Source organism: Camelina sativa, chromosome 14 (assembly GCF_030686135.1).
Source record: "Camelina sativa cultivar CO46 ecotype springtype chromosome 14, ASM3068613v1".
Classification (NCBI taxonomy): Eukaryota; Viridiplantae; Streptophyta; class Magnoliopsida; order Brassicales; family Brassicaceae; genus Camelina; species Camelina sativa.
Window position 1 is genome coordinate 24,878,564 of NC_141893.1, and position 55,715 is coordinate 24,934,278.

Below are 55,715 nucleotides of genomic sequence, written 5' to 3' on the forward strand. Positions count from 1 at the left end.
CAAAACCCGTGTTTTCTTGTAGTGTCCATATATAAACCCCCCTCTTCTTCCTCTCGCAGGGGGACGACGCAAACACTCAAACCAGAGAGCGAGAGCTTCTAAGAGAGATCTGGAGTGGCTAAAACACTTTTCTATCTTTGGTAGGATTTTATTTTACATCTTTTTGCTATACTTTTAGATTTCTACCTTGTACTCTTTACTTCTACTTTATCTTTTAATACAATGCAATTTTCGTTTATCTTTGCTTTTAAGTTTTCTTAAATGAATTCTGAGTAGTGGAACAAAGTTTCTAGGGATGGGATAGACGATTTTGTGTTCTTGATCGGTTAGGATGTCTTAGCTTGGTTGTTTATGTTTTATAAATTCCTTTCTAGGTTGGTGTTCTTAATGTTATCAACAAACCGAGAGGGTGAGATTAGATCTAAGGTGTTTTACCATCGAGAGGTGTAGATGAAATGTTTGAATCAATCAATGCTAGAGATTTACTCACTTAGCCTAAGAGATTAGATGTGTAAGGAGTTTATTGACAATAATGAATCGGTTTGTATTGCCTGCTTGGTCATGTTTCTCCAACAAGAGTTGGGTAGGGAAGTGATCAAGGTTGATTGTTTCTATCACGAGAGTGTTTTAACAAGATTTTAGAGATTCATTGTCTAAGGAATATTTGCTTGAGGCATCTAAGACATTTGTACTGGTCATGAACACTTAGGAGTCGATTACCCCATCCTTAGAAGCTTTCCTTAATTGTCTGCATTTTTATTCCTTACTCGATTCATACTCATCTTGCTTACTCGATCCCCCCAACCGATCATGTACTCGAATGCTTGCATCGATTGCTTAGGTCGTGTGGTTTCTTGTTTAAATTCTTTCTTTTATTATTCTAGGTTTGTTAGATAAAACCCCTTTTATTGCTTGGCTTGACTTGCTTGCTTCTGATTGAATCCCATCTGGTAGCATAACAACCATTTGGATTGATAACCCTTTGTACTACAACTGCATAGGGAATTGATACCCTGGGTGAAAGTCCTGTTATCAAAACTCTTTGTGGACCAGCTTTGTTGTGGTTTTCTTCCTTAGCAGCAGGTTCAATTGATAACTTTACGGAGTTGTCAACTTTGTTTATCAAGCAATACTCGAGTTTAATCGAGAGAGCAGTAACCGACACCCAGCTCTGGAATTTGAGCCAAGCAGCCGGAGAGTCACTTCTCTCGTATATTACGAAGTTCATAGAAATTGAAGTCCACATATCGGGGCTATCTGATTCAACTGCCTTGGCAGCGCTGAAATATGGCCTGTGGCACTAGTCTCGTTTCCGAGAAGAGTTAACCGTCAATCAGTTCCCCGCAATTCAGGACGCGTTGCATCGAGCCTCGAACTAGATAGTCGCATGACTTCTTGATGTAGTATTTTTTACTTCAATTGAATAATCAATCCACAATTTGCATTTATCAACTCACTAAGAATACACAAAGATGCTTAATCTATTCTTAAACAGGAAAAATGTTCTTTTGTAGCAATCTTAACAAACAAACTGATTCAAAGAAAGAAAACAAGACAATTCAAACAATGCAAACTCAAAACAAACAAGGACACACTTAGCAACAAACTTTAAATCAAGATTTAACAACTGAAACTTGGGCAAAGTAATTGACTTGGGAGATAGCTAACCAATCCTAGATATTTAAGCAACAATCAAGAACAATCATATGGCTAAGAACACTTAAGCAAATCAATCCATTTCCATGATAGAGATCCTATGCTAATCAAGTGATAATCAACAATTTCCAAAGCCAATCACAAGGTAAGCATGCATTATAAACAAGTCTAAATACCACTAAGCATCTTAATCCTCAATTTCCATTGGCTAGGAATGCAAAGCTCTTGATTAATTTGGTTCAGGAATTTCATCAAACACCTTATGGGCATAGAAATCCTAATATCTAGATTCAAGCTTGATCAAGGCTATCTAGCATTATTAACACTAATCAAGATAGGAAACACATAAATAAGCCTTAAACATCAAAGATCAATCATGTATCTCCCTAATCTACCAAGTCGAAAGTTCTAATGATCTACTCACTCATAATCATGATCACACAAAGGAAAGAGTTTGATCTTTGTGAAATCATAATAAGAGATTATAGATTAAGAGATTTGAAAAAGAAATTGCTATTAAAAACTTAAAAGTACTCAATCAATCCACAAACCAAGAGTAAGAGAGCTTAAGAACCGTAAAAGGCTGCTAAACAAAAGATAAACCAAAGATAAGTCTCTCTTTAATAGGGTTAGAGTATTTATAGGAAAATATAAGGGAACTCGGGTCAACCCAAAACAAACTGGGTCAAACCCGGAGAAAAATCAAAACAAGTGTGACCCGGCCAGCTTCTGGCCGATGGTGGTGGCCGCTGATGGCTCCTGTTCTCGTCGTGGAGAGTTCAATCGGCTGTGGTTTGGCCGCTGGCTTTGACCGATGGCTTCAATCGGCCATCACTTGGTCGATGCTCTTGGCAGCTGGTAGCTCCTATTCTTGGTCCAAGTGAGTTCAATCGGTTGGCTTTTAGCCAATGGTGGTGCTCGATGGTCTCCCACGACCATGGTTTGGCCGGTGGTCTTGGCCGCGTGTGGCTCCTGTCTTCACTCTGGCTGTATATACGTTCACTCAAACAGGTATAACTTTTTACATGCACATCTGATTGGCCTGAAATTACCTCCATTGCAAATATTACTCAATTTCCAATAACTTATATAAAGAACTCTGGAGCTAAATCCCAAGGAAAGGTCTTCATACGAGTCGATCTTTGAGGGACTGCAAACTGGTTCCGAATCATCAATCATCTTGTGTGCATCCAAACGTGTGTCTTCCATTATATTGCTAATTATTGACTTATTTGGCTCCAAAGCACACTTTCCTTGTACATCTCTACTCCAACATCTGAGATAACAAACTTGATGCAAAATGCAACCTAAACAACCTAAATGCTCATGAATATGCACAAAACAATGAAGAATTAAGATCTAAAATTACATAAAAACACAAGATATCAACTCCCCCAAACTTATAACTTGCTAGTCCTCAAGCAAGGACCAAACAAAAAGTGAGAGAGAGGTTTGAAAAAGGGATTCAGAACCAAAAAATATAAACAAAGGATTCAAACCATAGTCCTTAAATGTAATTCAATAGTGCTAAAATCAATCAAAGTCCTTACAAATATTTTTCTATGCTTATCACAATGCATCACTCTAGTTCATCTTCTATCTATTGGTAAAGACTTGCAATCCTATTGAACATCTCTTTCACATTCATTAAAGTGTTTGGTGTGATCTTGCAAATGGAAAATAAATCAAGCTCAATTGGTTTAGGGGAAAGGCTTGTTATAAAAAGGTGGTTGGCAATGGAGTTTTTGGGTGGTTTACTCTCAAACAAAGAGGAATGCTAGACAGTTGTGAAGTCAATCTAAGACTGAGAATAATTTGGGTATACAAAGCGTAGCTCTTGATGTTCTACCCACCTAGAAGCATTTCTACCCTTTTTCTCATCCTTCTTTTCTTTCTTTCTAACTCCAAAACTCAACTTAATTCAATTTAAACCCATTCTCTTCTTTACTTATGGTGTAAGGATTCTCTTTAAACATAAGCTCTTTTTTTTTTTACTTTTTTGAAACTTCTTTTGATGAAGTCCCATTCTTATTAAACTATGGTTAGCATTCTTTTTTTTTTATGAGACTTTTCTAGGAGACGTCAACTAGACTTTTCTTTCTCTTTTTCTTCTTAAAAGACTTAGAGCTTTTAACCAAACTTAACCTTAGAAACAAATTTTTTATTTTCTTTTGACCAAGTAATTCTTTCTTTTCTCCCCCCCCCCCTTAATCTCTCTTGTTTCCAAACCTTTACCCAAATCAAAATTCTAACCACCTATTTCTTTCAAAACTAGTCCTATTAGCTAGTTCTAAAGATTCCAAACCTAGCTAAAACAAGAGCCAGTTCTTTGTCATTCTAAATACTCTCAAAGTTTCACAACCTATAGCATTATCAACAAGGAGGCCTCACTCAACAAATTAACACAGGGCTTGAAAGAAAAGGTTGGGGTTCAAAGGTATGGCAAGAGATTGGGTTAAACAAAATAGAGTGGCCAATAGAGATAGTTAACCCAAATGAAAGTTCCATGAGCTAGCATTCATAGTCCATATGCAAGATAATTTAAAGATCAAATTAAAGTCCAAATAATATAGAGATGCAGCAATGATCAATCAAGCTTTACACTAGAAGAAAATGCTTTCAAGTGACACAATGCTTTAAGCTTAGACTCTTCATTTTTTCCCAAAGATTAAACAAGCACCAATGAACTATAAATGAGGGATGTGGGTTCAATCCTAAGACTCTACTTTTACAAGGTAGCTTCATTATCATCCCAAATGCAAATGTATACTAAATGCTTCTAGACTCAATCTTAAAGACAATAATGAATATGCAAAATTACATGCATTTGTTTTTGGTTTTTGAAAATTTTCAAATTTTTTTTTATTTTTCTCAAAACATAGCTATTAACAATGCAACACACAAAATGAAAATCAAAACAAAACACAATGTTAGATGGCTAGTCTCTCCCCCAAACTTAATTCACACTGTCTCGGTGTGAGAAAAGTCCAAGAGAAAGACTAACAAAATAAAGAAAACAAGACTCAAATGATATATACAATGGAAAGTTAGGACCACACTTTGGCCCTAGTTATGAACCTTATGGAATGGAGTGATAGGAGGAGCTCCCTTGAGATCTTGTTGAATTGGTGGAAGGAGAGTGGAGGTTGATAGTGATGACTCTTGAGAGAAGGTCATGAAGCTTATCTTTGTCATATTGATATTTGGGATCTAGCTTGGCTTTGACACTTGCAAAGGGTGAAGAAGGACTGTTGTGCCTCACTTTGTACTCTATTGCTCCATCAACAAGCCCCAAAGGATGCAAACACAAAGTCATAGGAGATGAAACAATGGTGGGAGGGTGGGTTTGTTTCTTCTTCCTCTTCTTCTTGTCAACAACTTTTGTTGCTTGACCCAAATCCCCTTCTCTAGAATCTCTTTTGAGGTCATCAAATAAAGAGTCCAAACACTCACCATCCAAAATGTCCTCATCAAGCTTTGTAGCCTCTTTAATCCCCACTTTATCAACTTGGAGCTCTTTATGTTGATCATTCAAATCTCTATGCTCTGCCTTAGTTGCCACTTCTTCAATAGTGATTGTTCCGCAAAATATTGTAGAGGAAGGATTGATAGGATATGATGTGTTGGGATTCACTTGAAGAAGAGTTACTTTCTTATTTGGGAAATCAATGCTTGCCCCCACAGTGTTGAGAAAGGGAGTTCGTAGTATGAGAGGGAGCTTGTTGGTTTCTTTCATCTTAACTACCATGAAGTCTGTTGGAACTGTGCAATCACCAACCTTGAGGGGATAGTTCTCAATCAAACCAAGTGGAGAATTTGAGGAAGCATCTCCAAACATGATGGAAGAAGAGGGCTGCTTCATGTCTTTGATCCCAAGACTCTTTACCATCTCAAGTGACATCACATTAACACTTGCTCCTGAATCACATAAGGCATCATCAAGTTGTATATCACCAAGTGAGCAAGGTATAGTAAATATGCCTGGATCTTCAAGCTTGGAAAGTGTTTTTGGTTCAAGATGTTGTTCCCTTGGTGAATCAAAGATTCCCATGATTTCTTCCACCTTCTCCTTGTTTGCTAGAATAGCTTTGATGAACTCTACATGGAGAGGAACTTGAGACAAGCTATCCACATAAGGCAAAGGTGCTCCAACTCTACTCATATTAGCTTTGAAACTTGAGAGCACTTTCTTTTTAGCCTTTATAAGAACCCTTTGTGGAAATGGAAGTGGAGGAATATAAAGAGGAAGAGCAACACTTGGTGCATCATTCTTTTTAACCTCCTTGGTGACTATCTCATTACCCCTTGATCCTTTCTCAGTTTTCTCAACTTTAGCAACCACCAAACTCTCAACAGCAGAACCATACAGAAGAGCAGAGATCTCTTCAATAGACCTTTCATTCTCATCAGCATGGCCATCCATTTTTGATTTTTCTAAACTCATACTAGTAACCTTGTTCACTTCTTCCTTGAAGATGGCATTGCAAAACTCCTTTGGGTTTGGTTCCGGTTTTCCCGGTAGAGAACCCATTTGTCTTGTTGAAGAGGAAGAAGCTTGTCCCTGGACCTGTGTTTGCAACCTCTCAATCTTAGCATTTAACTCACCATATACATTCCCAACTTTGTGGTGCATGGTTTTCATTTGTGTGGCAAGTTCAATGGCACCTCTCCCTTGTCCTTCTAGGAGTTGTCTAAGTAGAGCATTTGTGTCATCTACTTAACCTTGAGGGTGTGGTGCATTCATTTGTTGCTGAGGTTAGGAATAAGTTTGAGGCTTGGCTTGGTAGTTCCCTTGAGGTTGAGGATGATAGCTGGGTTGGGAAGGAAAACCAGGAGGTTTTTGTGGTGGATAAGTCTTATCTTGTGGGTTCTCCACATTGGTGTTGCGGTAAGAGAGGTTAGGGTGGTTGCGGTAATTAGGATTGAACTTGTTATACCCTTGGCCACCTACATAGTTGACCTCTTCTTGTCTCTCAACACAAGCTTCCATACCTTCTTGATACCCTTGATAGACATCACTCTCTGTAACAAAGTGGACTGCTTTTGATTGGCAAGTGATGTTCATATATTTTACCTTGTTTTCCCTTAGTTTATTCACAACTTTTGCATCTTTTGCTATCCATTTAGGCCATTATTGTGTAGCTTTAGGACTAATCATGCATTAGAGTATAGTTGCATTGCATTTGCATCTTTTCATGCATAAACAGGTGATTTTGGAGCTTAAGGAGCATGGAAGCAATGCTGAGGAGAAGTGAAGCAATCCTGAGGAGAAAACAAGAAAGTTAAGGCTGTAGAATCAAGGTCCGGAGTCCAACTCGACCGCACACTCGACCACCACTCGACCGTGTGCTGAGAAGGACTCGACCGAGTGGAGAATGCACGAGAGAAGCCAGCTCGACCAGCCACTCGAGCCTGCGCTCGACCGTGTACTTGTTCGAGTCTGTAGTAGAGTTTGTTGATGCACACAAGGTCAAAAGGCAAAGATAGTCTTCAACAGCCTATTGACAACATCCACAGGCTACAAAAGAATTTGAGACATAAGCAAGGAAGAGTAGTTCAACAACAACAAGGTCAAGACATCATGGAGCAACCAGCTATCCATGAGCAGAGACCAAGGCACATTGGTGCAGGAGATGCACCCAATACCCACAACCAAAGGGCTGGAATTGTGCCACCTTCAGTAGCAAACAATAAGTTTGAGATCAAGAGTGGATTGATCTCAATGATACAAGCCAACAAATTTCATGGGTTGCCAATGGAGGATCCACTAGATCACCTTGATGAGTTTGACAGAATATGTGGACTCACAAAGATCAATGAAGTGAGTGAAGATGGATTCAAATTAAGGCTCTTCCCATTTTCTCTTGGAGACAAAGCTCACCTTTGGGAGAAGATTCTTCCTACTGGAGCTATCACCACATGGGATGCATGCAAGAAAGCTTTTCTGGCCAAGTTCTTCTCCAATGCAAGGATTGCTAGGTTGAGGAATGAAATTTCTGGGTTTGCTCAAAGGAATAATGAGAGCTTTTGTGAAGCTTGGGAGAGGTTTAAAGGATTCCAGACTCAGTGTCCTCACCATGGCTTCAGCAATGAGTCACTTCTAAGCACCTTGTATAGAGGAGTGCTTCCCAAGATAAGAATGCTTCTTGATACAGCCTCTAATGGAAACTTCCTCAACAAGAATGTGGAAGAAGGATGGGAATTAGTTGAGAATCTTGCTCAATCTGATGGCAATTATAATGAGGACTATGATAGGACCATAAGGGGCTCCTCAACTGATCAAGAGGACAAGTATAAGAAGGATTTGAAGATGGTCAATGAGAAACTTGACAAGATACTCCTAAGCCAGTCCAAGTCCATTCACTTCATTGGTGAAGAAGAAGCTCCAGTTCAAGAGGGGGAGCCTGAATTTGCTGAGTTGTGCTACATGTGAAACCAGGGAGGATTCAAAGGCTACAACCAAGGAGGTTTCAAAAACAACAATCTCTCTTATAGGAGCACAAATGTGGCCAACCCTCAAGACCAAGTCTATCCACCTCAACAACCTCAACAGCAACAAAACTACATCCCCAAGCAACAACATCAAGTGTTCCAGCCCCAATTGTGTTCCCCACAAGGGTTTCAGACTAACCAAGGCCAGGAACAAGACTTAAGAGCAATGATGCAACAGTTGTTGATTGGGCAAACACAAGGCAAGATTGAGGAAGCCAAACAGTTTGCTGAATTGAATCAAAGGCTCACATCTCAGTACAATGATTTGAACATGAAGTTTGAAGGTCTCAACTCCAGAGTGAAGTATATGGAGAACAACATTGCCTCTACTTCAGCTCCTAAACCCAACCAACTCCCTGGAAAAGCTGTTCAAAATCCAAGGGAGTTCACTGCAAAGGCCATTCATATCTCTGATGAGGAAGTCACTGAGGACAGTGAAGTCCAAGTTTGGGGGAATTCATTAGTTACTGAAGCCCCAAGTGACGTTTGTGCAAAGCAACTGGAGTCCGCTATTGCACTCGACCAAGTACTCGAACAGCCACTCGACCGAGTGCATGCTCGAGTGGTCGATCGAGTTGCAGACTCAGAAGATGTCAAGCCTGCTAAGTACATTCCTCCTGCTTACAAGCCACCTCTTCCATTCCCAGGACGTTTCAAAGCACAAAAGATTAAGGAGCTTAGGGAAATCATTGAGAGAAAGGAGATGATGGCTAAGCAACAAGAAGAAAAGAGAGTTTTAAAGGAAGAAGCTATGGTTGAGGAAGTGTTGGCCATACAAGAGATCACCATTGCTTACCAAGAAGAAGAGAGAGGACCTGCCTTGGAACAGTATGATCCATATCCTCTCTACAAAGATTTTTTGCTTGATTTGTCAAAGAAGAAGGCTGAAGCTCAAGATGAGAAGGATCTTGAGGACCTTGGAGGAGTTATCATTCCAATCAAGCTTAAGGATCCAGGTCCATTCTATCTGCCTTGCACACTTAGCTATCTTCACTACAACCAATGCCTTTGTGATTTGGGAGCTTCAACAAGTGTGATGCCATACTCCATAGCACAAAAGCTTGGGAGAACTGATTTCAAATCCACCAACCTTCATATATGTCTAGCTGATGGGTCAAACAAGGAGATAGTTGGAAGGTTGGAGAATGTCCCAGTCAAGATAGGGAAGGCAAGGGTTCACACTGATTTTGTGGTGTTGGAGATGGACAAGGAACCTGAAGATCCAATCATTCTTGGAAGGCCATTCCTAGCCACTGTTGGAGCAGTTATTGATGTCAAAGAGGGTCTTGTGACCTTGAACATTGCTGAAGATATAGCCATGAAGTTTAACATCTATAACCCAACCAACCTTCCTACCATTGATGATCAACCTTTTACTATCAAGGACAAAGGAGGTCAAGAAGGTTTAAGTGGTGAAGCAACTCCAAAGGCTAAGCTCTCCTCTCAAGATGATTCTGTGGAAAAGCTTAAGAGGTCAGTTCAAGAGTTGACTAGTATGGTTGAGGATCTCCAAGTTAAGCTGAACAAGAGGTCCTTTAAGAAAGCAAGACCAAGGCTCAAAATCAAGAAGAAATATGGTTTGTGTGTTAAGGGTGAGGAGATCAAGGATCAACTTCACAGTGATCAAGAGGTTCCAGGGAGGATTTCATCACCTCCTTGGTATCTAAACCAAGTCTAAAAAGGACACCAAAGTCAAGCTTAGTGACTTTAAACAAGCTCACTAGGGAGGAAGTCCCTAAGGTATCCTTTGTAAATATGGTTTATTTTCCTTGTAGTTTTGATGTGTTTTCTTTTATGTTTGTGTTGGACATGCCTTTAGGTGAAAATGTAGTTGGGTAAGGAGAGATTTAGACTTGGAGAAGGAGACTCGCAGGCCCACTCGACCTGCCCACGAGAGGTACTCGACCGAGCTAGAAAGGAATTAAGGCCCATTTGATCTTCAAATCGCTAGAACGATCAAGTGGAGGGAAGAACAAGAAGAAAAATTTTGAAATTTCAAAATTTGGTCAAGGTGCTCGACCGTGTACAGTCGAGTGTGGGGTCGAGTGGCAGCAAAAAGCAGGTCAAAGATTCCCATTTTAAATTTGAATGGTATGGACGCTCCACCCTTGTCTCTTTGTCCCCTTAGCTTCTTTATATAGACCTTGCACGAGATTATACCTCTCACATTCTCTCATTTGCTCAAAACAATTGAATTCAAGTTTTAAAGTCTCTCTCATAGCTTATATTTTGCTCAAGCTTAGTTCTTTCAAGTTTTTGGGTCACTAACCTATTAACTTTGAGCTTTGAGTCTATTCCCTTCAGTTCTTTTTGAAAAAGAAAAAAAATGTCTTCAAGGATCACTAGGAAGTCTCAACAAACCGCTGCAAACTCCATGGAACGTCATGATGCTAGCCTTGAATCAAGAGGAGAAGCTGGAAGAGCCACTCGACGCCCCACTCGATCATGCACTCGACCGAGTGGCGGTTCGAGCAGCCGGTCGAGCCAGATGTCGTGTCCAAGGAGAGAGAGAGTTGAGGAAGATCCTGAGAGGACTGAAAGTGAGGAGGAAAGGGAGTCAACCCTCAATGAGTTCATGAGGAGACACAAGGCCAAAGGGAAGAGGCCAGCAGTTGAGGTTGAACAAGAGGAGAGTGAGAATGAGAGTGAGGAAGAAAGTGAAAAAGAAGAGATAGAGGATGATGGAGAAGCTGAGTCTTGTGGGTTGTCAAAGAGGCAACTTTATGATGCTTTCATGAGAATGGAGTTCTTAGGGACTAGATATCCACACAAGGAAACCATGGAGAAGCTAGCCATTGGTGAAGATGTGGAGTATCTCTTTGAGAAGAGCAACCTAACCAAGTTTATGGGGCTTTGCATGGAGGGCTACAAAGAAGAGAGTTGTGAGTTTCTAGCTACAGTCAAGCTGCACACATATGCAAGGAAGGATGCTGAGTTTGGAGCTGGTCACATTGCTTTCACAATCAAGGGGAAAAGGTATGAACTTTCAATGAAGAAGATAGCCAATGTGTTTGGCTTTGAGGTTGGGAGCAATAGGAGTTTGATGATTCCAAGAGAAGAATTGTATGCTGTGTGGGAAACCATTGGGGACAACAAATACTACTCATCCTCCAACTCCAAGAGCTCAAGGATAAGGAGCCCAGTCCTAAGGTACTTCCACAAAGCTCTTGCCAACACCTTCTTTGCTAGGAAGGAAACTGGGAAAATTAATGAGGGGGAGCTAAAGATGATTGATTTGGTTCTCAATGGAATCATCTTTCAACCAAGAAATGGTACCATCATTCTTGGGAGCACTGTGGAGACTGACCTAGCAATGGTGCTCATTGACCACATGATTTACTTGAGAAGTTGGGTAGGCAAGTTGGAGAACAAAGGATCAAGAGGAGCACTAACCATTGGAGGCATCATTACTCCAATCCTACAAGCTGCTAAGGTTCCACTTAGAGGAGAAAGGGTTTCACCAAGATGGATTGACTCTAGCTACCTCACCTCTACTCTCATCCTAGCCAAGGAGATGCATCAAGGGAATCACATTTTCAACTTTGAACTTCCAACACTTGGGAAAAAGCAACTGATTTTGCCTAACCAAGAGCTCACCACCATTCAAGAAGGAGCCAACATTGACTTTTGGCCAGCTGAGGAGCATTTGTTTGATGGGATAGTTCAACCTAGAGTTGATGAAGCTGGAGATGTGCAAATGGCTGATGGGGAGGAGCAATTTTACTTTGAGGATTATGAGCTCAACCCAAGAGATAGTAGAGGAGTGAGGGAGGCTACCAAGAGATTAACTCTTTTGCAAAAATGGAACAAATGGCATGGTAAGAGGTTTGATAAGCTGAAGAAGAAGGTGACCAACATGGCTAAGTCTATAAAGGGCTTAAAGAAGGAGATTGCTGAGTTGAAGAGTGGGAATTCTTCACCTACACCATCAAGCCCTTTGAGGAGGAATAGCTCAACTAGAGCACTTTCTAGAGTTGTGAACCCTGTGGAACCAGCTAGGGCTTCAATGTATGAGCCAAATCAGAGGAAGAGGAGCTCAAGTACCCGAGAACAACCATTTTCAAGGTACTCGACCGGGTCACTCGAGCACCCACTCGACCGAGCACCTCCAATGCACTCGGCCGAGTTCCAGCCCAGATCACCCTATGGCTTCCCACCTCCAGCTGCTTATCCAGGATATCCAGGTTACCCTCCCATCCCACCCCAGTACTTCATGGATCTAGCACTCTACCAGCAGTTCTACCAGCAGCAAGGTCAGAATTTTGACACTCGTGCTCCAGCTCGACCCCACCACTCGAGCACGTACTCGACCGAGTCCCGGTCGATTCCCATCGTCGAGCTGCCCCAATCTCCACCTCCAAGTCAACAGCAAGACCCCAACTACTCCTATGACAGCATGCAGATGGATGTGGACAACTACTTCCACAATCCCTAAGGTACCACTATCACATTCACTTGTAGATATCATTGCATTTGATGTTGTGTTTTGTGATTTGTTTTTACTCTTGAATCCTCAATCAAATATCTTTCACACAGGGACTATGTGATTTAAGTTTGGGGGAGGGTTTGAGATAGCATTTGATGTTGTGTTTTGTTTTCTTATTTCAAATTTTTAGCATCATCATGTTAATACTTGCATAGCATCTAAGGCATAGAAAACCCCTAAAAATTTGAAAAATTTTGAAAAAATCTTTATTAAAAAAAAGAGTGTTCATGTAGTTTGCACTGCACATTAGGATCTTGTTTAGCCAAATAAGAGGAAGAGGAGCTCAAGTACCCGAGAACAACCATTTTCAAGGTACTCGACCGGGTCACTCGAGCACCCACTCGACCGAGCACCTCCAATGCACTCGGCCGAGTTCCAGCCCAGATCACCCTATGGCTTCCCACCTCCAGCTGCTTATCCAGGATATCCAGGTTACCCTCCCATCCCACCCCAGTACTTCATGGATCTAGCACTCTACCAGCAGTTCTACCAGCAGCAAGGTCAGAATTTTGACACTCGTGCTCCAGCTCGACCCCACCACTCGAGCACGTACTCGACCGAGTCCCGGTCGATTCCCATCGTCGAGCTGCCCCAATCTCCACCTCCAAGTCAACAGCAAGACCCCAACTACTCCTATGACAGCATGCAGATGGATGTGGACAACTACTTCCACAATCCCTAAGGTACCACTATCACCTTCACTTGTAGATATCATTGCATTTGATGTTGTGTTTTGTGATTTGTTTTTACTCTTGAATCCTCAATCAAATATCTTTCACACAGGAACTGTGTGATTTAAGTTTGGGGGAGGGTTTGAGATAGCATTTGATGTTGTGTTTTGTTTTCTTATTTCAAATTTTTAGCATCATCATGTTAATACTTGCATAGCATCTAAGGCATAGAAAACCCCTAAAAATTTGAAAAATTTTGAAAAAATCTTTATTAAAAAAAAGAGTGTTCATGTAGTTTTCACTGCACATTAGGATCTTGTTTAGCATGTTTCATGTAGGATTGTATAGTATTTGCATTAGGGATCTATGATGATTATTCCCTTGTTAGCTTGTTTATTCACTAGACTAGGATCAATGCCCAAGTTAATAGTACTTTGATGCTAGTTGAGTGGTTAGAAGCATAAGATTGAACCAAGCCTTGAATTCCTACATTGCATTTGGTCTAAATTGAAGCATGTTGAGATTTGAAACCATTTCCTATTTATAAGAACCTAATATTGACTTTAAATTATCAATGTGTGCATTGCCTTAAACTCATGGATACCATATACATATTTGGATCATCTTCTTCCTTTTTACCACTCTTGTTGATCCAAGTAGCTGATTTCCTCATTAAGAATCAGTACCCCTACCCCTAAACCAAACCTTCTTTCAAGGCATGTTTATTCTTGTGTGTGTGAGGCCTTTTTGGGATTGAGCTTGGTAGAAAGTGTTAGGTTTGAACTGACAAGAGTAAAGCCTTGTGTAGTTCTAGTTTGCATTTTTCAAACTAGATAGGACTAGGTGGTTCACTTGTTGGGTTTGGGACTTGGCTATTATGAAAAGAAAAGAAAAAAAAAGAGAAAGAAAAGAGGGTTTAGTCTTTAAGAGGAGAATGTGTTTAAGTAAAAGTCTAGTGAAAGGATGGAAAGTAAAAAATGTTGAGAAGGGTTCTAATTAGAGAAAAGAAAAGAAATAAAAGGAAAGTCTAGCAAAATGCTTATATGTCTTAAGAATAAGAAGAAAAGAGAATCATAGCAAATAAGTAAGAATCCCCCATCCCACTAGAAAGATCAAATAAGAAACATCTCCTAAGACTTGAAAACCAAAAGAGAAAAGGGTGAAAAAGAAGAGAAGAAGTTAAAGGGTAGAACTAGGATCATTTGGGTTTAGATTGCTAGGATAAAACACTTTGGGAGCCTTTGGGTAGACAAGGTTTTATTCTTGTATGTGTCTAGGTGTTCTTACCTTTAGCATTCTTCTAAAGCTCAATCCATTTTCATGAGAGAACCTTGATTTTGATAAGCCCTACTCTAAAAAGAGACCATCATTGTCTCAAAGCCTTTATTTCCAAGCCAAATGAGTTTAAGCATTGCATAGAATTGATTCATGTTCTTGATTAATGAATGTTAAAGGAAATGGTTGATTTGAATGCATGTGGATGTCTAAGGCTCAAATCAGTAAAGGTTGTGATATGCTTGTCTAAAGTCTTTAAGTATAGCTCATTCAACTTGCATCATAGTACTAGTAACTTGGACATTGATTCTAGATAGTCTATTTGCAAGCTTTGGGAGCTGAGATCCCACTTTCAAACCTCACCTACCTTCTTTTGTCTTGATTATTTGCTTGAGGGCAAGCAAAGACTAAGTTTGGGGGTGTTGATGTTCATATATTTTACCTTGTTTTCCCTTAGTTTATTCACAACTTTTGCATCTTTTGCTATCCATTTAGGCCATTATTGTGTAGCTTTAGGACTAATCATGAATTAGAGTATAGTTGCATTGCATTTGCATCTTTTCATGCATAAACAGGTGATTTTGGAGCTTAAGGAGCATGGAAGCAATTTTGAGGAGAAGTGAAGCAATCCTGAGGAGAAAACAAGAAAGTTAAGGCTGTAGAATCAAGGTCCGGAGTCCAACTCGACCGCACACTCGACCACCACTCGACCACCACTCGACCATGTGCTGAGAAGGACTCGACCGAGTGGAGAATGCACGAGAGAAGCCAGCTCGACCAGCCACTCGACCGAGCACTGGTCGAGTTGACCGAACCGTTGACTGCTTTGATTTTTTGTATTTTTAGGGCTTCCACCTCACCTCCTATATAAGGCCCTTGTACCTGCAGCCACAAAGGAGTCCAGCTTTTTAGAGAGTCAAAAACCTAGTTTTTACCTTTTTTAGATTTTATTCCTTTTGCACTTTCTTTTATTTTAGATTTTGTACTTGTTTAAGAAAGAAGGACTAGATTCTTGTATTTTGTTTGTTTCATAACTTTCAAAATATTAAGATTTCGAGTTTTATTTCTTCATCAATATTGTAGATCTCTGTTTCATCTTTCTAATGATGCAAGTTTCAATATTTTCTGGGTTTTTGACATATTTCACCATGTGTTCTTGTGAGTAGTTTGCTTAGGACCTTGAGGATGGGTTAGGCTAGGTTGATCTTGTGGTTTATTTGATTTGGTCAAGCTTGATTGTTGTAGATCTCTTCTAGGCTAGATGTTCTTAATGCTGATCCTATATCTGAGAAGGTAGGGTTTGATTTCAAGCATCTTAGCATCACACCAATGTCTAAGGAGCATAGATAAGGCTAGATCTAGAGCTTACCATTAGGCTTGCTAAGAGATTAGAAGTCTTGTTTGGTTTGAGATGTATTGCTTAATGCCTGCTTGTGTAGATTCTTTACTTTGTGAGAACAAGTCTAGAAATGCATAGGTTTGACTGTTTCTTGCCATGAGAGTGGATTAAACATGTCTTAGAATAGTATGTCTAGAGATCAGCTCAAAGTTTGCTTGAGATTTGTTGACCAAGTTAGATAACCACAATGATTAGCTCAGCCCATGAATCCCTCCTCAAGGCCTTCTTTGTTTATTAATATCTTAGTCTAAATATCATTGCTTGCTTGTTGTTTGATTAGTTTTTGCATTGCTCTGTTTTTCTTGTGTTGCTCTGTTTTCACGTTTAGTCTAGCTCGACCTTGTACTCGACCTACACTCGGTCGAGTGCTGCTCGAGTTCATCCCCAGAACTTGTGTTTATGATTTGTGATTGTCTTGTTTCATTCCTGTTTCATTTCCATTGCATTCACTTAGTTTTCTGTTCATTACTTGTCTTGCATTAGTTCATCAGCATAGTGTCTACTTCTGTTCTAGTTTCATTATAGCTTTAATTTGTCTGTTCTGTTTGCATTTAGTATCTTGTTCTAGTTGTTTTTACTTTCTGCATTTCATATCTCATTATAGGATTGTTAGTGACAAACAATCTTTACAATTGGCTTGACTTAGACTCATATGCACATCTTGATTGTTCACAAACACTCAGATTGGATTGACACCTCTTATACTACAATTGCATAAGGGGAATTGAAACACCCTGACTTCTATTCATTCCATACATCATCATTCCATACATCATTCATTCACCACACCACAAAGAAAGTCAGTTTCAGCAAGAATCATTTTATCCATCTTTTCATTCAATGCTTTGATCTTCTTGCGGTGATACTCATTCATATCAGAATGATCTATTGGAGTTCTATTATAATCCTCCCCATAGTTTCCATCACTTTGAGCAAGATTCTCCACCAAATTCATACCAACATCAACTTCTTGGCCAAGAAAGTTACCATTACTTGTTATGTCAAGCAACATCCTTATCTTTGGTAGCACCCCTCTGTATAATGTGCTGAGAAGAGATTCCTTGGAGAAACTATGATGAGGACATTGCATAGTATAGCCCTTGAATCTTTCTCATGCTTCACAAAAACTCTCATTTCCTTTTTGAGCAAAGCTTGATATCTCATTTCTTAGCCTTGTTGTTCTTGTAGTAGAGAAAAACTTGGATAGGAAAGCTCTTTTACATTGATCCCAAGAGGTAACTGATCCCACTGGTAGGTTCTTCTCCCAAGTCCTAGCTCTATCTCCAATAGAAAACGGAAAGAGGCGGAGCTTGAATGCATCTTCAGAGATACCATTGATTTTTACTATCCCACACATCATGTCAAACTGATCCAGATGGTCAAGAGGGTCTTCCATAGGCAAACCATGAAACTTTGAGCTTTGCACCATGTTGATAAGACTTGACTTGATCTCATAGTTATTGTTCTCAACAGGAGGTGCTCTAATTCCCATGCGGTTCCCATTAATGTTTGCTTGATCAAAAGTTCCAATGACTCTTGGTTGTCTTGGAGGATGGAGAGGAGCTTGGTCATCATTGTGCTGGTCATTTCCATTATGACCAGCAGGAAGTGGAGGGTTGTTATCCATAGCTTGTCTTGCTAACCGGCGATTCTCTCCCTCAAAACGGTAAATGTCGTCAACCCGCTCAATCAAGTCTGCTTGGCCTTGACTTCTCAAGTTCATACACCTTGTAAAAAAGAAATCAAAACACCAAAGCAAACCAAGCAAGTAACAATGTAAAATAAATGAATAGGCTCAAGCAAAGTTGAAATCCTAATGGTCAAACTGAATGCAAATGGGCAACGGCGCCAAATTACTTCAATTAAATTATCAATACACAATTTGCATTAATCAACTCACTAAGAATACACAAAGATGCTTAATCTATTCTTAAACAGGAAAAGGTTCTTTTGTAGCAATCTTAACAAACAAACTGATTCAAAGAAAGAAAACAAGACAATTCAAACAATGCAAACTCAAAACAAACAACGACACACTTAGCAACAAACTTTAAATCAAGATTTAACAAGTGAAACTTGGGCAAAGTAATTGACTTGGGAGATAGCTAACCAATCCTAGATATTTAAGCAACAATCAAGAACAATCATATGGCTAAGAACACTTAAGCAAATCAATCCATTTCCATGATAGAGATCCTATGCTAATCAAGTGATAATCAACAATTTCCAAAGCCAATCACAAGGTAAGCATGCATTATAAACAAGTCTAAATACCACTAAGCATCTTAATCATCAATTTCCATTGGCTAGGAATGCAAATCTCTTGATTAATTTGGTTCAGGAATTTCATCAAACACCTTATGGGCATAGAAATCCTAATATCTAGATTCAAGCTTGATCAAGGCTATCTAGCATTATTAACACTAATCAAGATAGAAAACACATAAATAAGCCTTAAACATCAAAGATCAATCATCTATCTCCCTAATCTACCAAGCCGAAAGTTCTAATGATCTACTCACTCATCATCATAATCACCCAAAGGAAAGAGTTTGATCTTTGTGAAATCATAATAAGAGATTATAGATTAAGATATTTGAAAAAGAAATTGCTATTAAAAAATTAGAATTACTCAATCAATCCACAAACCAAGAGTAAGAGAGCTTAAGAACCCTAAAAGGCTGCTAAACAAAAGATAAACCAAAGATAAGTCTCCCTTTAATAGGGTTAGAGTATTTATAGGAAAATAGAAGGGAACCCGGGTCAACCCAAAACAAACTGGGTCAAACCTGGAGAAAAATCAAAATAAGTGTGACCCGGCCAGCTTCTGGTCGATGGTGGTGGCCGCTGATGGCTCCTGTTCTCATCGTTGAGAGTTCAATCGGCCGTGGTTTGGCCGCTGGCTTTGACCGATGGCTTCAATCGGCCATCACTTGGTCGATGCTCTTGGCCGCTGGTAGCTCCTGTTCGTGGTCCAAGTGAGTTCAATCGGTTGGCTTTTAGCCGATGGTGGTGCTCGATGGTCTCCCACGACCATGGTTTGGCCGGTGGTCTTGGCCGCATGTGGCTCCTGTCTTCACTCTGGCTGTATATACGTTCACTCAAACAGGTATAATTCTTTACACGCACATCTGATTGGCCTGAAATCACCTCCATTGCAAAGCTTACTCAATTTCCAATAACTTAGATGAAGAATTCTGGAGCTAAATTCCAAGAAAAGGTCTTCATACGAGTCGATCTTTGAGGGACTGCAAACTGGTTCCGAATCATCAATCATCTTGTGTGCATCCAAATGTGTGTCTTCCATTATACTGCTAATTATTGATTTATTTGGCTTTAAAGCACACTTTTCTTATACATCTCTACTCCAACATCTGAGATAACAAATTTGATGCAAAATACAACCTAAACAACCTAAATACTCATGAATATGCACAAAACAATGAAGAATTAAACTCTGAAACTACATTAAAACACAAGATATCACTTCTACTTATTGATCTTGGCCCGAACTACTTATTGATCTCGGCCCGAAAAAGTGAGCGACCAAATTTATAAAGAGAAAGCAGCTGCAACTCAAAAGTAAAGTGACATTCCACCAATTGATTCAATTAGATGTAAAAAAAAATTAATACTAAATTTTGATTGAATTTGCAGTTTTATTTTTTTCTCTAATTTTAATCTCACATTTACATTAAAACAGATAATTTAATACGTAAAATATGAATTGAATCTGTGTTATATATATATATATATATATATATATATATAAGTTTCTTAAACTTAATTTATTTGTGTTATTCAATTAAAATTGTCGAAAAAAAAATAGGATCCATTGGGGGGGTTCGGTGCGATACCCTATGTAAACGATGTGATTCGGAGGTGGAGACTATCAATCACGTCCTATTTGAGTGTTCTCATTCTCGTCGGATCTGGGATTTATCTTCCGTTGACTTTACTTCTGGGGATTTTCCTTCTAGTTCCATATACACGAATCTAGACTTTATATTTTGGCGGGTGTCATCCCAGGCGGACGCCCCGAGTATATGTCTTTCCCTACCATGGATTGTTTGGTCGATTTGGAAAGATAGGAATAAAAAAGTTTTTCAAGGCTGTGAGGCAGAACCAAGCGAGGTTATTAATCAGGCGGACAATGATAAATTGTTATGGGAAGAGGCTAAGTTTTTCTATTTGGCTGCCCTATATCCCCTGCCTGCGGAGATTGGGGATCCATCCCCCCGTTGTCAGGTTGATGGTTCTTGGAAGGCATCAGATCTTTTTGTAGGTTTGGGTTGGTGGTTTTGTAATGGGGAGGATACCACGCAACTACTGGGAGCACGGAGTCAACGTTGCAGTCCTTCCCCTCTACATTCGGAGCTTCAGGCATTGATTTGGGCGATGGATTCCTTACTGTCGGCGGAGTTAACTGTCAGAGCTTCGAGACGGATTGTGTAGAATTAGTGGCGATGGTGCAGTCTCTTGATGAATGGCCCGCTTTCTCCAACCTCTTGGACGATTTCAACGTTCTTCGACTATCCTTTCCATCCTTCCAGCTGTCAAGGATCCCACGGACGTCAAATATATGGGTGAATTGTTTGGCTTGTTCTTCGCGTTTTTTATTTTCTGAGATTTTTTTTGTAAAGTCTTATCTTTCGGTTTGGGCAACTAATTTTGGAGTTATTTTTTAGATTAATGTTTGGTTGAAAAAAAAAAAAGAAAAAAAAATAGGATTCAATTGAAATAAAACAGTAAGCGGTCCAACTACAGCATTTTAATAATTTGAACATAATGAAAAACCAAAAGCATAAACTATAATTTAACTGAAATCGGCATAGAAGCACATGGGACCGGTGATTGGTTTCTGACACCGGCTCGCTATTCCATTTAATGCAAACTGTATTTTTAAGGTTGCAACGAAGACTAAACAATTGTAAATGCCATAATATCAATTATATGTAGTTTGAACGCAATGAAAACAATACATATTCAATGAAGAATAATGTTTTAGACGCGGTTCCACCTTGACTTCCTTATCCAACAACACCTTTACACTTTGTTGCTTTTAGTCGTCTTGACTTTGATTTGAGGGAAGGATCAAGCAATGAAGATTATGATGCCACACCATTGTCTTTCTCTCAAAATAGTCAATTCATTTAAATTTTAGAAAGTGTTTACGTTTCTGATCATTCAGGGCTTAACCACTACGTCAATATATTAGTCAATATCATCAAAAATTATATACACAGTATAATTTCTATAAATCTTTATTCGATAAATAGATATATTTTTATGTTCTCAAAATATTTTTTAATTCAATTTTTATAAAAATAAATTAATCATTCTATAAATTAATAAAATATCATAATTTCGACGTTGTTAATTCACAAAAGTTTTACTGTATATTGTGAGAGTAATAATCCTATCAGCATATGCTTGCAGATTTCACAATCAAATTATGTGCATTATTTCGTTATCTACACAGTCAATAGAATAATACTGAATAATAGAAATAATTAATCATTTTATGTTGTTTCTTTAGAAATGAATATATTTCATGCATCTTGGAAAAGATTAGAAGTGTTTATCTAAGTATAAAGAAAATAATTTATTTATAAATATGTATCTCTTCTAGATTTTTAAATACTAGTGAAAAGAAAAAGAAAGAATCAGATGTTGAAAAGTTTTTATTTCTGTTAAAAGTAAAGGTTATGTCATTAGTCATTACTAAAATATGCACTTAGATGTATATATATATATATATATATATATATATATCTCAGAGACATTTAAGCCGGAAGATAATAGTACAGTAAAACCTCTATAAATTAATACTTTATAAATTAATAAACACTATAAATAAATAAATTTTGCTGGTCCCAAGTCGGGCCAGTGTAAAAATTAACAATATTCGATAAGATAATAAGATAATAATTTTTTCGAAATCTCTTTATAAAATATGGTCCCAATAATATTATAAATTAATAATTATGTAAATATATATATATATATATATACTGATATAATAGTGTATGTTTCTCCTAAAGCTCAATTCTATAGAATAATTGTAATGTTGTATTTTCAACTTATAATGATATCTCTAAAATATTTTATAACATGTCATACAAATAATTAAAGTTAAAGTTTTAATTTTTAGATATGCATCATTTACAATTTGATAATTTGACAGATTATTAAAATAGGAGAATTGATATTCTTATTCATAGATTTGAATTTATGTGTCTCATGTGTATAAGTCAATTTGTCTATAATATTTGTAATTTATTGTAAATAGTGCTTTCTAAATATTACAAGTTCAATTCCTAAACCATAAAATTTATAACATCCGAAAGTTTAATCTTATTTTGCTATAGTTGTTCCAATTCATAATTTTTTAAAAAATAAACAATTAAAAATATATCTATAAATTAATAATTATTAATTTACATTATAAATTAATAATTATTAATTTACACTATAAAATAATAATTATTAATTTATACTATAAAATAATAATTATTAATTTATAGATAAATTAATATCACAATAAATTAATAAAATGTCTTAGTCCCAACATTATTAATTTATAGAGGTTTTACTGTAGTAACTTTTATATATTTATTTTTGTTTAAGAAAATACTTTATTAATTGGCAAATATTTGGTATATGAGGAAGAAATGTTCGTACATCGAAAACCAAATTCGTCGGCTCCATATTTATATACTTGGCTTTTGTTATACAGCTCGGAAATATACGTTTTCTAATCATCAAAATAAAATCACAAACATGTAATATACATGCATCACAAACATGTAAAAAAAAAAAAAAAAATCGTAACAATATATATATATATATATGACCATATAATTCATTAGAACAAAGGTTAGAAGTTTGAACTTAAGAAAATGTTCAATAAACATATCTAAAATTTTATTAAACAAACGTCCGCGACATACAAGTTAGATCGATAGCTACGGCCAATAATGGTTGCATGCGCGTAGGATGCTTAACTGATGAGCTAATCAACTGTGACTTGATAATTATGATAGATAACATATGTGATCATCTACATGAACTGATAAACGCTTCTATGTCATTTGTATCGATATGGCATGTGATTATAATCTTGAGATATTACATCAAAACTTTCACATATCTAGCGAAAGTATTTCGAAACACATTTTCCAGACTTACGTAACTACAAGAAAATATGTTTTCAGTTTAGATGAAAAGTCGGTGACAATTTAAATTGGCCACAGCCACCGTTTGATTTATACGTACAAAAAAAAGTTACCAAATACTAAATTATTGCTATTTGGCAATGATTTATTTTTGGGGCTTTGTAGCTAAACGACAATAATGGCAATCGTTTTCGCTAATGATGGCAACAACAGAATTTGCTACTAATTATATCGATTATAAGATTGATGGCCAAGTTATAAATTTAATAATGTTATCACAGTAATTTTGTCACCTTTTGTTGCAATAAAACAGATATGTGCATGGATAGATTCAATGTTTATCAAAATATTACATGTTGAGTGGCTCTATGTGCCAAATTTGCCACTAAATTATCCACTGATTAAATAATGTTATCACAGTATTTATCTGACCTTCCACTGCTATAAAACAGAGATACACCATATTCTGAGTTTTAATAATAATTTTGTAAGTTTGGTGTAAGAAACAAACCAGACTTAATGGTCTTAGCATGTATATGACCCCTTAAATCTATACGAACCTAAAACTAGAGTCGGAGATCTGAAATATCTCATGGATTTTTTGGTTATATGGCTCGTAATGCTACAATTCATTTTAATGATTATTATTTTAGCTAGGTTCTTAAACTCTAATATGATATTACGATACATAAATCAAATGGCAGTGGCTTAGTAGTTTTTACTTAAGAATGAACTGTCATGTAGGTTTTAGGTAAGAGATTGATTTTTCTCCAACACAAAAAAATTACTAAATCGCTCAATTTGACCATTCAAAATGGTGTCATGTGTCACATGCATTGAGAAGGCTAATCGGGTGGTAAAAATGCAAATCACCTTGATTAATTTATGCCTTTGGGTGATTTAATTTTTTTTTTTTCGTTTTTGGCAACAATAGAAGTTTTACTATTGAGAAGAAACAATATAGCTAATAATCAAATATGAGGTTAAGGACATACGATTAAGGGTTTTAAACTTGGCCCTACAAATGAACCAATTCTCCGCGGCTTTACATTGTCTCCTTCCCCTGACCTTCCTTCCTCTTCACTTCTTAAACTCTAAAGTCTTATAAATATCACCACCAGTTTCTCCATAAACATTACAAAGCCTCACAACTTCAAAAACCTCAAAAGACAAATTATTCGAACTCAAAACAAAAAGAAGATGAAATGCGTGGTGAAGAAGCTACTATGTTGCGGAGCCAAGAGCTTCTCCCAAAGAGAGACATTACCGGAAGAAGGACGAGTCCGAGTCTACGTCGGAAACGACAGAGATACGCAATGCAAGTTAGAGATGGATGCTGATTTGTTGACCCATCCATTGTTTGAAAATCTCCTCCGGTTATCCGAAGAAGAGTTTGGTCACTCATACGACGGTGCTTTAAGGATCGCCTGCGAGATCCAAGTCTTTATGAACTTGATCCATTACCTTAAGTCCACGAGTCATTCTCCTCACTACATGAATACATCGCCACCATCTCAGTATCTTCATTAGTATTAATGCTGCTGATGATCCACATAGAAGATAGCGTCCTTCTCACGTATGAGTACTTCGGAATTCACATTTATTCTTTAAAGCTGATCTCTTCTTATTCTGCATTCCAACAAAGTATTGAAGAGGTTCCACATTTTTTATTTTATTTTTCATTTGGGAGTGAAAGCCAATAGGATTTCATCTAGATCTTTATTATTTTTCCATCTTTTTTGGGAAATTGATATACATTTGTTTAAGTTTAATGTTGAAGGGTTAGTATTGTGGGTCAATGTTATAAGATAAACGTTTGTTTTTGCCATCAAGTGACAATGACTTTATTCATTCCACCATTTTAAAGCTCTTTTAACAAAGTGTAAGACAATACGAAAAACTATCTTTAATTAACAGAACGTTCTATTTAATCACCAATATGTTTCGGTCGCAGATCAGATGTTAAGCTAAAATGTTTTTGCTTTAGGTGAAGTTTATGTAATTAAGGGCTTTTGCTTTGTCTTGGGAGGAAAGAAACTGAGCCTTTCCTCGAAACAGGATTAAAAAAAAGAGATACACTAAAATAGCTGAAATAAATTATGAAGGTCGTGAAATTAAATTAATAGGAATATTACAGCTAATATAAGACTTTATTAAAAAGATGGATCATGAGGCTCCCACATGCCTTGGGGATTTCACGATAAGTGCCTAGTGTCCTAACCAATCATCATCTTTCACACGTATCCAACTGGCAGACTTAAGGAAAACACTATTAAAATCTACCAAACTCTTCTAAAATCTTTCATCTAATAATACACCTTTCTAAAAATGTGAGTAAAGACTAAAGAAGTCTCTTAAAATCATTTTATAAAAACTCTATTTTTAAAAAAAATATGACATCTTACATAACTATACATTTGATATAAAATATTATAAAGTAATGATTGAATGAATATAGCTCGGCCTAATGCTTCTTCTTTCTGGAATATTTTACATACAAACAAAAAAAATCTAGATACTATTTAAAATTGCTAATAATTCAAAAATTATACCTCAAAAAGCCGATTAAAAAATTATGAAAAGACCTAAAAAAAAAAATAGCACCTTCTTATAATAAAACACCACAAAAAAAAAATAAAAAAAATAAAAATGTAAATATTTTTATAGCACTAACAGTCTGAAAAAAGGTTATTTTTCCCAAAGGCTCTCATTTTCTATAAGGTGGAGCTGATTGAACAGCAAAAGATTGTATATGATTTTACATAAATTTCATGTTCAATAACAAGAGATTTAAAGAAAAACCAAACTCTTTTCAACACATCCCCAAAATGTCCAACTTCTAGTTTCTATTCATTACTACATGTGATTTACGCTTTATTTATGCTATTTACTTGCTTAATGTTCGTTTGTGACAAACCCAAAACCCAGCTTCATATTTTCGTTCCAACTTTCTTGTTGTTTCTAAGATAAAATCTTGAGTGAAATTAACCACCACATCGATGGTATCTCTTCACTCCACTCCGATCAACTTACCAACATATTGCTGTTTGGCATTTCAGGCAACAATTTCTTATGTCTAGAGGGTACAGAATGAAAGACTATATGATCATATATTATCACTCACTTGCCAGTTGCCATCTCACTGAGAGTTTGGTACGCGATCGTGTTGTGTAGCAACGTTAATAGGATTCCTTAAAAGTAACATAAGTGGATAAAATTTGCAAATTTAGAAATGAAAATTGTTATTAAAAATGAATAATAGATAACTAAAAGAGAATATAATTGTTATTACATCATCTTGAGGAGACATATGAGAGGGTAACCATTGGAAATGCCCTTATTCATTTTCTCTAAACAACTATGGTAGTTATAATTTTATCAATTAAGACTAATGTATTGTATTAGAGACCATTTATTTGTATTAGAGTCCCTCTAACAGTTACATAATGGTACTACCATTCTTTCTTTCATTTTTTTCTTATATTACTTCTAAAATACTGTACTGTCAACTCTCTTACCGGTTCAAACCCCTTCCTAGCCAATATTCTTTGATGTCACCGAGCACACATCTGCTATAAAATTAGCAAAAAAAGAAGTGCAACTAGGATATATGGGATGGAATTTGAATGGTAAATCCATACATGTTTGTTTTAAAGTATGTAATATTAATTTGAAATTTATAATAACTCCAGAATGAGCACAACACGTAAAGTATATCTTTACAAGGTCGAGAGGCCATACGCGGCTATTACCTAAAGTCTGTTGAGGGGAATCCTAAGACTGTGTTGGTGAGGAGTTCTACTCGTTGTCCTGTCTACATGAGATATCACTTGCGGCATCGTCATCCCAACAGATACTATGATCTCTGTTCCATCAAAACAGCACTATAAATCTGATCTTTCTTATAACAAAAAAAAAGTATGTATTCAGAAGATGAAACGTAAACAGCTCAAGACTGACCTATTCCTTCTCGGATTGATAAGTTTGGCCTTATGATTTCTTCGCTACTCACCAGAAATACGTCTCCTATGTACAGATGATTTGTTGGCACATACACACTACACAACTCCTCTTCTCCGCGGTCCGTCTGTTACCAAAAAAAAAGCCCAGTAAACCATCTCGATGCTGCTTAATGTTCCTCAGGTGATTTTGCTTACTTGGGTTTCACCATTTTTTTTTTTTGCTGAATAACTAACCTGAAGTGTCACCGATGATGTGATAAATCCAAATGCGTATTCACCAATACGAGGATGACGGATGATTGCTACCTCTTTAAAGGCGGTAGTATTCTGGTCTGGAACAAAAAATCAAAGGTTATCAAAGGATACCAGAAAGGCAGACTACATAGCAGCATACAATTACTTGTGCATTCAAATCATTGTGCCATAAACCACATGAACACAGGCTTGCATTTTTGCTAGACGAAAAAAAGAGGAGCATCTTTACGTTTTTTCTTGCACAGATTTGGAGAAAAGTGGACGAACTGACCAGAGATATTTGGATACGAGAGAAACCTAACTAGTGTCGAGATAAAAACAGCCTACATACATATGTTTATAATATACATATTTACCAGGTGAAATTGCAGTACTAATTTGTTTAGAAGCTGAATATATGTGCTTCACAAAGGGCATGCGCCTTATAAACTGCTCCCCGAGCCAGAAAACCGTAGAACCCAGCCACGAAGAAGCAAATATTCCAACAAAGAAAGTGAAAAGTACAGATGTAATGAACCCAAGTCCTGCAACAGACGAGAACAAATTACAAGATAGAATAGATATTATTGTCTGATATTTTAAGTCTTAAACTTTAAGAAAACTTAAGAGAGATTAAATGAAATGCTCAGTAAAACTATAGAAGTACACCCAGCTTATATATAATCCTCCTAATCTTCTTCGATATCTTAAGACTATATATAACGTATACGATCTTTCTACATCAAAAAATATTCTCTGTTTTCCAGCTTCAATAAAGAACATAACATTACCGTAAATGTCAGAGAAAAGTTGAACGCAGTCCCCTAAGGCAGAGTAATCATACATAATAAGCTGTTTTCAGTCTTACCAAAAATGTCAACACCAAGGTTCTCGTAAATCGGACTGAAGAAACCATCAACGAACTGGATAAACCACCAAGTGATGAGGAATGTAACAGCAACAGGAAAGAGGACGACACTGCCACACACACCCAATATAAAAACACAGTTGGAGTGACTGTAAGATGTTACTATGAGAAAACAAAATCTGTGGTAAGTAAAGAATGATTTACAATCCAGTCATAAACTTCTTGGACACCCAACTCTGTAGAACCCCATAGCAAGCCTGTTCGTTCACATACAAAAGAGAACACAAGCAAATTAGAAAAGTCTTCATGTGTAAAGCACAAACAGATAAGAGTAATCAGCTTAACCTCCCTAAGGATCTCACACTTATTTTTTTTTTTTTTTTTTTTTTTTGTTGGTCAACAAGGATCTCACACTTATAAATGTCAATTTCAACCACTAGAAGAACCCTACAAATTTCTCAACGAAATCACAAAATTGACAATAAGATAGTTAGATTGCTATCAAGAAACGTCAATTTTAGAGGATTTATCCAAAAAAAATCACATCGCAGCCGGTCATTATTTCGCAACGATCTTCAAATTTTTTTCAACTAAAATCATCATCAGTGACATATATAAGATTAGCTTCAAGAGGAGCAGCAAAATCGAAGTAACGAGTGAGCAATAGAAACATTGGGCGTCGACAAAATCGGGAGAGGTCTCGCGGAAGAGAACGAACAGTAGTACCTTGCGAGTAGAAGAATTAGGAGAGTTGGGAGGAGACTTGGGAGCATCTTCGGGGTCTTGGTGAGGAGTGAGGCCTTGACTAAGCGAACTCGTCGTAGCTTCTTTGTCTTCCGCCATTTTCTCCGGCGAGAGGCGGTTGGAATTGGTCCGTCTGGTTTATAATTTTGACTTTGACCTTTAGCGGATCTTTTGGGTCTTAGTCCACTCTCGAGGAATGACCTTTACGTAAGCCATACTTTTGATCATAAGATCCAACGATTGTAAGTGCAACACGTCATCTATCTCTAACAGACAAAATCAACGCCGTTCAATTATCATTTTTTCAAGTTTTTTAACACTGAACTCATTTAAAAAATACAAAATTAACTTCACCAAATCTAATTTAACTCCAATATTAACACTCGGTTGTAGCTTTTAAGTTTTTTAAATTATGATAAATAATTATACTGAAATTTTTAGCGACGTAAATCTAATTTTATGTGTAATTTAAAAATTAATAAATTATTAGCGAAAAAATAATTATTAAAACAATATTGAATGTGATCGTAAAACTTTTTGAAATACGTAAAATTTATATTTCATTAAAACTTGATTTTATACTGCTGATCTTTATTTTACTAAGTTGAGGGTAAATTTAGAAAACAAATTTTTATTTATAGGATTTTTTCCCACTTTTTTGATGAAAATATTCTTAAATAAAAGTAAATATTTTTAACACACAAAAAAAAAAAAAAAAATTTAACACTTTTTCCTCAAAGGAATCTCTATCAGTTTTCTGCAATATAGATCATAACGTATACCACTTAGGTCATTCAAACTTCATTCAGCCCTTAAGCTACCAAAAAATTCTACCAGTAAGTGACAACGCTACTAGATATAAAAACTACGCAAACCAATCTCATTCAGTATATACTACATCTACTTTTAATATACACTAGTCATATGGATTATCTTTTCAAGCTTTAGTAATTTATTTTTAAACATTTTTTACCAATTATTTCATAAATTTCAACGATGCACTCGTTGCCACTTTACATCTACTTTCTTTTCACTTTCTACAGGCTCACATATAATAGTGTGATGTAAATTAATTTTCAAGACATATCATAATTATTTTCTCTTTAACTACTATCTTATAGTACTCAATTTTTTGGGTTAATAGTATTTGATTTAATTTATGAAACATCAATTTTTTTTTCTTTTTTCTCATGTTATAAAATTGTAGTTCCACTTAAAAATAGCTATTTCTCTTGAGATATGTTACACAATAATCATTTTTTTAGCGGCGTACATTTCTTTTTTTTTTGTATATTTTGTTGTAGAACTTATGAGTAATATGATCACTGATTTTTTTTTTATAACATGGATGATAATTTTTTAAAATTTTCAAATTTTTATTACAGAAATTCAGAAGATAAGATGTGACCCTTAAAATATATTCGTCTTAAACATAAATTTAAGTTGAATTTAGTTTAATTTTACTTTTCTTAAAGTGAAATTTAATAAGAAAAATTGTTATCTAGTAATGTTAACCTTTAAATTTAATTTTTCCTGTTTAAATCTTTATAAATACAAATTACATAAATTTTACTATGCAGTTAAATTTACTTCTCTTTCAAAACTCATTAACACATTTAAAATTTAAAGTATGATGATTTTTTAATTTTTATTTTAAAGATTAAATTATATTATTACTAAAAAAAATTAAAGTGTTTTTTAATATTTTAATGTTTCATTATTTTACTTAATTCATTTTTATTTATTTAAAGATTCTATTAATTATAATTAACGTAAGTATGCACTAAATGAATATTTTAATTTTACTTTAAGGTGAAAAATAATAATAGTAGTTTTACTATTTTAATATTTTATTTATTTTACATAATTCGTTGTTATATATATTTAAACTTGTATTAATTATAATTTGTAAGTAACATAAATATTCACTAAATGATTATTTTAATGTAAAAAAAGTAGTGATGCTTAGGTGGATAGGCTTGATGGAGAGAGGACTCTCCTATTATATACAATATATATATATATATATATATATATGAAAATTTTGTATTAACAATATATGTGAAGTTCAAAAATATTTAGATTTCTGTAAATTTTATTCTAAAAAGGGAACAAAAACATTAATGTGTATTTAACAATGAATTGTTAAAGCTATATTTTTAAATTGTGTGACCGGACCATCAGTTTTATTTTGCAATAATGATGAAGTTACTTTGTAAAAACTTTATATATTGCTTTAACAAAAATAAAAAAGTCATGTTGTCAACAATGAAAAATTAAAATGACTAAAATTAAATGATTTTTATGACACTCGACCATACATTGTTATCTCAATATTATATGTACAGGGTTTTACACCATTTTCATAAAAAAAAAAAAAAAAAAAAAAAGGAAGGATGACGTTGCATTAAAAAGATGCATATATCGATGTAAAAAAAAAGAAAAGAAGAAGCATATATCAGATTTTACATTAGTCATAAATTCATAATCTTAATTAAGTGTATTAATAACGTGATAAGATACATTACATGACATACAAATATATGTATCCAGTTAAGTTTTATTTTTATTTTTTCAGCAAAAATGATATATATTAATGATTGAAAATAATCGTTATACAATTGCTTGGAAAGCCAAGACAGTGAAGAAAAACAATTTGAATAAAAATTACAATTAGTACAACCAAACTTTGCTAAATAATGCGCAGCATAATTACATATTCTTGGAGAAAAAACAAATCGTGTATTGTCGAATTGAGTAGTCTAATACTTGATGTCGTAAGTTAAGTTTTATATAAGCTGAAATATGATAAAGAAACAATGTCGTTTACTACCATCTATGATAAGATTCGTCAACTCATTTAGCTAATATGGTCATGTTAACTTAACTATAATAAATCGCACCGATGTACTTGGTTTAGGATCAGTTCGACTCACAGGAGAAGCTGCGTAAGCGAAAGTTTAAGATCTAAAATTTTGAAAACCTTTTTACTTAGAAATCTATTAAATAATATATATATATATATATGTAAAAGGCCTTTTTTAACCAAAAATATAAAATGCCTTTAAAAATAAATTGTGGCCTTTTAGAAAACCTAAAACTTTTAAACACTAAATATGCGGTTACAACATCCATTAACCGCAAATCCAGTTTTTCTCTTATAGCCAGACTTAGCAAATATCTAAAAGTCGTTGCATCCATCACAAGGGAGTATGTCTCCTCATAATCTATTCCTGGTCTTTGAGAGAATCCTTGTGCTACAAGCCGTGCTTTATATCTCACGATTTCATTACTCTCATTTATCTTTCTTACAAAGACCCACTTATGTCCTACTGGCTTTATATAGAATGGTGTCCTTAAGATCAGACCAAACACATTCCTTTTCTTTAAAGAGTTTAACTCCACGTCAATGGCTTCTTTCCATTTTAACTAATCTTTAATTTGAGTGGACTCTAATATAGACGTGGGTTCATGATCCTCATTTATCTCAAGTGCTACCTTGTATGCAAATAATTCATCAATGTCGACATTCTTACGGTTCCATTGTATTCCAGACATGATATAATTGATTGAGATCTCATTATTATCAATACCTTCAGGTCCTTGAGGTTCAGCGTCCCAAACCTCATTCGGTACCTTAGGATTTGCCGCGGCCATGTCTATTATTTCCTTAACCCCGGATTGATTTGCACCTTTCTTAGTTTTCCGAGAGTTCTTATCTTTGGAACCTAATGGTCTACCTCGTTTCAAACGGGCTTTAGACTCTGTAGCAACTTGATTATTGTGTTCCTTCTGAACATCGATACGTACTAGTGTATTACAAGCTGGCTGGTATGTACGATTTTGTTACTCTCTTTGGGTCAGCAAAGGAATCTGGCAATTGAATAGCTAGCTTTTGCAAATGTATAATCTTTTGGACCTTTGCATCACAGGCTAGAGTCCGAGGATCTTTCCAATTTATGGATGTTTGATTCCATGATATTTCTTTAACCATCTTGTTATTCTCTCCACCCAACATAGGAAATTCGGATTCAGCAAACTGACAATCCGCGTATCTAGCCTTAAATAAATCACCCGTAGTTGGCTCAAGATACTTAATAATGGTGGGAGAATCATATCCAACATATATTCCCATCCTCCTTTGAGGTCCCATCTTTATTCTCTGTGATGGTACAATCGGTACATATACGGCACACCCGAATATCTTTAGATGGGATATGTCTGGCTCACGACCCGTTAGTAATTGGGATGGCGAATATTTATTCTCACTAGATGGCCTGATGCGTATAAACTCTGTTGCATGTATTACTGCGTGTCCCCAAGCCGACACAGGAAGCTTCGACCTTAGGAGTAATGGTCGAGAAATCAATTGGATCTGTTTAATGAAGGATTCAACTAATCTATTTTGTGTATAAACATGTGCCACAAGGTGTTCCACACTTCCCCCCATGAACATACAATATTCATTAAACGCTTGGGATGTAAATTCACCAGCATTATCTAAACGTATAGTCTTAAGTGGAAAATCTCTTTAATTACTTTTCCTGGTGATGGTCTTATAATGAGTTTCCCTTGTGTACATGCTACACACGTGAGATTTTAGGGATAACTCTTCTCTTTTTAAGAGTGTGCCCATTTGAATTTATAATTAGCTTACGCATCATGTTAGAACCCGGATGGCCAATCCGGTCATGCCATAAAGTGAATTGTTCATTGAACCTTTTGTTCATTGCCAATTTAGACTCTATCATATTAACCTTAGCATGGTAAAAACCAGTAAATAATGCGGGTATAGTCTCTTAGGATTTTCTTAGATCCTTGGGTGATTTCAATAATGTATAGGAACTCTTGGTTTCCTTTACCCTTAGTTTCAACATGTAAACCATTCAAACGAATGTCTTTAAAACTCAATAAGCTCCTTTTGAGCTGGGTGAATATAGGAATCACTTAGTTCAAGATGTGTGTCTGGCCGTAGCCTTCAATAAAACTTGCTATACCCGCTATTGGGCTAATATTGGCATTTTTCAAAATGAGATTATGCAAAATATCTCTTATCATTCAAAATTGTGTGGCTTGATCCACTATCCACCACAATCATATTCTTGTCCTCAACCATTCTTAATATGGACAAGAATTATGTTTTAGCCATAAAAACATAACAAATGCATATTTAAAGGTAATAATATAATTGAATTTAAACTAAACTCATAATTCAATAAAATTCAAAGCATAAAACATAGAAATTAAACCAAGACAATTTTAAATTTAATTATCCTCTCCTAGACAATCTGAAGTCTTATAATCCAATTGGTCATCATTCTCATGGTTGAAATCTTCTTCCCCATCGAGATGAACCAGGTTAGTTTCTGGATTCTTTTTCAAACTCTCTTAATAGAGATCAACAAGGTGCTTAGGAGTTCTGCATGTCTTTACCCAATGATTTTCCATACCACACCTATGGCAAGTGGACTTGGTCTTATGTTGCGATTTAAATTGCCTGCGGCCTCTACCCCGACCACGACCGAAGCCGAATCAGTTTCCACGGCCTTGACCACCAAAATTGTGTCATTGATAGGTCCCACGACCAGGACGACCACGTCCACTTCTCCCATGGCCACGGCCACACTTGTCCCTGTGGACATAGTTAGACTCTTTAGTCTCTTTTGGCTCTTTAGGCTCTTTAGGATTTTTCTTTGCCATGTCAAATCGACTTTGTGGGCTTCCGGTAATGGGCAGAACCAGGAGGTCTCATTGCACTGTTCATTAGCAACAACTCAATTGTTTTGCTCAGCAAGCAGCAAACAAGAGATGAGACTTGCATAAGTTCTGAAACCCTTTTCACGATACTATTGCTGAAGCAGTATGTTATTGGTGTGAAAGGTTGAGAATGTCTTCTCTAGCAAGTCTTCCTCAGTAACCTCCTTACCACATAACTTAAGGATTGAGACTATCTTAAATAGCTCTGAGTTATACTCATCCACGGTTTTAAAATCTTGGATCCTTAAGTTTTTCCAATCAAATTGAGCCTTTGGTAGGAGCACCATCTTTTGGTGTCCATATCTGTTTTTCAACTCTGTCCAAAGCTCAAGAGGATTCTCTATCGTAAGGTACTGGTTCTTGAAACTCTCAGCAAGATGATGGCGTATATGTAATATCGCCTTATATTTACTTCTTTCAGTGCAATCGTTATCATCCTCAATGCATTTGCATAGGTCCTTTGATTTCAGGTTGATCTTAGTATCTAATGCCCATTATAAAATACAAAACATGCACCCGATTATTGTCATGCAGTATTTGAGACCGAACCATGCAATTATTTTATTTTTAGGCCATGCGGTATTTAAGACCGAACCATGTCAATTGTTTTAGTGTAGGCCATGCGGTATTTGAGACCAAACCATGAATTTATTTTCGTTTGGGACATGCGGTATTTAAGACCGAAACATGCCGATTATTTTAGTAGATAGTGTCTTGTTTTATTACATAATTTTGTGGCCTATATTATGCATGAGAACAGTCCTAGATAAACATAAGATCTAGCATGCAATAATTTCCTTTTATTAAGTTTTTCCTTTTACTAAGGTTTTCCTTTTCCTATAAAATTTCCTTTTTCTTAAATTAGGATTAGGACAAAGTTTTAAGAAATATTTTCTAAGATTATAGGATAATGTCTAGAATTAATTTGGAATTTATCCTAATTTTGTTTTGATCTTTCATGCAAAACATATAATCAATTCCGATTTAAAGTTCTTAGATTTAGGGTTTGATTTTAAGCAAACAAACACCAAAATCGGATTCTAACAACCTAGAACAATCAGTTTAATATTCTCTTTATGACTTTCGAATTTAGGTTTTAGTTCTAAGGTTCTCATGCAATTGAATTCAACCAATCAATCAACAATAACAATCAGATTTAAACATTGTATAATCGGTTTAATTTTCAAACAATTTAAGTAGCCCTAAATCTCATAACAACCGATTTTAAAGTTTTAAAGTTTTTAGGGTTTTAGAGTTTAAAGCTTAGGGTTTTGTAGCGTAGGAAAAACCTTTTTTTTTAGTCATATTAAAAATAAAATCGCTAAAGTAAAAATATGGATACTGTGCTAGAATTAACACAACGGCTGGTCACAACTAATAATATATTTCAAAAACACTTTTGGACGGTTCTTGTTTGATATATAATGTTAGATAAAATTCCATAGTGCGATGAATCTACTGATAAGAAAGGATTGTTGTGACTTGTGACTTGGTATAGTTTTGGAACTTTGTTCATATTGAGCTCGATAGATAAGATATGATTGAAGTAAAATGATGTCGGCAGTTACAACAAGTGTAGTGAGAAAGATATGCAATAACTCAAATCGGACATGAACTCATCATATTCAACTAATCTAAAGAAATCACCGACGAATCCTTTTGGGTTGTACTCTTGATTCCTAGGCCATTCGTGTGAACTCACGTTTTTTTAGACATTCAACATGTGCATTTCAAAATATATATATCTTCAACTGGTTGACCAAGAAAAGAAAAATCCTTTATTTAGTAAAACCAAATAAATATTTGTAACATTATAATATTAGTGTAGCTAAATCAATCGACGTGTCGACTCATGAAGGTCTATAATTCAAGTTGGTTAGGAAATCGTTGGGTCTGTCTATTTCTCCCACATGTCACTATTTGTATGACTGCTAGAGAAAGACATGTTGGATTGGCCAGAGACTATGGACTATATAAGCCTCTTTCCAATGGTTTTACATATCTTACTAACAATCATCTCTACTCAAAAAACGATACTAACAACACAATTCGAGCAAACACAACACTGGCGAACCAACTTGATCCCAACGAGGAAACCGGCAAAGGCCAATATTACTACAATGCCGAAGAAATAACAAGAATCATGAACGAGCCAGAATATTATCCGCCAGGTTACAACTTGTCTACTACTGCTATCTCGGCTATGGTGTCTGTGCTGACTGATGTTGTCTCCGGGGAAGCCGAACCCTCAGCTTCAGCCAGGTGGACAACGGGTCACACAATAGCAAGAGAAGAGTTTACTTTGCCTCCTCAACCATTGGTTACCGGTTCAGCTGGTATGTGTGCTTTACTAAACTTGAAAAAAAATATAGCCATTGTGTGCACTACTAACCAGTGAAACAATGACAGAAGAATGTGAAAGCTCAACGTCTATGGAGAAGCCAAAGAGATATAGAGGAGTGAGGCAACGACCATGGGGAAAATGGGCGGCAGAGATTCGAGACCCACACAAGGCGATGCGTGTTTGGCTTGGCACCTTCGAAACAGCCGAGGCTGCTGCAAGAGCGTATGATGCTGCGGCCCTCCGCTTTAGAGGCAGCAAAGCGAAGCTTAATTTCCCCGAAAATGTAGGAACTCACACGATTCAACCAGATTCTCACTTCTTGGAGAACTCAATGCAACCTCCTCTAACATACTTGGAACAATGTCCAAGTTTATCATCATCCTATGGATATATAATTAATTTTTTCTCTAGTAATAAAAGTCACGAATTGCCTTTCTTTTCCTCTACTCTTGCTCAAAAGCACCTCTTGATATTATCTTCTCTGAAGTCTGGACATCACCGGTTCTAACGGTTTATGGTTATAAATACTATGTCATTTTTGTTGACCACTTCACCCGGTACACATGGCTGTATCCGTTGAAAACAAAGTCCCAAGTCGCTCAAGTTTTTCATTTTTTCAAATCTCTGGTTGAAAACCGCTTCAAGACTACCATCACCACTTTATACTCTGACAATGGTGGAGAGTACATTGCTCTCAAACATTTTCTTGGTATACACGGCATCATGCATTTAACAACACCTTTGCACACTCTTGAACACAATGGCATTGCTGAGCGCCGCCATCGCTATATTGTCGATAGACTTGCTTTCCTCTCTCATGCGAGCATACCAACAACATATTCGACGTATTCGTTTGCTACTGCAGTATTCTTAATCAAGATATACGGAGCAGCAACCACCATTAATAGGCATGTTGCAGCCAAGAGAGGAGGAAAACCACTTTTTCACACAACCATGGACCGAGTATGACCAATACAACTACCCCTCGTATGGTTAATTCATATCAAGGCTTTGTATCTCTTTGTATTCAATTTGCGAGTTTATCACTTCTAATACAACTTGAATCCGATATTCTTGCCTTCTTTGTCTTCGAATGTTGTGAATATACAATTTGTGATCAAAGTCTTGTAATTAGCGTATGATTCTACATTACAGAATAAGAAAAAAAGATCCAGGTGTTACCTAAAGTCATAATTTATTCCCTTACGTAACAGTTTCATTTTTAGTTTTAGACATCTGTCACTTAAATAAAACCAATAAATCTCTATTTTCGTTTAACAAATATTTTTGTTGTCTACTATTCACAATCACACACACTCCCAATTTAGAGTGTTGACACCAATGAAATTGGAAGAGTAATTACAAATTAATCATTTAATAAACTACTCGTAAAGCCAATTTTTTGGTCATGGATATTGCTCGTAGTGTTACAAGGGATGGACGGCTCACCTCCTATCTGGCTAGGGGCGGACCGGCGTGGCTACATGAGAGAATTGAGGAGGAACGTTGCAGAAGAAACTGAGTTTACGGGAGGAATTTAGTTTGCTAATCCTACCTTTAATTGGTATGTTTCATTTTGTTTTGTTTTCGTTTGTAATACTCTCGATTTTCCCTTTGCTTTAATTCATTAGTTAAAAAAAAAACTACTCGTAAAGTAACCGTATTAATATGTTATTTTTATCATTTTTTTTTTGTTTTTGAAAAGTGTTTCATCTATAGTTCTTTATAATATCATAAACACATTATAACTATTAAAAAAAATAAAAATAAAATATCATTGAACTAATCCATTATAATTACTGTTTCTAGATACTATATTCATATGAAATGTCTTCTATTCAAACCATTCATCTATGTACAATACAAAAATTTTAAAATAAAACTTTTTTATCTAATTTTTATTATTATAATTGGAATCAGGCAAGAAAGTTTACCAATTAAAAATCTAAGTTTAAAAAACTCTTATTTGGGTTTAGGCCCATTAGCTTAATTCAGCCCACATTTGAGAGTCTCATAAAACCTAGATGGTCTTACTATAAATTGGAACTAGGGTTTTGAAGATCATTTCTCTCTTGCAGTCCTCATCGTTGGAGCATAGCAGCCGGAGGCCACAAGGTTTGTCTTACTCTCCTCCATTTTTCACTTCCACTAGCGTGAAGTCACCAGAAAATGTATATCTAGCTTAACGGTTCTCTCTAGTTTAGCGAATTTAGGAGTATTACTCTTTATCACTCTTGAATCTCTGTGTTTGAGTGTGGTACTGAAGCAATCATTTCATCATAATATAGATAGAAGCTTTTTTTCTTGATCTGATGATGGTGTTGTTTTATGGATGTGAGGGTAGAAGGAGAAAAATGTCTCACAGGAAGTTTGAGCACCCCAGACACGGTTCTCTTGGTTTCCTTCCCAGGAAGAGAGCCAACCGTCACAGAGGAAAAGGTTTGATTTTTTGATTCATTTGAACTTTCTGTTTCTGTAGATTCATTTTGTGTTTTGTTTTGCTTACACTCTATTTATTGGCTGGGATATCAGTGAAGGCTTTCCCTAAGGATGACCAAACCAAGCCCTGCAAGTTCACAGCTTTCATGGGTTACAAGGCTGGTATGACTCACATTGTCAGAGAAGTCGAGAAACCAGGATCCAGTAAGTATTATCTGTGTTCATCCTTATTCAGATGCATCTTTAGTGAGCTTCTTCGTATTAAAGTCTTGAACTTTGTGTTTTTCTTTTATTGTTGTGTAGAGCTTCACAAGAAGGAGACCTGTGAGGCTGTTACCATCATTGAGACACCCGCTATGGTTGTTGTTGGAGTTGTTGCCTATGTGAAGACCCCAAGAGGTTTGAGGTCTTTGAACACTGTCTGGGCACAGCACCTGAGTGAGGAGGTCAGGAGAAGGTTCTACAAGAACTGGGCCAAGTCTAAGAAGAAGGCTTTCACTGGATACGCCAAGCAGTATGAAACTGAAGATGGTAAGAAGAGCATTCAGACCCAGCTTGAGAAGATGAAGAAGTACGCTACTGTCATCCGTGTTTTAGCCCACACTCAGGTAATAATTGTTCATTGAATGTTTTGTTGATGTTCACATCTTCTGCACTATGTTCCTGCTTAAAATTCTTTGTTATCTCTAACTACAGATCAGGAAGATGAAGGGATTGAAGCAGAAGAAAGCACACATGATGGAGATCCAGATCAATGGTGGTACCATTGCCCAGAAGGTTGACTTTGCCTACAGTTTCTTTGAGAAGCAGATCCCAATTGAAGCTGTATTCCAGAAGGATGAAATGATTGATGTCATTGGTGTGACCAAGGGTAAGGGTTACGAAGGTGTTGTTACCCGTTGGGGTGTTACTCGTCTCCCACGTAAGACTCACAGGGGTCTACGTAAGGTTGCTTGTATCGGTGCCTGGCATCCTGCCAGAGTGTCCTACACTGTTGCTAGGGCTGGTCAGAATGGTTACCATCACCGTACTGAGCTTAACAAGAAGATTTACAGGTTGGGCAAAGTTGGTACTGAGGCACATTCAGCCATGACTGAATATGACAGGTTTGTAGAAACTTCTCTATTCTGGTCTTTTATTCTGTCTGTTTATGATCACTTATTTCTTCTGTAAGACAATGCTGACAGTTATGTTTTGGTTATGATATAGGACTGAGAAGGATGTCACCCCAATGGGAGGATTCCCACACTACGGTATTGTGAAGGATGACTACTTGATGATTAAGGGATGCTGCATGGGTCCCAAGAAGAGAGTTGTAACTCTGAGACAGTCATTGCTCACTCAGACATCCCGTCTTGCCATGGAGGAGATCAAGCTCAAGTTCATCGACACTTCCTCAATCTTTGGACATGGTCGCTTCCAGACTACCCAGGAGAAGAACAAGTTTTACGGCCGTGTCAAGCAGTAAGAGTCGTTGTGTTGATCACATTTCTTCTTAGAAAGTTTTATGTTGGGTATCTGTTGCTACTTGTCTAAGAGAGATATTATCCTTCAAACAATCCATTGCAGTTTTTGTTGTTTGTTTTTAGTTTTTACTATTTTGGAAGACAAAAATGTTATGCGTCTCAAGTTTTGAGTCTTTTAAGTTTTTTTGTGTTCTTTATCATTTATTGAAAATGAACCAGAAGCATTAAAAGACAACAATCAAACTTAGAAACCTTTTCTGCATCTGTCTGTCTTCAGTGCATTTGTTGTTGTTTGGAACTTGTCTAAAGGCTGTTGTTTAGGAATTACTAAAATATGTCCCCAAAACCACAATTTTGTGTGCGTACAATTTTGCATGACATTTTTATTTTTGTAGCTTCTAAATGCAACTTTGCAGAGAGAAACATACAAAACGATGAATGATACAATATTACTGAGATATCTCTACTAGTACTTCCTTTCTTATGGTCTTTATATTACCATTAAATGTTGATTCCACAAAATCAAGACAAACAATTAAAACCAACACAAGTTTAAGACAAATAGAGAGCAGAAAGAGTACGAAAGAGCAGCGGAGTTTTGATTAAAAAGCAAACATACATTCATTAATCCTCACCAAACCCTAATGTTATTAGAGGAGAGAGAGAGAAAGAGAGAGAAGCGTTTTAGCGATTCTAAATCGTCTGTAGCTGGGAAAAGGAGATTCTGATAATTGATCCGCCTAGAGAAGTCGCGTGCTTGCACACCAATGCTTCCGCAGCTTCCTCCTCACTCTCAAACTGTACCAGAGCTTGCTTTTTCCCGTTCATCTCAAACACTTTTGTGTTCACTATTGCCCCGTGTTCTTGCACATGGTTCACCACTTCCTCCTCTGTCACGTCTTGAGGAAGTGTCGACAGGTGAATCATCTTTGTAGGGGAGCAGCAATAGCGGTAGTTCTTTGCAGCATTGCGGTTGAAGCGGTTCAGGTTCGAGTTTACATAATCATGGGAGTCTGTGCCTGGTGTTATATTTGGATGCTTCGAGAAGTTTACTTCTAGCCGCTTACCAAACAGCATCGCTCCCTGCAAAGAAACACAAATTAACATTTCCATTATACATCTTCGTAACTCAGAACTTGTCCCAAGTGCAATCTCAAATGCGCTTATATTGACAAAAAAAGGGTAAAGACAAACTTTGAGGAAATGTACTGCAAGTTCAGCTTGGAAACCATCACCCATTTGGACAAGGGCGTGGTCAGGTTTGTTCCGAAGAAGCTTAATCCTTACAATGTTCCCGTAAAGAGAAAACAGATTGAATAGCTTATCCTCATCAATACTCTGAAACAAATGAAAACTGGTAAGGCCGGAAAATATTGTAAGAAAAAAACAAGTTGTCAAAAGCAGAAGGGGAAATGACCAACTTACATCCGCATTCAGATTGGAGACAAGCAATGTACACCTATCATTTGTGCCAGTTATACCCGGAGGCAAGCCTCCTCCAAAGGCAGCTGCAATTGCGGCTGTGTTTGCCATCTAGTATCAAAGTAATAGCACATAGATGAGACAATTATGCATATAATTGAAACTTTTAATGAAATCACGAATAGACTAGAAGGTTCAATCAATTAAAGGGAGCTATTTAGAGAACATATTTGAGAGAAAAATGATCATGGCGATATCTTGACCAAAAGTGTTGCTAAAACTGTGTATCAAGCTTAGCTTTACCCACCTGAGGATATGCCACTGAAAAAAAGAAAAATATGAATTAGCAAAAAAGACCATATTATAGAAGAACAACACATAAATACTTTCATGTGATACATACCTCCTACATCACCATAGCCGCCAGGCTGCAAGAGAAGAAAATCAGAACATTAAGACCGCATAAAAGTATACAAAGCGTATGTATTTAATTAATAAAGCAATTCATACATGCGATGATCGGCCTTTTTGCTCTGCTGGCAGGTTTGGGTTTGTATAATCCCTATATAAAGGCAAAACAAATCAGTTTTATGAACACCAATATAATATCAGATTGCATAACCGCTGAGAAGATGGAAGCCAGACTGAAGACATAATCCATACCTACATCGATCATTGTTGTAATTTACTTGCAGCTCCTCAAGACTGAAGATGAAAGAATTAATCAATACTGGCAACACTAGCGCAAAAAATAGTAGAGACTAACAAAGTAACAATAACAGTCACTAATAACATAAATAAGCAAACAGTGCATACTTTGAGAACTGGATATCCAACTGACAACACCCATCATAGATGTTACGACCCTGCCACAAAGAAGATGACATATATTATTTCAGTTATTAGTAAGGTAAGGCAGAACTAGAATTCTTTTGGGTAAAAAAGTTTATAAAAAGGTCTCGTAGACAAGCACCTGTAGAGCAGTTCTAGCAGAGGCAGCACACTGTTGTACCTGATACTGTATAAGAGCTTGAAAGCCTAAAGAGTCCACAAACAAGCTTAAAGTTAAAAATCATCAAGCTACTAAATGGAAATAAACAAAATTTTCAGAGAAATATTGTATCCCTACAAAAAAGAGGCCAATAACACATGAAAAAAAGACAAACTGTAACCAACTAGTAGAAAATCCAATCCAATATAAGAGCTAAACCGAATAGAAGAGAGAAAGATAGAGAGAAAAGAAACGCGGAGAAGCTGACCAGCAGACTTCTGGAAAGTGACGAGCTTCTCGACAAATCCATAAGGAGAAAAAACTTGATGCAGCACGTCAACAGTAATTGGATACAGCATGTGATGGATTGTGACTAAGAGAATACGATTCGGCTGTACATCATCCACCATCCCACAGCAAACCACCAGTCAGACAAAAGACGGAAAGAAGATAGAAAGAAAAGAAGAAGTGACGGTTAAGAACCACGAGGGAGATGTAAGCTCCTCATTTGACATAAATGAAACGACAAGACAAGATATATAAAACAACATGCTTTGTCATGTAAATTAATGACGCTAACTAAATGGGGTAAAAATTTACAAACCTCGTCTTCCCGTCCATGAATATTCTGCTCTATAGTTGTCAACTCTTGATGAGAAGAGAACTGGACATACACATTCCTACCTCTAAAAATGCAAAGAAACGTCAGAAAATAAAAAAAAAAAAAGCTAACAATAAAGACAGGAGAAAAGGACTGTGATAGAGTGGTCAAAAAACAAACCTTATAGTTGGCTGCACATTAGTAAAAAACTGAAGGGCACTGACTGCTGAAGGAACATCTTGCATTTGGAGAAGAGCCTTTCAAACAAAGTAATCTCCCATTAAGCCATAAGTTTCCTCATTAGACAGAAAACACAAGAAAGTAGGGTTTTTTTGTAGAGAAACCTGATTCTTGGCCCTGAGCATGACAAGCTTAGTTATAACCCCAAATGGTTGAAAAAGCTGAAGCAAATCATTCTGATGAAACAAACAAATAGAAAACAAATTATTGCTTGGGAACAAACAAAAAAAAAGGGTTAAATACAATCAAGAGAGGAAGAAGAAGAAGAGGGTTTAAATATCTTTACTTCAGAAATCTCATGACCAACATTACGAACATGAATGACTTTGGAAGATTCAGCCATTTTTCAAAAGACCTGTAAAAAAAATCAACCAAGACAAACCTATTTAGAGTAGGATACAATCAATCAATCAATCAATCAATCAATCAATTTTTTTTCCCGCTCACGAAATAAAAATCAATACTTATTCATTTCCAATTTTACAACACAAAGTAGAGAGATTCAGAAAAAAGACTCCAATCAAAACAGAAACATCGATTAGAGAAAATACACAACATTGGAAGGAATCGATGAGAGTAATCGAATCAAAGCCAAGAAAACATGAAAAGAAAAGAAAGAAAAAGTATATCCTAATCGGCTAAGGGAAACAACACATACTGAGACAGAGAGAGAGAGACAGAGGAAGAGAGAGAGAGAAGTTGGCTCGCCTTAGAGAGAGGAGAGAGGGAGAGAGAATCTGAGAGTGTAGATCGAAGGAAGGGAAGGGAAGGGGGGCTCGAGATTGAGAGAGAGAGAGAGAAGGGTGTCTCGTTGTCTGTCTCGTCGTCAATGCGCTCTCGTTGAGCTTGCTTTAACCCTATCTCTCTCTCTCTATCTATCTACTAATTTTTCCTTTATACTATCGACTTCTTTTTTTCCGTGCCTCTTGTCTCTTTTGGCCAAACCCTTTTTATTATTGTTATTATTATTATTTTTTTCCAATAAATAACCTTCACACTTTTTATTTCTAATACTCTTCTCAAATTAATAAAGGTAGATGGTAAAAAAAAAAAAAGACACTTTCAGAATGTTAGTTCTCCTAATCTATGTTGCATAGAAATTTTTTTTAGGTATGTTTCCCATTTCCAAAACATTTCAGAAACTCATAGAAACACAGAAACAAGACACAAAAACTTATGGAAACACGATTCCTAAAAATCAAGAAAAAAAACACGATGTAAACTCTGTTTTCGTTTTGGAAACACGACATAAACTTTTTTTTTAGTTTAGAAACCTAATAAATAAAATAATACGAAAATATATATTCACAATAAATATAAATATATAATATTATTAGTGATTTAATTCAACTATTAATATTTATGTTTTGAATTTGTGTTGTTTTAAGTATTTCGTTTGATATAGGTTTTATGTTTGGTGTTATATTATGTATACACATATATATCAAGATATATATACATATGTTTCAAAAACGTTTTCATTTCTTAATTTTAGAAAAATATCGTTTCCCGTTTTCGAAACGTTTTGCTTCTGCGTATCTGTTTCCGAAACATTTCGCTTCCGCGTATCCGTTTCCGAAACGTTTTTCTTCTGCGTATCCATTTCCGTTTCCATGCAACCTAGCTCCTAGTCTTTTTTTCTTTTTAAAAATTCAGTTTTTCTTTTATAAAATTAATTTTCTTTTACGCCATTTACTTTAGCTGAATAACTGCATTTTTTATTTTATTTTTTAAAATTTTGAAATTTTTTTTTATTTTTTCCCAAAAAAACCGTGCATAATATACCAGATCATTTTAAACTCAAACTATTTTATATTAGACTATGTTTCTAAAAATTAAAAATTTATGTAAAAATAAGCAAAAAACATAAACTTCAGAAACAAAAAAATAGAACTTTTAAGAACTTTGTTATATAGTATATCATTAAAAAAATGTGAAACCTAACATTTATTTATATTTTAGAGGGTTTAAAGGTAAAATTACATACACAATCACAATTACAATTTAGAGAATATGCACTAACTAACCATCAAAATGTTAAATTTTTTAGTATAAATTTATCTAAGAATGAAGGAGATATTTATTTACTTTTTTTTTGGATTTGGAATATTTATAAATTGTGTAATTATAATGTCTAAATCTAACTGAGTTAGCAACTGACGAAAACTAGACATAGCGGTGTTTGGTCAACTAGACATGACTGCAGTTTATTAGGTTGAGTGTTGTTCTTGGTCAACGGTGTTTGGTATGACCGTCTAGTGGGGCTGGAAATGGTGGTGTGATAATGTTTTCGGAAGTACTGGTAAATGTCGAGACAAAATTAAATTCATTAAAGACCTTGCTAATTAAGGAGATTGGAGGTGCGGACAGGGTTATGGGGAGTCTCCGATCAACCCCTGTACGGGTAGACTACATGATTACTTGGAATATTCCTTCGATTGGTTGGATGAAGATGAATACAGGTGGAGCATTTCGTGGCAATTCTGGGATGGCAACGACAGGTGGTGTGTTGTGGGATAGTTCGGGAGAGTAGAGGTGTGATTTTTCTCTTTGGATTGGGATATGTTTGGCTCCTTTGGCTGAACTGTGGGGAGTCTACTATGGGCTACATATTGTTTGGGAGAAGCGTATGACCCGTCTAGAGTTGGAGGTTGATTTGAAAGAGGTTGTACAGGTGTATCCATATTTTACACACATATAGGAAGGCAAACGGTTTTGTAGATGGTTTGACCAACTACGCTTTTTCTTGAATTTAGGTTTTCGTGCTTTTGAAATTGTACAGGATTGTTTTTTTTCATTTTTGACGGATGTGTTAAGAGGCACAACAACTTCTCGCGTGTTTGTGTTTAAGTTTTTGTTTTTAATAAAATAGGGAAAGCATTGTCTTCCAAAAAAAAAAAAATTACAAAAACTAGACTTTATAATCCCACAGCTGTCAATTATTATTATTTTTTTTAACAAAAAAAACTAGACTTTATACACTATAAATATTTTATTTTATTACTTTTCATTCTACGCAATGTACTTTAAGATATATGCGCAAACACGTGGACTATTATTTCACATAACATTTGTTTTCCTAAATAGGTTTATGTTTTGAATTGAATATATTTTGTTTGTTTTTTAGTATATGTACAACTTTATTACTTTATTTAATACTATGTGTAGAGATATATATTTAATTCATCATTTATTTTACCTTTTTATGTCTTATTAGTAAAAGATGTTACATGAATTTTTCCTTCTAAGTTGATGGCACACCCATTCAGCAAGGTCACCGTTTTAAGCTTGATGCAAACAAAAAAGGACATCCTCGTTGGCAGAATTAGTTCTCTCAAGAATGCCAAAGCCAAGCTTATCTATGTTCCCCGGGATAATCTGGAGCCAAGAGAAACGTGCTCATATTCCAAGAGACATACGTATGGAGTTGACTAATTAACTCACAATCAACAGTTACAGTTTCTACGAGAATGGATTCACCGGAGAAAAGAGAACTATATAGAGGTAATACATCATACATCATACAAACAAACAAATGGAAGAGATATATATATGAGCATACAACTGTTGGGACACACATGTTATCTACAGATTCTTTGGAACCTCTTTTACTCATGTGATTACATGAGGAGTTCAGTGGCTTCGTCTTCCCATTTTACGTCTTTAATCCAGTTTTCTTGTGTGTATTCTATGAAAATTTCTTTACCACTTGTGAAATCTAACGGAAAGCTTCTTCAGCTTTGGACACTGTCCTTCAACCATGAAGATAGTAGAACATTCCAATATATGCTTTCAACTCAGGTAGATGGCTCAGAGGTAAGCTCTCTAGTTTCCCAAATGGTACAATAATACCTACCTGTCCTTCTGTAGCTTCTTCTTCCTTGATTATCTATACTCTAGTTGCCTTGAGGAACCAACTTCGAGATCAATAAGGTTTGGAACAAACAACAGCCAAGTCAATCCTTTAGATCATTTCCACAATACATTGATTTGCTTTGAACTCGTCAGGACAAACAGAAAGCGTTAAAGGGACTTTAAGTAATCAAACCCCATTTCAGAAAATTTAACTAATAAAACAAACATTAGAGAAAAATGATTTTTGCATTCATCATGTATACGGCCACTTTTGCTTAGAGTACATATTTCCTTGGATCAAACTAACAGATAACATAAATTTAAATACCAATTTCTCAACTCAAGCAAACGGCATGTCATACTAGGCATCGAGACACCCAATGTGACTTCTGACCGTAACATAAATCAGTCAGAAGGTCTGCGTATAGTAAACCGTGAAAAGAGAGTAAGATAACGTTTACCATTTGATCCTCATTTGATTCTTCTCTCTCATCATTGGTCGTTGCAAAGCTGAAATCAACTGGACTCCTAAACTTTGCCAAGTAAGGGCAACCGCGAGTGAGGAAACTCCACACGACTTGTGAGATGTCTGTGACACAACTCAGAATCTGCCTAGACTTTTCTTTGATGTCTCTGTGTGAATTTGGGGTTTCAAGCGTAAGACATTTGGTGCATTTGTATGTAGTTTCTACAGATGATTCCATCGAAAACTTCAAGGCCAGATCTAACAAGGATTCTCCAGCATTTTTCCAGAAACTTGTGGCAGATATAGCAAAAGAAGGTTCTGCCGAAAAGAGATGGTGAGAAGCACAAGCAAGGAAGAAAGAGTAGGCTGCACTTATCCTGCTCATCTCAAAAGCCTTCCCCATGTCAGTTTCAGAATCAATGGAACGGATTTTGTAGGCAGTAGCCAGAGTAATGTAAGCATTCAAAGCAACGTGGTGACACGGATGTAACCACAGATGATGAGGCTGCGATGAATCTGCTCTGATTTGGATGCCGTGATGCAGCACACTTTCAATCTTTTCACAACATGTTTTGCGATTTACGTTGTCTGATAGAAAATCATCTATGGCTCCTTGGATATGATCAGACATCTTTCCCGCTGCTTTATCTGTGTTGGTGGTTCCATGAAAGTGACCAACAGTTGTTTTCTCAGGCTCCACGGCAACTACCCCCTGGATGAATGCATCATATATGTATTAGCTATCTTAAGAACCCTTCTTAAACAAGCTCCCAATTACTCAAACTCAAACTAAGACATGCAACATGAAGTCCAAAGAGATTGTCAAATTGTTGGCCAATCTATAACAAACATATTAATAAGCTGAAACTTCGTCAAAAGAGTTATGTTCTGAGGCCTCTGCTGTATGCACAACAATTTTGATTAATTAATACCTCTAAAATAGAGTCCACATAAGCCGGAGGTGATGCCACACATCGTCCACAGTTACACATAAACCGATATTTCGACCACGAATCTGACTGCCTCAATCCCTAATGATAAAGAAAGGAATACACTTTTAGGCAGATAAACAATCTACCAAGCTAGAGAGTGATGATTTCTCTAAAGAACAAACCGTGGGTTGAAGAAGGTCCATATACGATACAGTGATCTCTTCACCACTCTTGATCTTCTTAATACTTCTAACAATCACCTTTGGTCCATACCCCACTGTTCTTCCCTGCAAAAAAGACTAAACATTAAAATGGAGATACATCCAAATACATTTCAAGTGACGAGTCTTATGAAACTAGTACCAACTTGTTCTTGCAAGGAGCAAAAAGCCTTGGATTGGATTCGAAGTTGGATGATGTTTCTGTGTTGGTGATGATGTGAGGAATGGTTTTAGCAAAGGCAAGAGCAGCTTGATACGACGTCGTGGTGTTGACGAAACGGTAGCAAGAGTTTGGAGAGCAGCTATGGTTAATCCAAGAGAATCTTGAATCATAAAGAGCGATTCCAAGAGCAAGTCCTGTGCTATCTTGCACCTCAACGGCGTTTGTTAGCACAGAGCATATGGCTGCTTCTTCCAGCTCTGTGTTTTCCCGGTTAGACCTCAGAACGGTGGCTATGCAACTGGCGGCGTTCTGGATAGCGACGGAGAGGGAAGGATCAGACATGAGACGATGGTGATTCGTGAGAAGGCCATTAAGACGGTGCGGCGACGAGGAAGTGACGAGGACGGTGGAATTGAGGAGACGGAGAGCTGTACGGATGTCGGAAGGGAGAATTGGGGATATCTCCGGCGGGAATTGTGGGGAATCGATGGGAGAATCGGTGAGGGAGCATGCGGCGGAGCAGTAGTGAGGGTGAGGCGGAGCTTGGGGGAGAAGGGAGAAACAGGAAGAGCAGTGAGAGGAGAGGAAGGAATCGTAGAGAGAGGAAACGAGAGGAAAGAGTGGCGGATCAAATCTGTACCGATGTCGATGTCCTCCGCCGCGAGTATCTCCATCTCCGCCGTATATCACCGGTTTTACTCTGCTAGCTAGGATTCTTATTACTATATATATAATATAAGTAAATCAATTTGTCAGAATTTATATTTCTGAATACCGATGAGATTGATACAAGACAGTTTTTTTGATACAATTTATTAAATCAGACTCAGCCAGATTTTTAACTTTTTGGATGAGTTTTTAAAAATCATTCAAGTGATTCATTTAAATTTTAAATAATCTGTTAATTTATCATAAACGAACATCATTTTTTTATCTCCAATGAGATGATCCATCTTATTATAGAAACGAACAGAGCCATATAAATTCGAAGTTTCAAACTAAGGGGTTAGATTTAAGTAGGCATGAGCATTTGTGTATTTGGTTCCGGATATATCTACTTGGTTCTGGATATTTGGAGTATTTGAAGCAGATAAGTTATATAGTTTTAATAGATTTAGAAGTGTGATATGTTATTCAATCATTGATTTTAAAATATTTATCACGATTATGTGTTATTAGTTTTATGATTTATAAATTCTTGTTAAAATCTCATGTTATTCATTTAATGATTTGTTTTTGGACTTCAAAATCTATATTATGTTTTAAATGAATTTGAAAATGTAAAATAGAAAGATTTAAATCTAAGAATAAAATCTATCATTTCAAAATCCATGTTATTTCAATAACATTCATTCGATTATTTAGATTTTCAATTTAGATTTGGTTTGATTCTGGTTATTTTTCATATCTAAAATAGTAGAAGTTTATTAATTTTGAAAAATTGATTTAGTTTTGACTAATCTGTTTAAAAAGTTCCGGATATTTTGGTCTAAAGTTGATATTTATAGATTTATAATTGTCATTTTGGTAATTATGTTATATTTATTCTAAATTTCTAATTATAATTAATATTCAGACATATAATGTGGGATAATTCTGATATATATTCGGTTCTCGATTTGATATTGGTTCGGGTTCTGGTTCTTTCGTTTCCCAAATTGGCAAATTTAGTCTCCATTCGGTTAGCTCATCAGTTCTGATATTTAAAAAACAAAATTCGCTAATAAGACTAGGTTACGATATGGTTCAGTTTGTGATTGATTATTTTGGTTCGGTTTAACAAACTGAACATACCCCAGTTTGATGAGGAGTTTGCCTCTTAAAATAAGAAAAATGACTTGTTAGTCAGTGTGTTACACACATTTGTATAGGAAAACTAATCACTTCGCGGATGGGTTAGCAAACTATGCCTTTACTTTACTACCGTTGGGTTTTCATGCTTTTAAAACTATCTTGAACCTTTATTGAGGGAGGATTGTAATTTTTTCCTTTTTAATAAAACTACTGGGGATCTCCCCTGGTCTTTTACTAAAAAAAAGAAAAAATGGCTGGTACCATATATGAATATATTGACTACATATATGAATATATTGACTATGTACCTAGCAACAATTGACAAGGGCTTTTGTCACAAGGGATTGTTCATAGATGAATACGGTTTTCTTGGTTTCTCATATTTATTGCTTCACTTGCAAAGAATTCTCAATACGTTGAACGAGTTGGTTCGCTGGCAACGCACCCTCCTGCCAGAACACCAAAAGCAAACATGTCATGGAAAGTTAGGAATGTTAACTAAAACAAAACAACTCTTTTCTACTCTGGTTGGTGTTGAAGAACTTACGAAACGGTCCCAGAGTTTTCCATCTTTGAATAAGATGAATGTGGGTAAAGCCTCAATCTGGTATTTGTTAGCAAGACTTGGGTACTTCTCAGTATCAATTTTCACAACTGCAATCTTATCTTTCAGAGTTTCACTCACTTCATTAAGTATAGGTACCATAAGCTGACATGGACCACACCTGCAAAAAAAACACACACAACTCTGTAACCATATGAGAGAACGAAACATGAAACTTACAGAGACATATTGATATGTTAACAAATTGATTGGAACTGAACATAACTTACCATGTGGCATAGAAGTCTACTAGTAAAGGTTTGTGAGAGTTCTGCAACAAATCATCGAAAGAGTTGAAAGTTTGCTTCTTTGCTCTAACCTGCATCAAACCATCGCGCCACAAAGTTGGTCAATATGAACACTCTTACACACACACACACAAAAAAAACCAGATGAGCAAGCAATTTTAGCCATACTTGTACTAGAATTAGAAGTAAACAACATTACATCAGAACTATACACTAACATATATAATGACAAACACTTTCACAATGCTCATTGTCTAATTACAAATACTGATTCTTCCTTCAGATTACACAGAACATCTAACACCATGAAGCTATTCATTCAAAATGTGTTGGAACCAAGTCTCTAATGTTGTATATATTTCTGACTAATACAACATTTAATCAAAGTGTTACACTCTCTTTCTTTGTTTCAATTGGAATCAATCTCAGTGTTACATTATGTAAACTAAACATTACTGATTCTAACATTAGATATAAACAATGAATAATATGAAAAACACACAAACACCATGAAGCTACCGCTGGGTCATGGTTAAATCTTAAGAAACCAAGACATGAAGAACAAAATTTAATTCGTTCCAAAAAGCACAGGACAGTTCTACAAGGAAATAGAAAGATAGATTCATCAAATCGAGTGAATGAAGAGCTCACAGCGAGTGAAGGGAAGCGATTCGACGACGACGACGACGGTGATTGAACACTCTTGAACCGGCGAATCTGAGCAGGTAAGCGCAGAAATGAGAGAGAAGATAGCGTCGATGAAGGTGAAACGGAGTTAGAAGATTCCGGTGAGAAACGAGGATAGGCAAAGGCGGTGGGGAGAGAAATCGCCATTGAAAAAGAAGCTTCCGTGAAATTAATAACTTAGAGAAATTGTGACATTTCCGATTTGGATAACAAATCCGATTTGTAAGGAGAAAGTCAGAAGACGACGAGACAAATATATTTAGGGGTTCAGTTAACCGGTAGGATAAATAGGACTGAACCGATCAGTTTGCGGTTTGATCCCAAAAACTGATCGTTTAATTGTTTTGTTCACTCTATTAGAGTTACCTGATGATCCGTTTGCAATCTATATTATTACTAGGTTTGAGCCGGTGGTACACTATAGAATAATTTTTTTAAAAAAAATTTGAATATATTATAAATAGATCAAATTTCTTTGAGTTTTAATATAAATGTTACATTGTTATATATGTGTGTTCTTACAGTAATTAATAAAAAGGTTAAGATAGATATTTATTATATATTAAAATAACTCAAATGTGAAATAATCTATATCTGAATATACTTGTTTAGTTACAAAAATTCTAAAACAATTTTTAAAATATATATCTGTTTATAAAAATTCAAATCACATCATATACTAAATAAAATCTAAAATTTTATTAACTTAATGTATTAAATAGTAATTTAAATAATTAAATATAAGATTAAATAAATATGAAAGGAGAATTATATTTTAATCTAACATATTGCTTTAAATTAGGTAGATAGATTTTAGGAAATTAATATCATCAAATAAGGAAATCATTGTGTTTGGTTGTAAGGATTGTAGAGAATTTAGTTGAGACTTGTTTGGATACAGAGATAAGAGAGGATGACACAAAAATGAACTTCAAAAATGTTAAGATAGATTTTTGAAGTACATTTTGTGTTATGCCCTTGAAGTTTTGGTTATTTAATTGTTTTATTTACAACATTAACCCCTAAAACAATTCCATAAATAACATTGCATAGAAAATCAAATATAAACTTTCTTAAATTGACCAACATTTGTTACATTTATTGCCATAAAATCTTAACAACATCTATACATTCCGATTTTTCTAAAAACAACTCTACCCATTAAAATTTTAAACCATTAAATCTTCTAAACTATTTTTTATGGATGCTAGAATCTCTCAAATTTAAATGATATACAATATATTTTCCATAACAAAAGTTTACAATCTCCATAATTATATTAACATTAATAAATTTTCTAAACCGAAAATCAAATTTTAGAATGATTTGAAAACCAATATTCACAAATATTTAACTTTAGCAAGAAGACATACATTTAATTCAATATATATTTTATTTAGAAACTGAATATTGTTTGGTAATAATATAAACAACTAAAAACGGAATACAATTAAATTTTGCTTTTATTGGTCTCGATAAAAGACTCCTTCATCATCAAGCATATTTAGATATATAAATATCAACTTCAAAAACTATACAAAACATCTACAACCAAAACCTACAACCTCATATCTAAAAGAGAAATGGCTGCAACATTTGTTTTTTTGAGACATGTCCGCCCTTACAAGACGGCATGGAGGATGCAAGTGAAAGTCCTTCACTTGTGGCGTCAATACACAAGCAACACTGCAGAAACTCTGGTGCTGATCTTGGCACTGTAAGAATCACACAAAAACATAATTTCCATTATTCTCTTTTATTATTCACATGAATCTTACTATGCTGCTTTAATCATTTCAGGGAATGAAAATCCACACATCAGTCAAAAAAAGACATGGTTACATGGTATGTTTGATTATTTTGATTATTATTTTTTTTTTTTTATTTTACGCAAAAACTTATTTTGATTTTGGTGAGACGGGTTGGCATTAATCCCATATAGTGAGTTAAGTGGAATTGTTTTTTTTAAACACTTTAAGATGTGTACCAGGAGATAAATGTATTACTAGACTATACATATACCACACGAGTTAAAACCTTGAAAACACTACAAAAATCCTATACTTTGAATACTTATATCAAATACGTGTAAAATTTTATATTTTTAAAATTAATAAAACAATAATAAAATAACAAATAAATTCAATATAAATTTTAAAATTTTAAAATTAAAAATTGTCCCGCGGTGTACCGCGGGTTAAATCCTAGTTTGATTTGAAAAACTAACGCTTAATTATTTTGTTCTCTAATAAGAGTGGACTGAATTGAACGGTTATCCCGCTGCGTTTAGAGGTGGTTATAGCTGTCAGTGGTTGGTACCAATCATAAAAGCCGTTTTATATCATTTTGGACCGCTCAAAATTGTTGGATTTAAAAAACGTTTTTTCTCACAAACGTTTGCAGTTGTGAGTGGCTAAAAAAATGACATAGTAAACAAAAATCAATAAATTAAAACATACACTATCAAGTCCTTTTACCGTCCTCGTCTGCGTTTAGCTATGATACCACTTGTAACACCCG

At 35.8% G+C, this 55,715-nt stretch overlaps 5 protein-coding genes, 2 non-coding genes and 2 pseudogenes across 11 annotated transcripts; 4 read left to right on the forward strand and 5 right to left on the reverse strand.

Annotated features, from left to right (window-relative positions):
* Positions 1-7,633: 7,633 nt before the first annotated feature.
* Positions 7,634-7,740, reverse strand: LOC147928569 (small nucleolar RNA R71). The gene has a single exon (XR_015581050.1). It is a non-coding gene; the product is annotated as a small nucleolar RNA R71 (small nucleolar RNA).
* Positions 7,741-17,046: 9,306 nt separating this feature from the next.
* On the forward strand, positions 17,047-17,153 carry LOC147928570 (small nucleolar RNA R71). The gene has a single exon (XR_015581250.1). It is a non-coding gene; the product is annotated as a small nucleolar RNA R71 (small nucleolar RNA).
* Positions 17,154-24,233: 7,080 nt separating this feature from the next.
* On the forward strand, positions 24,234-24,989 carry LOC147928571 (auxin-responsive protein SAUR71-like). The gene has a single exon (XM_087485718.1). The coding sequence runs from the start codon at positions 24,358-24,360 to the stop codon at positions 24,685-24,687; it is 330 nt and encodes a 109-aa protein (XP_087341844.1). The 5' UTR covers positions 24,234-24,357; the 3' UTR covers positions 24,688-24,989.
* Positions 24,990-26,759: 1,770 nt separating this feature from the next.
* LOC104742121 (protein LIKE COV 2) lies at positions 26,760-29,176 on the reverse strand. The gene is made up of 7 exons (XM_010463090.2): positions 28,948-29,176; positions 28,426-28,478; positions 28,222-28,331; positions 27,731-27,898; positions 27,354-27,451; positions 27,118-27,244; positions 26,760-27,022 (listed from the first exon to the last, which is right to left on the reverse strand). Exons 1-7 carry the CDS (start codon positions 29,062-29,064, stop codon positions 26,910-26,912), a joined length of 786 nt encoding a protein of 261 aa, XP_010461392.1. The 5' UTR covers positions 29,065-29,176; the 3' UTR covers positions 26,760-26,909.
* Positions 29,177-36,646: 7,470 nt separating this feature from the next.
* On the forward strand, positions 36,647-37,647 carry LOC109128777 (ethylene-responsive transcription factor RAP2-6 pseudogene; annotated as a pseudogene). The gene is made up of 2 exons (XR_015580806.1): positions 36,647-37,058; positions 37,132-37,647. The product of XR_015580806.1 is annotated as an ethylene-responsive transcription factor RAP2-6 pseudogene (transcript).
* A 1,412-nt stretch (positions 37,648-39,059) lies between these two features.
* On the forward strand, positions 39,060-41,233 carry LOC104742122 (large ribosomal subunit protein uL3z). Its single transcript, XM_010463091.3, has 6 exons — positions 39,060-39,181; positions 39,411-39,505; positions 39,599-39,709; positions 39,809-40,113; positions 40,202-40,611; positions 40,715-41,233. Exons 2-6 carry the CDS (start codon positions 39,421-39,423, stop codon positions 40,971-40,973), a joined length of 1,170 nt encoding a protein of 389 aa, XP_010461393.1. The 5' UTR covers positions 39,060-39,181; positions 39,411-39,420; the 3' UTR covers positions 40,974-41,233.
* Positions 41,234-41,448: 215 nt separating this feature from the next.
* Positions 41,449-45,166, reverse strand: LOC104742123 (polypyrimidine tract-binding protein homolog 3). 3 transcript variants are annotated; one of them, XM_010463092.3, is made up of 15 exons: positions 44,934-45,166; positions 44,512-44,580; positions 44,330-44,401; positions 44,166-44,242; positions 43,989-44,070; positions 43,653-43,776; positions 43,367-43,431; positions 43,210-43,259; positions 43,057-43,098; positions 42,904-42,955; positions 42,797-42,821; positions 42,701-42,714; positions 42,397-42,504; positions 42,166-42,309; positions 41,449-42,054 (listed from the first exon to the last, which is right to left on the reverse strand). In XM_010463092.3, exons 2-15 carry the CDS (start codon positions 44,566-44,568, stop codon positions 41,665-41,667), a joined length of 1,302 nt encoding a protein of 433 aa, XP_010461394.2. In that variant the 5' UTR covers positions 44,569-44,580; positions 44,934-45,166; the 3' UTR covers positions 41,449-41,664. The 3 variants fall into 3 exon arrangements, 1 of the variants encoding a protein (XP_010461394.2); XR_015580639.1 differs by lacking the exon at positions 42,701-42,714 and having other exon boundaries at positions 42,793-42,821; XR_015580640.1 differs by lacking the exon at positions 42,701-42,714 and having other exon boundaries at positions 42,793-42,821; positions 44,884-45,107.
* A 3,141-nt stretch (positions 45,167-48,307) lies between these two features.
* Positions 48,308-50,652, reverse strand: LOC104742124 (protein SET DOMAIN GROUP 41-like; annotated as a pseudogene). The gene is made up of 4 exons (XR_015580433.1): positions 49,842-50,652; positions 49,661-49,765; positions 49,479-49,577; positions 48,308-49,258 (listed from the first exon to the last, which is right to left on the reverse strand). The product of XR_015580433.1 is annotated as a protein SET DOMAIN GROUP 41-like (transcript).
* A 1,150-nt stretch (positions 50,653-51,802) lies between these two features.
* On the reverse strand, positions 51,803-53,587 carry LOC104742126 (thioredoxin Y2, chloroplastic). The gene is made up of 4 exons (XM_010463093.3): positions 53,160-53,587; positions 52,491-52,579; positions 52,204-52,381; positions 51,803-52,105 (listed from the first exon to the last, which is right to left on the reverse strand). The coding sequence occupies exons 1-4, from the start codon at positions 53,340-53,342 to the stop codon at positions 52,040-52,042; spliced, it is 516 nt and encodes a 171-aa protein (XP_010461395.1). The 5' UTR covers positions 53,343-53,587; the 3' UTR covers positions 51,803-52,039.
* Positions 53,588-55,715: the final 2,128 nt, after the last annotated feature.

What these genes read in the sequence shown, in the direction of transcription:
- LOC147928571 (XM_087485718.1), top strand. Translation starts at nt 24,358, where the DNA reads ATGAAATGCGTGGTGAAGAAGCTACTATGTTGCGGAGCCAAGAGCTTC.
- LOC104742121 (XM_010463090.2), bottom strand. Translation starts at nt 29,064, where the DNA reads ATGGCGGAAGACAAAGAAGCTACGACGAGTTCGCTTAGTCAAGGCCTC. An exon ending in CCTTGGTGTTGACATTTTTG is followed by an intron (nt 27,899 to 28,221) that starts GTAAGACTGAAA and finishes CGTCTGTTGCAG; the next exon opens with GACTTGGGTTCATTACATCT. An exon ending in CATCATCGGTGACACTTCAG is followed by an intron (nt 27,245 to 27,353) that starts GTTAGTTATTCA and finishes TTTTGGTAACAG; the next exon opens with ACGGACCGCGGAGAAGAGGA.
- LOC104742122 (XM_010463091.3), top strand. Translation starts at nt 39,421, where the DNA reads ATGTCTCACAGGAAGTTTGAGCACCCCAGACACGGTTCTCTTGGTTTC. An exon ending in CAACCGTCACAGAGGAAAAG is followed by an intron (nt 39,506 to 39,598) that starts GTTTGATTTTTT and finishes CTGGGATATCAG; the next exon opens with TGAAGGCTTTCCCTAAGGAT. An exon ending in GCCATGACTGAATATGACAG is followed by an intron (nt 40,612 to 40,714) that starts GTTTGTAGAAAC and finishes GTTATGATATAG; the next exon opens with GACTGAGAAGGATGTCACCC.
- LOC104742123 (XM_010463092.3), bottom strand. Translation starts at nt 44,568, where the DNA reads ATGGCTGAATCTTCCAAAGTCATTCATGTTCGTAATGTTGGTCATGAG. An exon ending in TGCTCAGGGCCAAGAATCAG is followed by an intron (nt 44,243 to 44,329) that starts GTTTCTCTACAA and finishes TTTGTTTGAAAG; the next exon opens with GCTCTTCTCCAAATGCAAGA. An exon ending in TTGCAGTACATTTCCTCAAA is followed by an intron (nt 42,055 to 42,165) that starts GTTTGTCTTTAC and finishes GTTTCTTTGCAG; the next exon opens with GGAGCGATGCTGTTTGGTAA.
- LOC104742126 (XM_010463093.3), bottom strand. Translation starts at nt 53,342, where the DNA reads ATGGCGATTTCTCTCCCCACCGCCTTTGCCTATCCTCGTTTCTCACCG. An exon ending in GTAGACTTCTATGCCACATG is followed by an intron (nt 52,382 to 52,490) that starts GTAAGTTATGTT and finishes TTTTTTTTGCAG; the next exon opens with GTGTGGTCCATGTCAGCTTA. An exon ending in GAAAACTCTGGGACCGTTTC is followed by an intron (nt 52,106 to 52,203) that starts GTAAGTTCTTCA and finishes GTGTTCTGGCAG; the next exon opens with GAGGGTGCGTTGCCAGCGAA.